At 36.0% G+C, this 60,948-nt stretch overlaps 1 pseudogene; it reads left to right on the top strand.

Annotated features, from left to right (window-relative positions):
* The first annotated feature begins 2,793 nt into the window (after nt 1–2,793).
* LOC124989182 (39S ribosomal protein L47, mitochondrial-like) lies at nt 2,794–41,708 on the top strand (annotated as a pseudogene).
* The last annotated feature ends 19,240 nt before the right edge of the window (nt 41,709–60,948 follow it).

Here is a 60,948-nt window from a genome sequence, read left to right as displayed (position 1 = left end):
TGAACAATGGCTCCCCAGGTTCTCAGGCTCCAGCCAGGGCTTACAACAAAACCTCAGGTACCCCGCATTTGGATTCAGGCTGGGATTTACGTCATGGCTCCCTTACGTCCTGGTGGTTTGGACTGGATCCACACCACCAGCTTTCCTGGGCCTTCAATTTGCAGATGGCAGACCTTGGGATGTCTTAGCTGCCATTATCTCATGACAAATCTCTCATAGCAAATCTTTCTATATCTCAAATATATTTTATTGGCCTTGTTTCTCAGGAGAACCCTAACTGACATACTACTTTTACCTTTATATTTGTAAAGAAATTGTATAACTTCCAGGCCTCACAAAGACTATGATAAATAAACATGGTCTTGAAAAACACAGGTTTAAACAAAGGGATGGTGGTGAAGAATCTGCCTGCATGAAGGTTTCCCAAAGCGGCCATGGAAAGCTGATTCTGCAGGGGACAAATGGCCTTGTTTATAGGGTCAGAGTTCACTAGGTCAAATATGTCTGAGAAACACCAAGTGGAGACAAGTTTATTCCTGTAACGTAGGATATCACTGTGGGTAAAATGGGCCACAGTGTCCTTACAATACCATCTTTTTCTAAGGAGCAACAAACAGTATTGATTTTTCATGAAAGGGGGAGTTCCCCAAATTTGAGAAATGCTGACCAAGTGAGCCAACTATTTCTCTCCTTAAATATCTCAATTTTTATCTCTGTTCTTTTTTAGTCTTTTCCCATCACATATTTTTAAATCAGACTTTTATCCTTAAGCTCAAAATACAATTTAATTACTGTATATTTAATAACTGTATATTCACAATCTCAATGCCCAGTGAACTTGAAATATAAATAACTTTACACTGTCTATAATTAGCCCAAAACAAAAATCATCCAGTTAAAATAATTATCTCCTGGGTTTGGCAGAAATATCTTCTGTGCTTAGGAGAGAAAATTGCGGTTTTAAAAAATATTTTTGAATTTCATTCTTGAATTTGAAACAAGCATTAGTGTTACTTGGCCCTCTTGTTAGGAGATTGAGTTGATTTTCTTCATCACTGAGTTCTGTTTAAGGCACATCATCATCATTGATCTGACTGTAAGGCACATTATCATCTAAGCCCTTTCCTGTTAGCTTAGTCATTAATTCATTCCTTCACTTGCTCCCTTTTCTATTCATTTCCAAATTCCATCTCTCCCCCAAAACAAACCATTCTCATGTATTTAAATACACTGAATACAGAATTTGGAGACTTCACATCTTTTGTTTTGTTTTTGTTTTTTTTTTTAAACTGGGAATGTTGTTTTATATTATATTTGTGAGAATTATTCCAACTGTGCTACGCAGGATCTTATGAGATTTTTGAATGTATAATGACTTTTAATAAATGCTAAAAACTAAAATATGACTACCAGGAAAAACTGATTAACTCTTTAGTCACATAGACCAAAATGTGCTATGCTAAATCAACGAATTCAGCAACTGTGTGTCTATATTTGGCCAAGCCACGTTGAATGCAAAACAAAACCACCACATCCAGAGAACATCCTAGTATTATTTGCTAAAAATTGAAACGTTCATTTTATCATTCTCTACATTCTTCTTGCAACAGGAAATGACTTCTGAATGCACTGCCTCATTTGTCATTGTCAAGGATTAAATATGAACCAAATTTGCAAGGTATTTTTTTTTAAGTTTGCTAGAGCAGAATAATGTCATTGTCAACACTTTTTAACATTTTATGACTTTGGAATCTTTCCTTAAAAAAGAAGCACACTGCCAAACTAATTAAAATTGGTCATGAATATTAATGTTTGAGTTGAAAACAACTGCCACTAGGTGGCAAACAATCTACACATAGACTTATACAAAAGGGAAAATTATAAATATATGCATATTAAACCAGACATTTCAAAATATCTGGTTAACATTGCATCTTCCACATATTGTTAATAATACCCACTTGGAAACATCAGTCTAATAGTGAAAAGTGTGCTTTCTGTAAAGGTGGGTTTTCTCTTTTTTCTTTTATTTCTTTCTTTTTTTTGTTAATATGTTTAGTTGTAGATGGACACTATACCTTTATTTAATTTATTTATACGTGCTGCTCAAGATGGAACCCAGTGCCTCACACATGCTAGGCAAGCACTCTATCACTGAGCGACAACCCCAGCCCACTCTTTTTTCTTAAGTGAAATCTTTTTTTCTTTTTAAAGAGAAGGAAGGGACTGGGATGTAGCTCAGTGGTGGAGTACTTGCTTACCACGTGCGAAGCTCTGGATTTGATGCCTACACAGCTCCCTCCCTCGCCAAAAAGAGAACGAAGATGGCGAACACGTAGCCTTAAATCCTAACATTTGTCATTATGTAGAACTGGAACATGGACATGTATTATTTATCTCATCTGTGCTGTCCTAAAGTGTCTCTCTGTTATTGAAGATACAATAACTCTTAGAGACCCTGAATTTGACCTGGGGCTTCTTATCTGGCTTTATGGATTCTATGAGGTCATCAATCTTCATCCCATGTTGGATGCAGAAGGAGAGAAGAAGCACTGCTGGGGGCTTTCTCCATTTGATTCAATACTCTTGGGAACAGGAAATTGGTGCTATGGTGAAGGGGGCAGACCCTGGCACTGGACTGCCAGGTTTGAATATTAGTACAATCATTTCCAGGTTGAGTAACTCAGGCCAATTGTACTACAGTGCCCCCAAATAACTTCCCACTCTTATAAGAGGATGATATTGACCTTGAGTTTGGCCATGTGGGCTCTGGCCAGTGGCATGTGAGTAAACATGGTATACATCCAGCAAGTAGCTTCAAGAGCTATCGTGAGTTTCCACCGTCTCCTTGTTCTTTCCCTCTACAGAGAAAAGGATATGTTCTCCTTCAGCTTATGACCTGGAATAAGAAGATTCAAGAAAAGAGCTAAGGAAAGTGATGTGCAGTCACCAAATTACAATACAACTAACAAATGAGTATTCATTGGTATAAGCTACTGGAATGTGGGGGTTGTTTGTTATCACAGTATCACCCAGTAAAAACGATTACAATGGGCTTCAGTTTCTTCATCTAGCAAATGAAACTAAAAATATTACTCATTTCGTAAGACATGGAGGACTGAATGAAGAAAGAAGAACAGTACATGGCCTCATAGAAGTTAGATATCATATATAAAATAAAATAAAAATAGTACAAATGAAGGTAGGCAGGGTGTATTGTGCCTATAAGTCCTAACTACTTGGGAAGTTGAGGTAGGAGAACCTCTTGAGTCCAGGAGTTCAAGACTGGTCAGGGCTACATAGCAGACCCTGTCTCCAAAAATAATTTTAAAAGTCTAAATGCATATGCAGCAATAGTAAGAGATTACATTTATTAAGTGAATAGATTATTAGAGTCTAAGGATGTTTTACTCATGATTTTAATTATACAGTATCATTTTAGAGTATTGACATTCTTTTTTTTCTTTTTTGGTACCCGGGATTAAACACAAAGGCCCTTAACCACTGAGCCATATCTCCAGCCCCATTTAAAAATTTTTTTTAAAATTTATTTTGGGTCTGGGTCTTCTAAATTGCTTAGGGCCTCACTCAGTTGCTGAGTCTGGTCTTGAACTTGTGATCCTCCTGTCTTAGGAGTCTCTGGGATTATAGGCATGCACCACCATGCCTGGCTAAAGTATTGACATTCTTGTTTTATAAAATGGGCCCAAAAGTCTCCTAATTTAGTGATTCTCAAATCATCTGTGGGTAAAGCCTGGTTCTTTTTACTTTTTACTCTTAATCAGTCATGAATTAATACATTTGGAAAATACAAATAAAAGTGAGTTATTAGAAATCAAATTAAATGATCAAATTTAAAAAGACATAAAATACAATTTTAATTTGCATTATTAGACTCAATAGACATAAAATTCTATATTAATTCATATCTTTGGTATAAATGTAACGCTGAAAATTAAAAACTGTCCTCATTTCATGAAAATATGCACGTAGACAACTTATATAGAAAATAACTCTTTTACTTAAACTTTTTGTCACTTCATAATTATAACTGAACAAAAATATGAGTAAAAGAAATATCTCAAATATTAAACAAAATACTTGAAACTCCACACAGTTTTTTCATGTCACAAATTTGCTTCTTACTTGTTAACTAATCTAATCTTTTTAATTTTGAAAACAACCCCTGTTAAAGAAACTAATCTCACAGAACTCTGTTGATAGGAACTGCAGAAAGGATTTTAAAGCAATCATAGCCATCTTGGATATTTGTTTGAACTTTATTCAAAATGAAGTAATGGTATTATATGTTAAGAATTTATATTATATCAGAAGTCAAATCCAACAGTTTACTCTGTAGAATTATACATTTAAATTTTTAATGAAAAAGTTCTAAATGTACCACTTTGGGATTACAGTTGGCAAACTAACTGAACATATGAAGTTGTAACAAGGTCTGGCTGAGCAAATTGGTAGGCCTGTTCATGTAGTAAGTTTAGGAAGGGACTCATCCTGTGATTTTGGTATTTTTCTGTTTTGTTTTTGTTTTGTTTTTCAGTCCTGGGGATTGAACCCAGGGATTTTCTACCACTGAGCTACATCCCCAGCCCTTTATATTTTATTTTGTTTTGAGACAGGTTCTCACTAAATTGCTGTGACTGACCTCAAATTTAGGACTCTTCTCCAAAATCACTGAGATCACAGACCTGCTCAACCACACCAGCTCATCATGTGATTTAAAGAACACCTAAGCTGTTCTATGCTTTATTAATTGAGGTGAGCCAACCAATTCTACATGAATGGTTAAGCAGCTTTCTGAACCCTGATGTTCAATTCAGAATTTGTAATATGACAAATAAGTTTGCTTCTTACTTGTTAACTTATCTGATCTTTTTAATTTTGATTGATAGACCAGCAATAAGGAATGTGCCATTGACACTGTTCTGTGAAACATACCTTAAAAAGCACTGTGCTAGCTATGCTACCTTGCAGGTGGCAGGAACAGATTTCAATTCCAGGTCTGACTGACTGGCCTCCTTTATTGTATATGATCCTTTCTCTATTGAAGGTTGTTTATCTGTAAGCAGATCATCCAAGTTATGGATTATTTTTGTCCTACTGCCTACACCGTCTAGTAGTAATACTATCTGGCTAATAGTAGGCTGGAACCAGACATAGAATGAAAATTCATTATGTCTAGATAGAAGATTGATAGACAGGCAGACAATATACATATAAATTACATATATTATGTGTAAACGTGCATATACATTACATATATAACATGTATTACACAATATACATGTATACACATGTATGTGTATGTACATATATACATACATATCTTAATGATAGAAATAAAATTTAAGGTGTCTTCTGGAACTCTACATACATCCATAATAGATTAGTCAGTGGCAGGCCAACCAAGTCTAGCTTGATGATGACATTCAAATATTTATTGGCAACCTGTTTTAAATAAGCTCAAGTTATAACTTAATTTCCAGCAAGGGAGAAAAATGAAGCTTCTTAATGGAAATTTTGACCCATACGTGATTCTAGAAATAAACCTGCCAATATAGGTAGAAGAATTTGGGTAGAACCAAAATGTTTAAAACTTAGTTCATTACCCATGATTAGGCATAAGACATTGTTTTTAAAATGTCAGTTCGATTTACTCTGAATCCTTTTGGAAATTTCAAGGTTTCTTCATTACAAATATAAAATCATTGAATTTAAATAAAAATTTCATTTCTCATTCAACATGTACTTCTATAAGTCAAGGAAGTTTGCTTATTAGTTTGATTTGGCCTTTTATTTCCCAGCTAATATAATTATTATAAAGCTACACATAAATGTAAATATTTTTGTTGCCTGATTGAAATTATAAAACTTCAGTCCATTTTAAATTTTGATTTTCTTTAAACATCAAGTTATATGGGGATCTTGCCTGCACTACTAAAATGCTTAAAGCATTAAATATTTTTAGCCTGTAATCATAGAATATGTTTGAAGAACTTATTGATTACCTTTTCCTTTTTTCTCGGTCATAGAAATAAACAGGTACTACAGGCAAAATTTAAGTTCCACTTCCTTGAATAAATAGTTCCCTTCACTCTCTTTGTCCTGGGAGCTAACACACAGCATAAAGATAAGCAGAAATACTTTATTCATTAAAAAAAGAGATTCGTATGTTACAAATATGAAATCTAGAATTGCCTCCTGCACACCACATCTAATTTCGGTAACTGGGAAACTCAGCTTTCTCAAGGTGAGCTGGAAAGTCTGTCAGAAGGCAGTCTTTTTTTCTCATGGACCTTAAAGGTTTTGCTCATGTAACTCCTTAACCAACTCTGAAAACTTTATAGCCTTTCAAATATTTTTGTTTTCTTATATTCGCCCTCGTAATTTTTTTTAATGCAGAGTTTATAATATCCATACACTGAGAACAGTGGCATTTTAAATAAAATTTTAGCATTTTTATCTTTGTATACAAATGTTGCAGATAAATAGTTAATAGTCACATATGTGTATACACATACATACATACTTGTGTTCTTTTCCTTAACTGTAGTATATTTAAAATTTTTCATTTTTCTCTTTCATCACACATTTTCATTTTACTCCTTCATGATAATATATATATTTATGATACATTTTATGCTACAAAGTTTTTATTAGCCTATAACACTTTCTGCACTTAATTTGAAATGATCAAAGTTTGTGAACATAAGGATCTAGGTGTTAAAACATTCCATCTGGATTGAGTTATTAACATTATTATTAGTGTATAATCTATCAAAATAATATTCGTGGAAGCTTTAATAGATATGCATTAAACCTAAAAAACTTGGAAATTCATCTTCTCATGAGAGAAAAGGGACTGAATCTATGTGTGAATATTACTTGCTACTGAAATTGTGATATATTCATTTTTATAAATATAAGCACTAAGAAGCAAAGTTCACCTAAATACGTAGATGAAACTGGATGGAATTTATTGTGGCTCTGTTAGTCAATTCTTTGAACTCCTTCTGAGTTATATAACAAAAATTCCATAGCAATCTATCATCAAAAACTAGTTTTTAATAATCTATTGGTTAAGAACTCCTTTAGATTTTCATCTGTTTTTAATGAAAAATATTAAAAAGGAAAACTCTCAAATAAGGGATTGTTAGCTAATCATTTAGGTTGTTCAGTTTCTTAATATTGTTACCAATGCTATATTTGAAATTGCCCCATTCTGCTTTTATTGACCCCTCAAAAGTTTTGTTTTTTTTTAACAAGGAGAATATGATATGGTAAAATTCAACTCAAAATATTAAGTCATTTGTTTTTCTTTTATAAAGCGTGAGAAGAGATATTGTAAAAAGAGATATGGAAAACACAGAAGACAAGCAGTTTTTGAAGTGTATACATTCAGTACATGAAAGTTGAAAACTGGAAATTGCTTTTCTTAAGTCTCAATCCCATGTGGACCTTGGACACATTCCAAGTGCTCCCAGGTATACATAAACCCATGCTGACAACTGTATGCTCTATTGTCAAGATAGTAATTCTCTTCTGGGACAGGCTGTTATGGTTTAGATGTAGTGTCCCCCAGAAGCTCACATGTGAGACAATGCAGGAAGGTTCAGAGGAGAAATGATTGGGTTGTGAGAGTTTTAAACCAATCAGCGAATTAATCCCTAATGGAAGTGATAGGGTGTGGCCAGAGGAGGTGGGAATTGGGGCGTGGCTATGGTGTATATATTTTGTATTTGGAGAGTGGAGTCTCTGTTTCCTGATGATGTGAGCTGCTTCCCTCTGCCATGCTCTTCCACCATGATGTTCAGCCTCACCTCGAGCCCCAAGGAATGGAGCCAGCGTTCTAAAGGACTAAGACCTCTGAAAACATGATCCCTGAAATAAACCTTTCCTCCTCTATAATTGTGCTGGTCAGATCATTTAGTAACAGTAGTGAAGAAAGCTGACTAAAACATTCTTAACCTAATCAGTAAATTAGTCCCAGATGATATTAACCAAATGGTACCTGGAGGCAGGTGGGGTGTGCCTGGAGGAACTGGTTCAGTGGGGGCCTGGCTGTGGAGTATACATTTGTATCTGGCCAGTGGAGTCCCTCTGCTTCCTGATCATCATGTGAGCTGGTTCCCTCTGCCATACTCTTCCACCATGATGTCCTGCCTCACCTCAAGTCCTGAGGAATGGAGCGAGCTGCCTATGAACTAAGACCTCTGAAACCATGAGCCCTCAAATACTTTTGCTTCCCTAAAATTGTTCTGGTCAGAACCTTTAGTCATAGCAGTGAGAAAAGCTGACTAAAACACTGGTAGAGGGGATTTTGCTTTACAAGTTTACCACAGTGTACTTCCCAATCAACGGACTATTCAATAATTATTGTGCGTGAAAAGAAAGCTCTTAGCTAACTTTAAAAATATAAATGATTATGTTTTTGCCAAGAGACAAAAAAAAAAAAAAAAGATTTCTAAAATTACCTTTTCTCCTACCCAGTTTAATCAAACCAAATTCTTCTCTTAACTCCAGAGATATTGAACTGTAAAGGCCTGATGGAAAGTTCCAGAGAAAACCTTTCCTGAATCCCAGGCTTCACTGAGTTCCCCTCTTTGGGCACCAATAAACGATATTAAAATTATTTTCTCATCTGTCTTCTTCAACAAACTATGAAGTTCCTGAGGGTAAAAGTATCATGGCATATTCATCTTGGACACCTCCCCAATTCTTACACAATACTTGATAAATAGAGTGCCCAATAAATATGAACCATGCTAAATGAGAGGGAAGTAATTATATTTGCATGGTGTAATATGAGACATATAAGCAAAACTCCTTTGCCATGAAATATTAGCTTTCAAAGTCATTCTTAAATCCTTTGATAAATCCCTGTGCATCTCCTAGAATCCTAATATTAAAAAATGAAATATGACTAAGATTTAGTTGGGAAAATAATAGCAGAGAGGAGAGAAGTTGTTTCTTACAATGGGAACACACTCTGCTGCAGGAACGTTGTAAAAGCATGGCACTGGCAGAGCTTCCATGGGAGGGAATGTTCCAGAAGGAGGATGAAGAGTTTGATCCAGGCATGATCATCAGGGTCAAGTGTAGGATTTGGACTTTGATTCTAAGCACAATAAGTAACCATTAGAAAGTATTAAGCAAAATGCTGACATCACTTGATTTAGTTATTAAAAGATGACTCTGGCAGAGACTTCTCCATCTACTAAATCCAGACTAGGCTAATTACACCAACTCTCCCAATAAAAACAATCAGAACTTCCAGAAAAATTATTTTTTAAAAAATCTTTAAAGCATTGAAAAGCCAAAAGTAAGCAAGGAACTTCCAGGCCAAAATCAAATAAAAGACAGGAAGCCTGTAAGATCCAAGAAACCAAATAAATACCAAGCAGATAAATCATCAGACCACACTTAGATATATTACAGTAAAGCTGCGCACAGAGCACCAAAATCAAAGAAAAGCAATTTTAATCCAATCAAAAACAAAAGATAGTGTATCGGTTTTCTAGAACTGTCATTAAAAAATGGTTACAAATTGGGTGGCCTTAATTTATTCTTGCATAATTCTGGAGGCCAAAAGTCTAAAATATTAACAACAACAACAATGAGGGAGGATCTTGTGTCTGCCTACGTCCTAGCTCCTGGTGGCTGCCCACGTTCTTGCCATTTCTTGATATGCAGGTGCACCCCTCCCATCTCCCAAGTGACGTCTCTGTGTCTCCTCTCTTCTTCTTAAGGATATGAGCCACTGGATTTAAGCCCACTCTAAATACAGCAAAATTTAATCCTGAGTTCTTTAGCTAATTACATTGTCAAAGACCCTGTTTCCTGACTGGGACTGTACTCAGTGGTGGAGCACTTGTGTAGAATGTACAAGGCCCTGTGTTTGATGCACACTACCATTAAAAAAACAAAAACAAAAACAAAAACTCTCCAAGATCTTATTTTCAAATAAAAGAAATAAGAGCACCTTCTGAAGTTCCAGATACACATGAATTTTGGAACAATAATATTCAACTTCCTGTAGCTTTCCTTCTGTCCCCCACATTCATGTTCCTACCATGTGAAAAATACATTAACCCTTCCCTAAATCCCTCAAAATCTCAATCCATTTCAGCATCACCTGTAAATTCTACATTTCATCAACATTTTAAAGTCTCAGAGATATTATCATCTAAATAAGAGATGAGTGAGATGCTAGGTATGATCTGTTCCAGAGCAAAATTTCTCTTTCCCTTGCGAATCTGAGAATTAAAAAAGTAAATTATCTGCTTTTTAAATACAATGGTAAGCCAGGCATAGGATAGACCTTGTCATTCCAAAAGGAAAAAGCTGGAAGAATAAAGGGGCCGCAGGTCCCAAGCAACCTCCCAGCAGGGCAAAAACTACTGACTCTCAAGACCTGAGAGTAATCCTTGTGGCTCATTCCACTCTCTCCACCTGTAAAGACCCTGGAGCCCACTTCTATAGCTGCTGTTACTATACCCAGTTTTGCTTCCAGGATCTTTCTTCTTTCCAGGATATTTCTTTCTTTTCTTTTCTTTTTTCTTTCTTTCTTTCTTTCTTTCTTTCTTTCTTTCTTTCTTTCTTTCTTTCTTTCTTTCTTTCTTTCTTTCTTTCTTTCTTTTTCTTTTTTTTTCCTTAAGGGGTATTACATGTCTATAGCTGAGCAATTCTATCAGCTATTTCCTGCCCATAGAATCTTGATGTCAACACCCTTCTTTAATTTTATTAAGCCTCTGTCCCTGTCAGTCTAAACTTGCAATATTTCTGTAGATATAACATTCTCAAGAACCTGTGATTTTCCCATGTATTTCAGGGAGGTTTATACCATTAAATGTGAGTATTTTCCACAGGTCCTCCCTGGGTAATCTCATTTCTATTTTTGGTTTCCACTGAGATTTTCAACTGGGTGATTCTCACACCTAATCTCTAGCAAAAGGTTTCCAGCCACACATTGTTTAGTCCAGCACATGTTTTAGCTTTTTTTTTTTTTTTTTTTTTTTTTTTTTTTTTTTTTGCAATATGAATAGGATGAGAATTCTTCAAATCATATAATATGCTGGCTCCTTGCTGCTTAACAGTTCTTTCCTCAATTGATCTCTTTCCTGTCACATTTTACAATAGACAACAAGCAAGTAGACTGTCTCTTCCACACTGTGATGGGAAATCTCCTTAGCTAAATGTCCTAATTCATCACTTGCAGGTTCTGCTTTCTTGCCAATCAAGATGCTTCAACATCTTCTCAATACTTTATAAGAAGGGTTGACTTTCCTCCAAGTCCAATAACATGTCCTTCTTTTCCCTCTAATATCTCACCAGAAGCATCTTTAACATTCCTATTTTTACCATTTCTTCAAAGCAACCTGTGACTTTTTAATCAAGCACCTTAAAATTTTACTAGTCTCTACCTGTTATGCAAACTAAAGCCACTCTGCATTTTTAGATATCTGCTTACAGTAGTTTAGAATATCTGTTTACGTATGTTACAGTAACACCTTACTTCCCAGTACCAAAATCTGTATCAGTTTCCTGAGTTGCTGTAACAATTACATACACTGTGGGGCTTAAATGACAGAAATTTGCTCTTTCACATTACTGAAAGCCAGAAGTCTGAAATAAAGTTGTCCATTCTATCTGGAGGCATCGAGGGAAAATCTTTGTCATGCCTTGCCTAGCCAGTGGTGGTCGTTGACAATACTTGGCATTCCTTGGTTTATAGCTGCATTACTCCAATCTCTGCTTCCTGCTCAACATTACATCCTCCCCTCTCTCTTTCTGTGTTCTCTCCCCTTCTGGGAGAAAAAGTCACTGGTTTAGGGTCTACTCTAAATTCAGAATGATTTTGTCTTCAGATCTTTAATAAATTATATTTGCAAAGATCCTCTTTCTAAGTAGGGTCAGATTTTGAGGTCCTGGATAGACACAAAATTTCAATGAACCCCATATAGATACATTACTTTCAAAAGAGGTACATTAGATTGGTTTTCAATAGTTATAAGAGAAGTTTAAAAATAGTGAATGAAAAAAAAATAGTGAATGATATTTTCAATATACTGAAAGAAATTGACTTCTAACCTAAGCTTAGTAATAATATATATTTTCAAAAAGGTCAAAAATTATTTTCAGGAAACACAGTTTGCTTAATTATATGAAAATAAAACGACTGAGGGCAATTTGCCCATTATTTGTAGAAGAGTCTCAGCCATGCTGAAGGTTTCTGGGTGGTTACTAACTCTGAAGGCCCCTGCTTAACAAGGGTTGCAGGTTTTCTCTTAGTTTGCTAGGAACGTACGAAATGTCACATCCTTTCACCAGCATAGATTACTTAATACCACATTGTCAAGGAAAAGACTAGAAGGATTTTTGATGACCCAAAGAATTGGGGAGAAGAAAAAGTAAAATCTGGAGCTGCATGGACTTGTCAGAAAATAAGAGACAAAAGTAACAAAGATTTACATAAACTTTGGTATGTCCTAGTTAGTGTCCTTCTAACTCTCAAGCAGGAGGCCAAGAGGCAGAGACAACGCCAAGTGCTTAGAAAAGGTGGTTGATTCCGTGGTGCATTAGATAAAGTTGTCCAGGAAAGAGAAGATGCACTGAGGCTTCTTCAGACTGGTCAGGAAAAACTAGTCCTGGTGCTTGGAGAAGCGACATCTTGGAAGACTCTTCTGGCACAAGATCAAACAGTGGCCTATACTTTGGTTCCTAAAGAAATAATACAACAAGATACAAGTCTTTGTAATGCCTTATATGGATCATTGTCTCAGATTGAGACTTGAGAAACAAGCCCACATCAAAAAAAGAAAGCAAACTTTAGAGAAAAAGAAAGAAAAATGTCTTCACGAAAAGTTTCTGGATCTTTCTGAAGCTCAGAAGTCAAGTTTCATCTCCGACCTGTTAATTAACCATTTGTTTTTCTTGCATTATAGTCTGTATACAAAATAAATATATGTTAAGTGGTTTATAAAGGGAAAAAAAGTTATTTTCAGATAATTACACAATAAGTTAGCTGCCAACAGATGTTCACTAAAGAAAATTCTAAAGAATTTTCCTTTAGCAAGAAGGAAAGTAAGCCTGGATATTAAAGAGAATGAAAAGTGTAGAAAATGTGAAAATAGATGAGTCTCTAAATGAATATTTACAGTACAATATAGTAGTAATCATAGAATTTTTTAAAAGGTAAAGTTAAAATTGATAATATCTAAAATATGTGAATTATATGTGAATTAGAGGTTTATTTAGGAAATATATCCTAAAGATATTATAAAAAGTAAACGTAGTGATTACTTTTAGACTTTGTTGATTCTTAAGGAAGTTTAAGTTTAAGAAAAGTTCAAGTTTTTCAGAGTAACTATTGAAAGAAGATTAAAAATGTATCAATTCAAACAGGAAATAAAAATAATATATGGTAACTTATACACACACAATCCAAAAGAATACAGTGAAAAAATAAAAATAGAATAGAATAGGTGGAGCAAATAGTACAAAATAAGAGACTAAATTTGCATCAGGTATATCTACAGTATTTCTATTAATTTATTTAATAGACTAAATGAGCCAGATAAAGACAGAGATTGTTAGAAAGAATAAAAAATACAATTGCATAATACTTGTTACAAATACAACTTCAATATAGAAAATAGAAAATGAAGGGATACAAAAGAAATACCATGGAAATGCTCACACATCCAATTTTTGGGCAAAATGTATGATAATAGAAAAAAGAATTATTGTATATTGACTAAGGTTTCACTTAAAAGGAAAATAAAATATTGTCATTTTATTTTCTCTTCATATAATAATACAGCTTCAAACACTATTATTCAAAATTCTAATTGAAATGAAAAAAAGAAAATAGAGAAATCAATTATAGTTAGTGACTTTAACATACTTCTCTGAGCAACTGATAAAGAAACAAGTACTATTATATAAATAAGATTATATGAGTTGAAATTTATAAGATTATAGTTCTTGAAAAATAATAAAATTGGTTTAAGAGACAAAGTAAACCATTGTAGGATATGCAGTCTTTTAAAGAACAAATGAGACATTTAAAAAAAATGACCATAAATTGAGTGAGTTTTATCACATCTCAAAAGGCTGGAGTATTATGAAGCACATTTTCTGATCACATCAAATTAAATATGGCATTAATTTTTTAAAGGTAGTTGAAATAATTCCATGCCTATAAATTAAAAAGTGCACTTCTAACTTACCCATGGGTCATTTCTAATTGACTCTTGTGGAATACAGTTAAAATAGTTCATAGAGGAAGAAATATAATTTTAATTATATATATTTTAAAAATAAGGGCCAAAATTTAGTGAACTAGGTATCCATTACAATTATCTAAATCAAAATCCACAAAATAATCTTAGAGAAGAAAGAAAAAAATAATGAATAGAAATTAATTAAATATAAAATATATAATAGAAAGCATCAACTTAGCCAAAGTTGGCGCTCAAAGAGTTTAATTAATTTGGCAAAATTCTGGTACTATTGAATGTGCTTGTTTGCACATGTGCAGGAGGGGCAGAATGGGAATTAAGAATTAGACTACTACTATCAGAAATAAGCATTTTAAGAGTTAACCAAATATAAGAATGGGATTAGTAAGAACAGGATTGATCAACTGTTAGGGGTGGAAGTCTTTCTTAGGTCTCTAATCCTTCCCAAACCTCTTAATTGTCTTCATTAGAACCATGTGAAATAATCTGGATATCTTCTGCCTTCCCTTCAAGATATACTCCCCATCTTTCTCCCTCACATTTTGCTCCTCAGGAAGCTGAAACCTATGAATTTTAGCAATGGACTCCCTTGGCCAATGGCTTCCAGTGGAATTCAGCTAAAGTGGAAAACCAACAGGAAATCAGAAGGTGAAAAAATGAAGTCTGGGTATTTATTTCCTTTCTCTCTTATGCCATGTTGTCTAAAACTGAATTATTCCCTCCCCGCAACCCCCAGTTTTCTTAGCTTCTATTAGGAAGTTCATTCTTTCACCCAGACTGTAATCTTTTCTTTTTAAATTGGTATTTATCTTATTATATCATTTTTTTCTTTTTTTAATTTGTTCTAATTAGTTATACATGACAATAAAATGCATTTTGATTCATCATACATAAATGGAGTATAACTTCTCATTCTTCAGGTTGTATATGATGTACAGTTACACAGGTCATGTAATCATATATGCACATAGGATAATAATGTCTGTTTCATTCTACTTTCATTCCTACTCCCATACTCCTCCCCTCCCTTCACTCCCACCTTTATCCCTGCCCCCTTTATTGTGTATTGGCCTCTGCATATCAGATAAAACATTTGGCCTTTGGTTCTTTGAGATTGGCTTATTTCACTCAGCATGATATTGTCCAGCTCCATCCATTTACCAGCAAATGTCATACTTTCATTCTTCTTTATGTCTGAGTAATATTCCATTGGGTATTTATATACCACATTTTTTTATCCATTCACCTATTAAAGGACACCTTGGTTCCATAGTTTAGCTATTGTGAATTGAACTGCTATAAACATTGATGTGGCTGTGTCACTGTAGCATAATGATTTTAAGTCCTTTGGGTATAAACCAAGGAGTGGGATAATGATGGTTCCTTCCAAGTTTTCTGAGGAATCTCCATACTGCTTTCCAGAGTGGTTGCACTAATTTTCAGGTCCACCTGCAACGTATGAGTGTGCTTTTCTCCCCTCATCCTCACCAACATTTATTGTTGCTTATATTCCTGATAATTGCCATTCTCACTGGAGTGAGATGGAATCTCAATGTAGTTTTGATTTGTATTTCTCTAATTGCTAGAGATGGTGAACATTTTCTCTTATATTTGTTGATTCATTGTATTTCTTCTTCTGTGAAGTATCTGTTCAGTTCCTTAGCCCACTTATTCATTGGGATTTTTTTTTTTTTTTTGGTGTTAAGTTTTTTGAGTTCTTTATATATCTTGGAGATTAGTGCTGTATCTGAGATGCATGTGGTAAAGATTTTTTCCCATTCTGTAGGCTCTCTCTTTACATTATTGATTGTTTCCTTTGCTGTGAAGAAGCTTTTTAGTTTGAATTCATCTCATTTATTGATTCTTGATTTTACTTCTTGTGCTTTAGAAATCTTGTTAAGGAAGTCAGTTCCTAAGCTGACAAAGTGGAGATTCGGGCCTACTTTTTCTTCTATTTGGTGCAGGGTCTCTGGTCTAATGCCTAGGTCCTTGATCCACTTTGAGTTGATTTTTGTGCAGGGTGAGAGATAAGGGTTTAATTTCATTTTATTACACATGGATTTCCAGTTTTCCCAGCACCATTTGTTGAAAAGGCTGTCTTTTCTCCAATGTATGTTTTTGGTGTCTATGTCTAATATGAGATAACTGCATTTATGTGGATTTGTCTCTGTGCCAGACTGTACTCTTGATCCTGTCCCTTCAGTCCTAGAGGTGTTGAAAGGTCTCTATTTTGGGGTGTTGGTCCATCCCTTGTTGTATATCCAAACCTTATGCATATCTTTGCTTATAGTCTCTCTATTAAACTCTCTTCAAATTACTCAATTTGATCATGCCATATGTTACCTGCCAGGACCCTGACTGGTAAATGAGATGAGACTCCACCATTACCGTATCAGATGATGCTTCTCCAGTTGAGCTGTCAGTGCATATTAATTAATTTTAATGCAAAGGATTGTGCTTATTTTTCCAACACATTCTCTCCCCCTAAGCAATATTGACTCCATCAAACTCAGAGAACCTGTGAAAAGAACGGGAAGATGGGCAGCTTTGCCTCACATGAGATTCTCCAGAAGCAGGTTCTGTCCTTCAGTATCCACTGATCCCTGCAGGTTGCACTATATTATATCCTCTTGCTCTGTTAGTTCTACTATACTGAAGGGAAGGGTAGCAGGGACCATTGGTCTGTGTTGGATGGCCATTTCATGTTATTAGAGTGAGAATCCTTAATCTCTTAGTTTACAACTGTTTCAAACTTATGCTTAACCTGGTCATTAACCAGAAAATGTGGCCCTCCATGTAATGGTGGAAGCATGAGAGGCATATGCATCTGCCTCCAAGCCCTGACTCTCTCACTTGCCACAGATGTGCTAACAGACACACACTAATGCTAACTATGCTAAAAGAGAAGCATGTCCACTTTTTGAAGGGAAAATCACAGTTACCTTATATTCAGAAATGACTTTTTTTGTGGGGTTTCCTTTGTGCTGTACTGTTCTGCTATGATGGAGTTCAATAGGGCCAGATTGAATTTTGGGGTGAAGAAGACAGCTTCCAAGAAAAAGATTCTTTCAAACTATCTCCTCCTTTGGGAAGAAATCACTGTTTCTGTATTGTACTGTTGATCGACAGCCTCTGCCCAAAGCAACCTAAATAATTGCTGATTAACATTCATACACATAATGCTGAGTTTAGTCATAGTTCAGGGCATGGAAGAATATATGCCACATTATCAGCTTTTTTAACGTATACTTTTTCCACATGAAACAGACAAGCAAAAAAAACAAGGTCACAAATACAGCAGGTCCTGGTGACATTCCAGAATAGAGTCCACAGAGGAAAATACACCTTAAGTAGATATATGATGAGTAAGTGGAGTTAGTGTGGCCTGTTCAATACTTTCTGAACTCTGACACTCTTTGTTTTATTCCAGATTTCAAAAAGAGAGATCCTTTCCTGCAATCACCTTTAGGCATAGGTGGTACATATGAGTTAGAATTTGTTTGCCTGCATAAAAGAAAAAAAAATATTCTTGGGCTGGGGAGATAGCTCAGTTGGCAGAGTGCTTGCCTTACATGCACAAGGCCCTGGGTTTGATCCCCAGCACTGCAAAAAAAAAAAAAAAAAAAAAAAAAACCAAAAACCTTCTACATACAGAAAATCAAAGGGTTTTTTTTTTTGTTTATTTGTTTTGTTTTTTCATCTAAGACTGGTCCAGGAAAGTGAAGTGACTTGACAAATCTGGGACCTGGAAGAGACCCAGACTCACACATGTCTATCCTGCCATGATTAGCATGTAACTTTCATAAGCACAATTGTAACAGACTACTGGGACCAGGCAACATATTCACATTCCCAAAAGGAAGAAAGGGAATGGGACCAAAGGTGGAAAAAACAGGCCAGGTATATCTCTCCTGTGGGTCTGATTACCATATTTCACCACAAAATCATTGCAGATTTTTTGTCCATTTTTTTTTTTTTTTTGCACAAAGGTGGAGTACAACCATTATATGAATATTTTTTAAATAATAAATTGTGCCAGTATTACCTAAAAATTATTTATTACTAAACTCTTTGGTGCACGATTAGGACGTATGGAATAATCCCGAATATGTTAATGTGGTGCCAATGATTATGTGGTGAAATAGGGTATATTTCATTGACCAGACTGGGTCATTTGGTCAATTGGAGCTTCAGGAGACTCTGGGAAGATATTTTTAAAGAATATTTTTATGGTGAATTATTACTATGCATAATAGTAGGCTTAATTGTGATATATTCGTACCTGCACATAGCATGATATGGTCTATTTCTTTCCCCACACCTCTTCTCCTCTTCCTCTCCCTCATCTCCATCCCCTACTCTATTGGTCTAGGAAAGTATTTTTAATAGAGCACATTGCCATTATGATAAAATTCTGGTTCTGCTACTAAAGAAGAAGAGAAGAGATTGGGATGTCAACTAGCAGTACCTAACTTAATTTTTCCATTCTTTCTCTCTAATATATAGACTCTTCCATCTTGTGATGTAGCTCACTCCCTGTCCCTAGAAGCACATCTTACATGCCTGACTTTGAAGAGTTTACTCACAATTGTAATAGTATTTGTAGAGTATTTGCGTATTGGGGGTGGTGAGGAAGTAGGGTAGATATTCAATTATAAACTGGAAAAAGATAGTTTATTATTTTTGAAAATATTTTTTTATCTTTCCTCCTGCCAGATTTAATTGTACATGTATGTCCTTATTATTATAAAAATAGTTTAAAAGCATTAGGGAATAGAGGAAAGAATGACCACAGATGGTTTTACTATACTGTTACTTGCCCTGTTAATGTGCTTGTATATTTCATCAGTTTCTTATCATAGTATTCATTGAACTTCATACCCCATTTTATGATTAGCAGTCATAAGCATTCTTCTGTTACTAAGATTTATATCAAAAAACATATCTGATAAGATTAATATTTTCTATTTTAAAAGACTCCTGACAATCAAATAAGATAAAAATAACAGCATCTACTTAATGAACACTTACTGAATGTCAGGCATGGTATTAAGTACATCATGTCATTTATACCTTAAAACACCTTGTGAAAAAGACATTATTGTTATCCATATGTAAGGTAGGGAAACTGAGGCTCAGAGATGGTTAACTGACCTTTCTAGAATCGTAGTTACTGTTTATTTCATTTTTAATAATAATAACAAGATATAATGATAAAGTATAATTCAGATTATATAACATTAAAACCAGATTTCTCTGCAACTAAGAACAGCATTCTCTTACTTCAACTTTATTATACAAATCTTACTTTGAAGCAGGACTCAATTCTACTAGAAAAGCCTGATTCTCTAGGGGTAAGATGTGCCCCTGCAATCCCATGTACAATGAAGATTTGAAAACTATGCTGTCATGTTAATAAAATATGTCTGTTTAATCCATTCTTACTTTCTATTCTAATCTAATAACAACTCTGCTGCATAAAGAAGCTTTTAAAAATTCATTTTACAATTCTCTGCATCTTAGTTTAATTATGTCATGTTTTTCTACTATATTTTGTGGTATTTTTAAAAATAGTGATTATATACTCAAAGTGTTAGTTTTACCATTTTCCTTTCAGATAAAATGTGGACATATTTGGAATAGGGAGGTCTTGATGATATATTACTCTTTTTAGCAAACGACAGAGTCAAAAAAAGTGAGAAACATCAGTCAGGCCAGTGGTGTTAGATACCTAATGCCATAAAGTGGTAAGTTACTAAAGGATTATTGAGTGAGGTTATCAGCGAGTAATTTAGTATTTCTCTTTAGTCTTTTCCTATAGGAGGAGAGCCATCTAAGAAGATACCTCAATATTCCCATTAGAAATAATTAAACCAGAAAGAATTTAAAGAGTCCTTTCCCCCAATCTGCAATTTAACAAGAACAATGAAACTAAAAGTATATCTTCTAAAATTTCATTTAGTTATTCTAATAGATAATATGTTCAAATGAATCTTTTTTAGGAACTTAAAGTTGAACAAAGTATATAGCACAGTTCAGAAGACTTATTTCCATTTTCCCACTACCTATCTCACTCCTTGCTTCCCCTATGGGTAACCACTTGTATAAATTGCTCATATTACTCCCTCCATTTTTTTGTATAAAAGGTTGTTTATCATTGGACCTAGTGGCACATACCTATAATCCCAGCTACTTGGGAGACTGAGAGAGGAGGAACAGAAGTTTTAAGGTCAGTCTGGGCAACTTTGTGAGACCGTATCTCAAAATAAAAAATAAAAACAATAGAGGATGTAACTCAGTGGTAGTGTTTTTTTAATATGTGGGAGGCTTGGGTGCAATCCCTAAAACCAGAAGAAAGTAGTAGATCATCATTTACTTTATTCAGCACCTCTAACTTTCCCCTTAACAATGTTTCCTAGCAATCTTTCCTTATCAGTATATCTCTTGCTTCCTCATTGTTTTTTACAGCTACCTAATATTCCATTGTGTGCATGTACCATAATTTAATTAACCACTCCTCTGCTGATAGGCACTTGGGTTGTTTCCAATCTTTGCTTTTTCAAATAATGCAATAGTGAATAGCCTTGGACATAAATCATTTTGATGCGTGCAGATGTGTCAGTATGATGCATTCCCAGAAGTGAGATTGCTGGGTCAAAGAGCAAACACATTTGTAACTATTAAAAACCTTGCCAAAATGTCCTTCACGGAGGTTGTATCATTGTGTCCTCCCACCAGTAATGAAAGAGAGCACCTGCTACCCCATAGCCTCAGCAGAATTATATTTAATTTTTTGATTATTGCCAACCTAATAAGTGAAAAAAACTGTGTTAGTTAATAAGTCTGACTTTAATTCACAGATAAGATACTATTATAAATAATATAAAAGAAATTTGCTTTGTTTTCTTTCTTTTTTAAATATTTTTTAGTTGTCAATGGAGCTTTATTTTATTTTTTATTTGTTCTAATTACTTATTCATGATGTAGTGTTTTGTTTTCTTAAGTGCAACTGTGTTTTTGCCACACACATTGTCCTCGATCCCATGTCACAAAATCACTGCTCTAAGTGGAACTGTGTTAATGAGGGCTCCCAGGACTTATATTGCGAATCTTTCCTATGAGTTAATAGGTAGGATGGCAAGAGCCCTTGCCCACGAGCCAGGAGAATAATATGGGAGCAAGGAGTCAAGTCCCAGATCTGCCTGTCACTGATTATGTGTTTTGACCCAGTCATGAATCACTAGGGGTTTGGTATCCCCATGTGCAAGAGAATCAGGAAGCAGAATAACGGGAAAGAAGAGAGAAAAGTTGTAATGACTACTGCTGAAGAAGGAGGAATATGAGAGACAATTTAAGGCAGTAGAAAATGTGTTGCGTTGTTACTAATGATTGAAAATATTGGCCTAGTGAATAATCTGGGAGGATTGAAGTGGTTAGAGTCTGTTTTCTTTCCAATATAGTGATATGTTCAGATGAACCCACATAATGCTAAACTCTGTTTACAATTGATTAACAATACATTGAAGTAAAAAAGGGATTGATATATGTAAATACTTTGTTTACAAACCTACAGTTGGAAACAAATGAATTTTATTTTGTTTGGAGATAAAGCCTATCTTATGTCTATAATTTGAATTAAATCTAAACACAAAGATTGTGTTCTTAAAATTATGTGTTAAATTTCTGGCCATTAGTGTTTATTACATAATCATTCCCAGGTAGCTAAATATAAATATACAGGGACACTTTTCTGAAACAGGTAGCTGAACATACTGTGGAATCCTGTTTTACTTGAAACCTTATGGGGTTTCTGGTAGATATTTCTATAGAATAATATGGGAGAAAGTGTATAGCCTTCCCAATCCATCTATCTAGTTTGTAGAATTTCAGAAAATTTGCTTTTGTCTTGCCGGTATGTATTTTTAATAATTTTCCCATAATAACATTTATTCACTTTAAAAATAATTTTGAAAAGTAAAAAAAAATAATTCTGGTCAAAAATGGACAGAGAGGAGACTTAAATTGTTGAAAATTCAGTTGAAACTGTTCTCAGTCTGGTCATTCCTGTTGAACCAACCAGAGGCATTTTAAATGGAGGAGGGTAACGTTAGCTATGTATTATGGATCCATCTGAGCACTTTCTGTAATATTCTGTTCTTATTTTACATCTCTTATTTGAATATAAAATAGAGAAAATCATAGATCTTGGAGGTGAAAGGCCTTTTGGTCTGCCTATTTGGTATGTAAACACAATTTTTCAACCACTTTGTTTTATGCTTCTCATGATTCCCAACAGATATAATAGGTCTTAGTTCCATTTTATATTGTATTCTAATGGTTATTTTCACAGAATGCTGTTCATGGTGTCTTTTTAACTGGTCTCTGGGCAATCTGTCTGACATACAACCAGATTAATATGGTCCTAAAACACCACTTTCATCATGTAACTTTTCTGCTCAAAAATCTTCAATAGTCTCTCTTATTCACCATCATGATTGTCAAGCCTTTCAACAGCAGAATTTTGCCCCCAAAGGAAACCTTATGTGGAATTCCTGTATATAAAAGAGGTGCAGGTAATATTTTATTAAAACTAATGGTAAAGCCTAACAATAAAAACCATGGGGATATTTTGAGGCCCACAAAAAGAAAGAGAATTGAGTGTCACGGTTGAAGCTGAAATTTTTAGCTTCCAATATATGTCTGTATTTTATTTTGCTTGTAGATGTTCAATTTACAAAAATAAGTAGAGACTGTTAATAAAAGCGTTTTTAATAGCTGAGCTTACCATCACAAGTCACAAAGTACCTCCAAAGTTGACTCCAAGGTTTGCAATGAGAGTTGATGTGTTGGTGGAAGTCACTGTGTTGAGATGGATACATCATAGTTTTAAGCGTAGGGGCTGGTTTGCTGCTCTGTTGGCTTCCTTGTTTTTTAACTACAAGACTTACAATTCAGAATATACATTTAAATATCAGGCTTGTTCGAAAAAGCTTCCTAACTCAGGGACAGATTTTCACCAAATGAGAGTCAGGTGGTTCTCTGCAGATCTAAAGTGGACACTCTTTTTTCCTCTTTGATCCTATCCAGTCTGTCAAACATATTTAAAAATATGATTAAAAACAAAAAAAGAAAAGAAGAAGAAGAAGAAGAAGAAGACCACTTCTGTCCACCCTAAAAGTTTCTGAGGTGGCAGATGTTCCCCTTTGTAGATCCCTGTGGTCTTCATACTCCCCTCACTTTGATATCGAGTGGATTTCAGCGGGGACTTGACGCAGGACAACTCATCTTTCAGCAGAAGTTTCAAAACCTTCCTGTCATTGTAGTTGGCCTTCAACTCCCTAAACCCTGGTAATCTTCTCCTGGATAAACACAGGCCAAGAGCTAGAGGGCTAGGCTGTCACTCCTTCAGCTCCCTGCTTGGTTTGCATTGCCCTGTCTTCACATTCGATGGTGTTTTGGGGCACGACTCACACCTAGCTCCTCACAACCTGTCCTTCTAACTCTTTACCCCACATCCACAAATAAGGCGATTTTCATATCACTGTCACCCTTTTAAAGTTATTTTTACTTTTTCTCATAACCGTGTGCTGCCTTTGGCTACTTAACATTTTTTAACACTTTTAGTGATGTTTTACACTTCTTGGTCTTCTATAGGGTGACCATTGTTTGAAACATTTTTAAACTAAGCACACATCAGCAGACACAGGAGCCTCACTGGTTCAGTGAAGGGCACAGCTGCTGACACCATCTGTTGGTGGCACAAAGAACCGACTCACTACTGTCCCCAGAACAGTGCTGTTGTGCGCCTAAGGCAGTGTATGAGTTGCAAGTTTGTAAACTGCAGTTTCTAAGAAGTTTCTGTGGTTAAAAAACATATCTTTAGAAAGCAATTTAAATCAAGCATTAGCATAGTATAACCACATTTTAGAGCAAGGATTTGCAAACTTATTCTATAAAAGATCAGATGCAGTAGCAAATATTTTAGATTGTGCAAATTACACAATCTCTGTTGCAACGACTCAACTCCATGGTTGAAGCACAAAAATAGGCATAGACAAATGTAAGCAAATGGGTATGACTGTGTTCCAATAAAACTGTATTTACAAAATCAGGTAGTGAGCTACATTTGGTACATAGGCTGTTGTTTGCTGACCCCATGTTAGAATCTGAGAAATTTTTATTTATGTTGCTCCTTCAACATTGATAAGTAAATTATAATAGATTAAAGATGGCTACAAATTCTTTGCTACTTCTTCCACTGAGCAGTGGGGCCTATGTTTCCTCCCTTTGAAGAGAAGTTGTCCTTTCTGACTTTCTTAACCACAGAATGCTGTGTATCTTTCTGAGAATCCGACACTAAGTAAGCAAGAAGCCTTGTAGCTTGTGCCTGGGCCTCTTGGAATTCCTATTTGAGAGAAACCCCAGCATGTGCCAAGACTGACTACTCTGAGATTGCCATGTGGTAAGAAGTCCAGGGCACATGGCAAGGCCCTGGAGGATGGGAGAGAGGAACATCAAGGTGCCAAACATGTCAACAGAAGCTGTCTTGGAAGGCAACCTCAGGTCGAGCCTCCTCAGCTGGAGCCCAAGTAGAGCAGAGACAAGCTGTTCCCACAGCACTTTGTCTAAATTGCAAATGATCCAAATAAATGTTTTTATTGTTTTAAGGCGTTAAGTTTGGAAGTGTTGTAGTGATTCAGAGATTCACAGTTTGACGAGGAGAAAACAAGACCAGAGGAGGCGGTGGCACACTATAAGTTTTATGTGGGAAGAACTTGGGCAGGTTGCATGGGAAGGATGTCCCTGGCAGCAGAACTTCCAGAGACAGCAATGAGGGGCCAACTCCAGGAGGGAGAAGGGACATAAAAACTTGGAGGGGGCAGGGAAATGGGACAGTAGTGGCATGTGCAGATGATGTTGTTCAACAGCACAGTGAGTCAATGACCTCAGCATAATGACGTGGAATCATGTCTAGCCCCAGGGTTTGTCCTGTGCTTGCCTAGCATATACTGGGTATAGTTCATGGGTTATGCAGAGAAGGTGGTCTCCAAATGGCTAAAAATATGCTTATTTGGGCTATATACTTTAAAATTGGATATGTAAAATTTTGAGTTTAGTGTCTTTGAGCTGACAGTCACCTACTGTGAAGAAGTTAACAATATATGGGCCAATATTCAGGGGCCATGTTTGGTTCATTTATATGACAGCCAGTTTATTCTGTGGTAATAGATAACCACAACAATCATGCAGCTATGCTGTTTCGCAATATTTTCAGGTATCTTTGTTTTGTTTACCCACACAGATTCCACATTTCTTCAGCACACAGCAGATGTCTTAAATGTTTTGTATGCTGTGCAGGAGTTGACCCTTGCTTTGTAAACAGTTGCCAGGTAATGAAAATTTCTTAAATATTGCAGATATCTCAATGACCAAAGAAGTCACTATCCTGATTAATAAGTAAAGGGGTGAGTTGGCACGCAGGGTGCAAATGCGAATATTCTTCATTCAGTCAAAGCAGGCATTTTTCTGCATAATTTGAGAAGGGATGTGGAATTTGTCTTTTGCTTTGTTTGTCAGATCATATTCTTTGGAATCTATTTTTATTTTCTGATAGTTATAATAGTTTGGAAAACATGATTAAAATGCACTGACAAGCAAGAAACAATTTTCTCGGTAACATTTGGAATCTTGGCCATACTTTGAAAGTTCTGTGCTTTATCTAATGTCAGCTGGTACACTCATTCTATTAGTCAAGAGACTTTAAACCCCAGAGATGCCAGATCCGCTTTGTTAACTAGTGATATATTACTCAGATTTATGTCTATTTGATCAATGGGGTTAAAAAATTAAATCACAAATTATCTATTGAACTACTCTAATGGACAGCAAACTATGGGTATTTTGGGGACCATTACTAGGAGTAAGACACAAGACCTGCCTTCAAAGGCATTATAATCTAAACAAAGAGCTGGAAAAGTATAAGCATAAGCATAAAGTAAAGAAGAATACAATAAATATCATAAGAGAAGAAGAAACAAGGGGTTTAGTAGAAAAATCAGAGATGACTTCATGAATCAGAAAAATCTCAAAAAATAATTTTAATATGGGTTTAATAAATAGTATTTCAAAAGACAGATACAATCAATATTCAAGTTTTCAAGTAGATTTGAACAGGTTTTTGTTCTGTTCCTAACTGGGTATTAAAGATTTTGGCTACTTCTCTTTAAGTGTAATGACTTAGACAAAAATCTGTTTGCCAGTTGAAATAAATAAAACGTATCACTGTGCTCTTGAAACAATGAATAAGCCGAGTGTGGTGGGGCAGGCCTGTAATCCCAGTGGCATGAGAGACTGAGGCAGGAGGATCACAAGTTCAAATCCAGCCTCTGGAATATAGTGAGATCTTGTCTCAAAATAATAAATAAAAAGGGTGGGGATGTGGCTTAGTGGTTAAGCAACCCTGGGTTCAATCCCCAGCACCAAAAAAAAAAAAAAAAAAAAAAAAAAAAGAAAGAGAGAAAGAAAAAGAATAATATAAAAGCCTTCTGTGGGTTATGGAAAACAATGAGCATATTTATCACAGGTGGGCCAGATCCACAGTAGTGTATTTTGAGAATTGTGCACACATGCATGTGCACACATGCACACTAAAAGTGAGGGAAAGAGAGAAAGAGAACACAGTTCTCTGTATTTTTAAAAGTGGCAGAAGACAAGATTGCAAAGACAGGTGGGTCTCAAATGACAGAACTTTGTGTATTATTTGCTAGATTATAGGGAGTTATGGGGTTTTTGAACAAGGGAGTGATGTGGCTGGAATGGGCTTTTGAAGATTTACTTGGTAGTAGAAAACTTGCAAGTGGATGGTGGTGGGTCATAGTCTGCTGGAGAATGATCCAACAGACTACATGTTGAGGTGATCACAGTGGTTTTGGTGAGGAGTTGAAAGACCACAGTGGCTTTCCCTAGAGTGAGATTACAGAAGGGAATGTTGTGGGTAGATGTAGAAGACATTCTGTGGGGGGCAGACACGGGGGACTGAACTTAGGGGCACTCGACCACTGAGCCACATCCCCAGCCCTATTTTGTATTTTATTTAGAAACAGGGTTCACTGAGTTGCTTAGTGTCTCACTTTTGCTGAGTCTGGCTTTGAACTCGAGATCCTCCTGCCTCAGCCTCCAGAGCCTCTGGGATTACAGGTGTGTACCACCACACTGGCAAGAAGACATTATTTTACTTAGGACCTTGAATTGCAAAGAGGATAGATCTATTTAAGACAGTCAAAACAAAAGAAATGGGAATAAATTAAGGTATCCAAACCTTTCATGAGAAACCTGGCAGTGAATTATAATTCAGATCAGTTTCCTAGCTATTGAAATGGGAAACTAAAACTGTGTCGCGGCCCCACATGCCTCTGCATCTCTCTACAGGTCTGTTCCCATCTCCATGCCCTCTTAACCATTTTCCTAAACTTGCCCAGAATTATTCAGCCTCAGTTTCGACTTTCCTGACCTGCTGGCAATAGCCCCTCAACTTTCTGCTTTGAAAATCCCTGGAAGCAACAACTGATTGGCTCAGATGGTCTTTTTTCCCCAGATTGCTGGCCATGCTGTGGATGGACTATTTTTGATTGGTGGTCCATACATTTCTAAACAGGTAAGGCCAGTGAGAGGTGGGATCAGAGGCCAGTATGAGGTACATGATAGATGGTAGGGCTGGATCTGCCCCGTTCTTCAGAGGCTGTGATGGGTTGGGGTGAAAGGCACTGTCACCTTTAAATACATCTTATCAATTGTGATCCGTGGTCAAATTGACAACTGATTATACAGGAGTTCAGAATTTGAGTCTAGAAATCTGGAAGAAAAATGGTAACATTCACCAAAATAAGAAAAATACATGAGGGAGTCAGTTTCGTGGGGTATGGTGAGTTACGTTATTGATTGTTAGAGAATAATTTAGATATTCTCTGTCAGGGTTATCTCGAAAGTAAATCTAGAGAGAACATTCCTGAGGCAAAGCTAAATTATAAATGTGGACCTCTTGGACATTCTTCTTCTTTGAATGTAGTGATACGTTTGTGGAGAAGGTTATCTATTAAATAAACTTCAAATATGAATAAACAAAATCTCTTTCACTGCAGGCGCTTCAAGTAAATGGTGCCATCTCTATGCCAGTGAACCTCAGAAATCTTGGTGCTGACACAGAAATGGCAATAGTGAAAATCACATCCTTGAACTTACAACATGTCAATAATAACATTAGCCAGGCATCTTTGGGGTCAAAGAAGTAAATTAAGTTTACAAGAGATAAATATATGCTTCATTACTAAACTGTTATAATTCTGGACACCTTGACATGAAAGATGAGGTAATGGAATAAGAAACTTTAGGCGGGGAGTGGAGTAGAGTTAATTATTTTATTAATAAACTTTCCTGATTTTTTTTTTTTACTAGTTAGATATTATGCTTCCTCTCTCACTGCCCCAAAGGAAGAGACTTCAAATGGATGGCAACTCGATGAACTTAATCCTTTTTTTTGTAGCAGGGATTGAACCCAGGGGCGCTTAACCACTGAGCCACATCCGCAGCTCATTTTTTATTTATTTATTTATTTTATTTATTTATTTTGTTGCGGTGCTGGGGATTTGAACCCAAGGCCTTGGGCTTGCGAGGCAAGTACCCTACCGACTGAGCTATATCCCCAGCCCTCATTTTTTATTTTAAGACTAGGTCTTGCTAAGTTGCTGAGGCTGGCTTTGAACCCCCGATCCTCTGTCTCAGCCTCTCGAGTTGCTGGGATAACAGGCATGTGCCACTGTGCCCGGGGGATGGACTTTATTCTTAAAGTCACATTCAAAGACAAAATCATACTATGGGCTGACGACACTTTGTGCATGGCTATTTCTTCCTGTAAGCTGATCTGATTGAGCCATCTAGAGAAGGAACATTCAAATTCTAATAAAAGTACCTACTGAATTTTCAGATTGTTCTCATCACTGGGAACACTTTCTTTAAAGTAAGTTAGAATCTGCTTCCTGTAACTGCACTCATCCATGCTCCTTCTTCCCTCTGACACTGTGTAGAAAAGTTGGCTGCTTCCATCATTTCTCATGCAACCTGATTTTTAGATTCCTCACCATTTTCTTACCCTTCAGAATGCACTGATAACTCATTTTAATGGGGTCTGAGGAAGGTTTAGGTAGTGCTTACAAATGGCCTGGAATAGGTAACTTAAGAGTTAAGAAAAACTGGAGCCTGCTTTTTTTAAAAATAGTTTTATTAGTTGTTGATGAACCTTTATTTGTACACGATGCTGAGAATCGAACCCAGTGCCTCACACATGCAAGGCAAGCGCTCTACCACTGAGCCACAACCCCAGTCCCCAGAGCCTGCTTTTTAAAGGTTATATAATAAAAACCCATCAGATAATTTGTCAAAGAAGAGTGATGGTAACAATGACCACTAATACAAGTGTGGAGCTCCAGGGTCCAAGCCCTTTCCGCACTGGCGTTTCTCCCCCATGCCTATTTGTATGGGAAGTACCAGTCTCTCTCCTGATACTAATTCCTTAGGATTTAAGGAAGAGCGGACAATTGCCCTTGTGGATATAAGGGAAACAGAACAAAAAAACAATACTAACCAAGATCTGCCCTTTGTATATCTTCTAAAAATCTTATGTTGATTATCAAAAAGGCAGAGAATAATCAACGCTGGCCAGGATGTGGGGAAAAGGTACATACATTGTTGGTGGGACTGCAAATTAATGCAACCATTCTGGAAAACAGTGTGGAAATAGCTCAAAAACCTAGGAATGGGATCACCATAGGACACGACTATCCTACTCCTTGATATATATCCAAAAGATTTTAAATCAGCCTACCACCATGACACCGCCATATCAATGTTTATAGCAGCACAATTCACAATAGCCAAGCTATGGAAACAACCTAGGTGCCCTTCAACAGATGAATGGATAAAGAAAATGTGGTCTATATGCACAATGGAGTATTACTCAGTCATAAAGAAGAATGAAACTGTGGCATTTGCAGGGTAAAGGAATGGAACTAAAAACTAAAATGCTAAGTGAAATAAGCCAGTCCCCGAAAGCCGAAAGATGAATGTTTTCTCTGAATTACACAAGTTAATCCAAAATAAGTGGGGGGTGGGTGGATTAAAAAAAAGGAAAGACAGAGTCAAAAAGGGAAAAAAAGGAGAAGGAGTTTCATTAAAATAGAGGAAAGATCAGTAGAGTAGGCAAAGGGGATTGAGGAGGAGGAAAGAAGGGCAGGAAAAAGGAAGAACAGTAGAATGAATCTGACTGAACTTTTGTTTGTACATACGTGAATATAGCACAGTGAATCCCAACATCAAGTATATCCACAAGACACTAATTTAAAAATAAAATTATAAATTATAGATATATCTTTGGAGTAAAGGGAGGGGAACAGGGGGAGGGAGAAGGGGAGTGGGGGAGGTGCAGGGGACTAATTAGAGCAAATTATATTGCATGCTTTTGTGATTATGTCGGAACGCATTGTATGTTCTATGTACCTAAAAAAGTTTTTTTAAAAACATTGAACTAAAAAAAAAATCTGTTGGACATAGTTAATTAATTAAATTTTGAGTATGTAATTCATACATTTAGTGCAAATTCCAAAAATACCAAATAATATACCATAGACAGTAATTCTCCCTGTAATCCCAACCCTCAGTTTCCCAGAGGTCCCCTAAAGACGTCAGGTGTTGGCCAGTTTCTTCTGCAGAGTTCCAGAGATATTCCACAAATATCTCTCATATAATCACATATGCAACTTTCTTTGCAGAAACATATAAAACTTTTTTTCCTACACAAATGGTACACTATATGTTGGAGACAACTTCGTGACGGAACACAGAATTGACTCATTCTGTTCAGATATCCATTATGCTCTGGTGTCACAATTTATTTAACAGTCCATCTTTGTTAGACATTTGGTTGTTCCCAATCTTTTGCTAGTGAAAACAATGCTGCAATGGTTATCTTTGTACATATTTTTTTGCCCATATGGGCAAGTCTACTTGTAAAATTAATTACTGGAAATGAAAATGATATGCCAAAGAGCATGCACATTTTTAAAAATTTTAATGGATGCCAATTAACCTCCAGGGAGTGTGCGCTGAGTGTTTGAGGTTGCCAGTTTCTCCATACCCTTGCCAAAACAGCATGTTATCAAATCTGTTTATCTGTGATAGAATAAAGATGGAACATGGTGGAATGCATCTTCACTTTCATTTTAAAAGGAAATATTCTTATAGTAATATTGAATATCGTTTCAAATGTTTAATAGTTGTATTTTCTTTTTTATTTCTGGACTATTTGTAACTTTTTTCTATTGCATTTGAATCTTTTAAAAATTTTGTTCACAGTTACTTTTTATATGTGAAGCTACTAACATCAGTCTACAGCGTGACATAAATATTTCCCCCTGATTTGCATATCTTTGGACTTTAGTGAAAAAACTTTCAATATGCAGGTTTTTAAAATATATTTAAATTCAGAAACCTTTTCTCTTCAAGTTATATAAAAACCCTTTCACTTTCTTCTAATAATGTTATAGCTTTATTTTAATTTTTGAATGATCCATCTGGAATTTATTCTGATGTAGTATGAGTGAAAATTCAACTTCATATTTTCAGAAACTCAATTATTCCAGAATTATTTATTGAAAATTCTGTTTTTCCCCAATGATGCAAATACTTACCTATATCATTTACTACATTTGGGGGTTCTGTTGATAAGCCCGCTTTTCTATTTCCGTGGTCTGTGTTTATGTGTGCCAGTACAACACAATTTTAGGTAACATAATTGGTAAGGTTAATCTTCTCTCAGCTGAATCTATTTCTACACAGAATTTTCCTAACTATTCTCATGTGTTCATTTTTACATGTGATGGTTATGAGCTTATTAAAAAGATCTACTGGTTTCTGAGACTGAAAAATACAGGTTAATTTAGGCACAATTGAAGTATTTATAATGCTCCTTTCTCTGTAAGACTAAAGTGTACCTTGCATTTATTTATGTAATTTTTGTCCCTCCATAGCATTTTAAAAGTTGTCCATATAGAATTTTGTGCATTTCTTCTGAAGTTTGTTTTCAGGTATTTTATCTTTTAGTTACTAGTACATTTAATTCTCTTACATTTTCAAACTGGTTACTAATTGTGTTTAGAAAGGATAAACCCAAGTGACATACTAAATTCACAAGTAAAAAAAGTTATATATCTAATTTTATTTGATTAAGAAGTTTTATCACAAATAAATGTTTTGTGTTTGATGAAATACCTTTTCAGCATCTATGAATATGAGAATTATATTTTTCTTCTTTTATTTACTAATGTATTCAAACATAGTATTAGATTTCCTAATATTGAAACATTCTCATGTCTCTGAGGTGGTCCCTATCTAAATTAAAAAATTTTTAAATATGATTAATATTATTTTTTTAGATTAAAAAATTGAAGTCTTATAAGTAAAATAGATTTTATTATTTCTGTTTTTCTAATAATATTCTAGCTCCTTAAAAAGAACTTTGAAAATTTCCCTAATTATTTATGTTCTGGAACAGTTTAATTAGCATCGGTGTTCTCTATTCACTGATGTTTCAGAAAATACACTTGTGAAATATTTAGTCCTTGTACATATTTAGGAAGGAAAGAAGGATGAAATGGCTCACTCATGATTTTTTGCTATTTTTATTTACATTTTCTACTTCTGTGATTACTTTATGCTATTTGTACTTTCCTATAAACTAATTTAGCTCACAGAGGTTTTCAAATGGTTTTTTATGCAGTTGACTGAAATAATCTCTTACTATCATTTACATTTACTCTGTATTTAAGTTACATTCCCATTTTCATTCCTAATTGGCATATTTCTTTCTTTGCATTTTGTCATATCAGCTAGTGGCATCCCTATTTAATGTTTTCTTGTTTTCACATGACCAATTTTTACATTTATTTGGCATTTCCATTTTCTTTTCTGTTTCCTAATGCATTTATTTCAAAATTCTCTCCTTTTTATCTTAAAGTTGTAATTGTTATTAATGTGTAAACATTCTTGGGAAATCATATTCACTTAAATCTTGGGATAAATTAATTCCAGATTCTTTTCTGAGACTAGATTTTAGTAAAGAAAAAAGAGAGTCATTAATCAAGCAATTACTTGAGTCCTGAGAAAGGGCTGAGACCTGGGTTACAAATATAATTATAGTGCTGGGAGTCCGGAGAGGTGTATACCTCCCAGGTCACAGACTCACACCCACACACATATGTTAGAATGTGTCCCTGGAACATCCCCACATAATGGTTTGATGTTCTGGGGAAGCAAAGTAAATTAGTATTTGTTGGAAAAGTGCTTAAATAAAAACATGAGATTCAGCTACTCAAATTATGAAACCTAAGTCATGGTACATTTTGTTTCCCAATAGTATAAATAAAGCAAAATCAGGAAAATACCTTCATAGGGAGGCTTATAACTGGACAACAAAATTCCCTTCATAACTCACCAGGAATGTATAACAATTTTATAGTTACATGCATTTGTTTTTTATAAGACAAAAATTAACAGGTATAAGTAGAAATAAAAAATAATAGATAATTGCCTCATTTTCTTACTCATTTTTAATCTTTTAACCATACTATATTCTGTACCTATTGGTTAGTTGGTTTTCAGCCTTCTTAGAACAATCAGTAATGTGACTTAACCAACTGATTTTAAAACTCTAGTAACTGGGACCTCATTCAAATTACTAAAGTTTACAGGGGTTGGGGGACATGGACAGATTCCCTCCTGAAAACAAACTAAAGTGTGGTCTTGGTAAGGAGATCCCTCCCTTGTGTCTAGGGCCTTGGCCAATCACCACTTCTTAATGAGACACTTCTCCTTTGGTCACTAGATTACCCCTAAAATTAGTTGAAAACTTAGGTCTTAGACATAAAGCAGGTGATGCAAATTTGTTACAGTATTAAAATTGAAGCACCAATGCTATTCTTGAAATGAAATGTTTAGCATCGTCTTTATTCCGATTTTCATTTTTAATCTTTGTGTGCTTTCCCTTCTTTGCTTCTGCATCTTTTGAAGTTCATTTAATGGTAGTACATGTATGAGATAAAAGATTAAAAACACACAAAGAGTAGAACTGGTAAAATCCATATCTCCTGCCTCTGTTCCCCAATCCTCAGGTCCATATTGTAGAGACAACCCAAGTTACCAAATGGTAAATTACCAAATCAATGTTCTTCATTTTACTTTTGTTCCTTTTTACTATTTATTCTAGATGCTATTCCACTCTTTTTAATCTTTTGCATAATAACCATTGTATGAATGAATCACATTTTATTAACCAGCTTCTTCTAAAGGTTGTTTCTGCTCATTTGTTATCACAGACAATTTGCAAGAATAGCCATATATATATATGGTGTGTATATATATATATATATATATATATATATATATATATATATTCCATTGCACAATTGCTAGAGGATATTTAAACAGTAAATACTTTAAAGTGACTGGCTTAGCTCAAAGGGTGTATATGTCCATTTCATTTTGATAAACAATGTTCAAATCATTCCATCCATAGGTAGAATTTCACAAATGTACTACCCCAACAACAGTTATTGAAAGTGTTTCCGCTCCTGCATGCTGGCCAGAACAGCTTATTATTAAAATGTTTATTTTTATTTTTATGATAGTCGAAGTACTTCTTTTATGAGAGGATTGAATAAGGACTGAAGATCTTTTAAAAAATATATTACTACTTTTTTGGGCAGGGGTACAGAGGTAATTTAACCACTGAGCTACATCCCCAGACCTTTTAGTTTACTTTTTATTTTGAAATAGGGTCTCACTAAGTTGCTGAGACGGTATTGAACTTGCAATCCTCCTGCCTCAGCCTCCAGAGCCACTGGGATTACAGGTGTGCACCATGACCCCTGGCTTAAAAAAATGCAATAAAATACTGTACATAAATTAATATAACCAAATAGTAATATGATAATTATAAACATAGGAATCATGTTATCCATACAGTAACAAATTACATAAATGTATATCATTTGATTAAAAAATATTACCAGTCAGATGAAAACTTTCCTATATCCTTCCCTTGTTTAATTTCTTTATTTCTTCTTTTCAGAAATATTTGCTACCCTGAATTTAATATTTATCATTTCCATTTATATGTAAAAAATCTATATGTATTCCCAAATTATATATGGGTATGTGCATATACTTGGTTTTCATGTTTTTAAACTTCACATAAACAGTGTCATATTGTATGTATTCCTCTGCAGTGCGTCTTTATCCTCAACATTATTTTGTGAGAATTCATTCACAGTATTTACGTAGCTCAAATGCACTCATTTGCCCACTTGCCCATTGAATGACTCTATCACCATTATCCATTCTGCCACCGGAGTCCACTGAGGTTGTTCACAAGTCCGGCTCTTTCAGACTTGGCCACCACGAGCATTCCTGGGACTGTCTGCTCATCACCGAGTGGGCGCACACCTGGGAGCAAACCTCTGGTCCTGGGGATTGGGTTCCTGACTTCACTACAATTGCCAAAATGCATTCAAACTTCGTTGTCCCCATTTATACTCTCATCAGCAGTATAGAAGAATGTACTTCATTGCCAAAACTTGGCAGTAGGAAAAAATAATTTTTGCCAATACAATTAATTTGAAAGACTTTTACTGTGGTTTTAATTTGCATTTCCCTGATAGTAGATAAGAATAAAAAAACTTTACAGATGTGCAAAAGCAATTTGTATTTTTCTTTTTATGTAAATTGCCTGTTTGTGGTTTAAGCTAATTTTTTCTAGTAGTTAGCGAATTGCTCCTTTAGGTCTTGTTTTTATCAAAGTTTCTATAGATTTTCATGTTTCTTTTGTCTTTATTTACAGTACCTTTTGATCCAAGTATTTAAGTTTATATATTTATACATATATTCACATGAACATGATTTTATATTAATGTGATCATATATAGGAATTCTTGTATACAACTATTTTTCTGCTTCTCTTGGCTTTTTCCTTATTCTCTCCTACTTTTCCCCTCAATGTGAGTCCCTGCTCTTCCCCTGCAAAGATAACTCATGTTAAATTTGTTAAATTTTTTTTTTTTTTTTTTTTTTTGCGGTGCTGGGGATTGAACCCAGGGCCTTGTGCATGTGAGGCAAGCATTCTATCAACTGAGCTATATCCCCAACTCCCACGTTAAAAATTGTATGAACCATTCCATGTTTTTCGCTGCATTCAAATAATTATATAAAGACCTGAGCACGTACATACGTACCATAAGATATTTTAATTTTTTATTATTTGGTTTATAAAGATGGGCTAAAGCAAATATGATCTCATTTCCTTTTTATATTTTCACTTAACATTTTGTCAAAATACCTTTAGGTCAACTTGTATAATTCTGATTCATTCTTCCAATGACTTCTAAATTTTGTTACATCAGCAAAATTTTGCTAAGCAAAAACCACACCACAAAAACTTTAAGGGGCATAGAGAAGGATAACTGTACTTAGTCACACGATTTTAATAAGTGTATTTTAGATATTTATTTACATACAAAAATTTGAAAGTGACATTTTAAGATACATTATCCCCCCCATAAAAATTAGGTGTTGTAGAAATGTATATACCTCTCTCTCTTTCTCTCTCTCTCTCTCTCATACACACACACACACATATACACACACACACACACACATACACACATCTATATATATTATATATACTGAGAAAGAGACACCCCAAACTCCATGCCCTGCCAAGGGAAAAGAGAAAAGGCAGATAATTAAGTGACAGGAAGGACATTATATTCCTGGTTCAGTAGCAGACTCCTGTGTGGACTTCAGATATCTCATCTGTGAAATGGAAGATAGAATCAGAACATAGACCACATTATTGATGAGATCAAATAGTTTGTAAGTCAATTCAAGACTAATCCAAAGTTTGCCAAAGCTTTATGCTCACCAGCTGACACGGCGCCACCATGTGGTAATAGTGTAAACAGTTTAAAATGCATTTGACCCATCAGCTTTTAAATTATGGTTCTTTTAATTTAACAAATTAGCTTTATTTCAAATTTTGTTCATAAATTGAGATTTTAGTAATATGTTTATTTTTCACTATTTCAAACTTTTATAAAATGCGACTACACTCAATTGTCAGGAAAGTTTTAAAATCTAATATTATTTCTGTACCACATGGAAGTAAACAACCACATGAGAAAATAAGCAAAAATTTAATAATCAGGATTATTCACATCAAGAAAGTATATCCAAAACAAAAATACACAAAAAATTTAGAAGCCACATGGTTAGATAATTTTTCAAAATGCCTAAAGCCCCTGAAAATGTTAGCCAGGTGATGGTGGGGACAGTATTAGGTGAAAAAGTACCAGGCATTCTGACATCCAGAGTAATAATGGAGTACATGGAGGTGCTTACCTGTAGTTCCAGTGACTGGGGACACTGAGGCAGGAGGATTCCAAGGTCCCAGCCAGCCTCAGTAAATTAGCAAGACCTTGTCTCTGGAATAATACTATCATGAATAATACTATCATAAATATTAAATGAAAATTATTTATTATTATTTAATTGAATTATTATAGTACCATTTTTTAGATTCAAACTATATGGAACATATATTAAACTAAAGCATATTACACAATCCAGTAATGAAACAGGAAGCAGGATCAAAATAGAATGTCAGTTTTTATATTTATTCTAGCATTTGCACATTTGTTTATTGAAAATAACTATGTAAATTCTTACTGTTTTAAGATATTTGACTTTTTTGTTTATTTTTAAGGAAATTGTTAATTTTAGCATAGTTTTAGATTCATGGAAAATTTGCAAAGAGAATTCCCAAATACCTAGTACTCTTCCTACTTTAACATCAAGTAGACCATTTGTCATAACTAAAAACAAACATCAGTAATTTATCATTAACTAAAGTACATACTTCATCCAAATTTCCTGTTTCTGCTAACCTCCTTTTTCTTTTTCATGATCCCATCCATGCTAACACATTATATTTAACCATCACATCTCTTGGATTTGACCACTTCTCAGACTTTACTTTTGAAGATTTTGGTGTTTTCTTTCTTTCCTTTTCATACTTGGGATTAAACCCAGAGGTGCTCTACCACTGAGCTACATGCCCCGTCCTTTCGAAAAAAAATTTTTTTTCTGTTTTGAGACAGGGCCTCCCTAAGTTGCTAAGGCTGATCTCAAACTTGAGATCCTCCTGCCTCAACCTCCCAAGAAGCTGGGATTACAAGCAGGCACCAATGCACCCAGCTGACTGGCAATTTTGAAAGGTAGTTCAGGGTTTGGTTGGCTGATTGTCAGTTTCCTTTCGTCTGATGCTGTCTTGTGAATAGACCAAGGTTCTGATTTGTGGGGAGGAAGATCTCAGAGGTAAAGTGCCATTCTCTTCATATAGCAGCAAGCGTTTTCACGATTTCTTTGACTTACCCCAGTTGATGACCTTGATCATCTGACAAGGTAGTGTTTTCTAAGTTTTTCAACTCGAAAGTTAGTCTTTCTTCCCCGTTCCACATTGTATGCTTTGGAAGAAAGTCACCATGCAAAGCCTACAGTAGGAGTGGGAAGCCATATACTCACCGTCTTAAGTAGGGACTACACACATCATTTATTTGGGATTCTTCTGTATGAGATATTTGTCTCTGTACCCCATTTATTTATGTATTCAATCAGTTATTTATATCACAGGGACTCATGGATATTTATTTTACATTTTGGGTTGTAATACTTTATTACATTTTTTAAAAAAACTTGATGCTCAGATTGTTCTAGTTTTGGCCATTGGAAGTTTCTCCAGATTGCCTTCTGCATTCCTTTGCCACGTCCCCATCCTTTAGTTTCTGGAACACTTCTTTTCTTCCAGACACTACAAAATATCCAAGCTCCATCTTGTATATTTCTTGCCCCAGTTTCAGAATCAGCCATTTCTCCAAGGAGTCCTGGTTCCTTTTATTTCAGAATGAATTAGAAATGCAGATCTGGCTATTAGGTGTGACTCTTACTTACTCTGGATTCTTCCTCAGCATGTATTGACATAAATAGTTTTCCTTCCACATCTTAGTCATCTTAAAATGGAGAATTTTTAAAAAACAGAACTTAGAGACTATTAGGGATAGTTTTTTTCACTCTTGTTAATTATTGTTATTGTTAACACTGTCCCACGTTATGTGAAGTTTGTCAGTCCCAAATATGAATTCAGGATAATGACTTTCTAAAGAAAAAATTATAAATTACTTATGCACGTTTCCTCACTACATTCCTTTTCACTAAACCTGCATCCAACACATTTTCTGCAAGTAAATAAATAGAACTGCATGTGTACATGCATACAGGTGTTTCCCTTTAGGCTTCTTATTGGAGCACCAATGTGCCAAAATTACCAGACTGATTCATTTGAAAGAAGCATTGGTATGTTCTCCACATCTTTGCATTTCCGGGACTTAGTTTGATGCATATGACCCAGGGTTTCCTAAGCTGCCGAGCTCCCTGGAACATGGTAAAGCTTACCATCAATAATTGAAATACATCTAAGTTTTTATTCTCATATTTTCATTGCTCTTTATTTGCACATTTTTTGTTTGGGAAGGCTTCAGTGCCAATGATTAAAAGAGCAGTGGTCACTATCACAGTGTTTTGTGGAAACTGGTTCCATCTCACCGATGCTGTTTTATCATGAGCCATGGTAAATTAATCAGTTTTAGGCTTCTTTTCCACTAGTGAAATAAGACCCAAATGTTTCTCTTAGAGAAAATGCCCCAAAGAAGCCTGTAATGGAAAAACATTTCTATGTATCATGTTGAATAAGCTATTCATCCACTGGGTGGTACTGAATTTAATTAGAAGAAAACATCTTCATAAAAATAAGGCCTTCATGATATACCGTTTCATTTAAGACCCTAAGTCATCATATCCTCTAAACGGTGGGATAAGGATGCTGAAACAGAACAGTATGAAAGGAAAATCTTCTTCATTTGCTCTCTAGTCTTTCTGTGCATTTTTATATTTTAGTATCTTTATATGCTCACTTCCAATTCCCCATTTAAAAGAAGATTCTCTTGTAAGATCTATTTTAATTTGATCCGAGATTCAGTACAATTTTTTCAAATGATATTTGTCTAAATATAATCCAGGAACCGAGTGGTTGTGAACAAAGGGACTTGGAGACAGTACTCGTGGCTCCAGGATAAACAGTGTTACCACCCGTCCACTCAGTCTCTAAACCCACTTATCCAAAGTGCTAGGGATCCACGTCCTCCTGGGTTGGGAACCCATGGGTGGGAAGGGAGACGAATGCCTTCAGCAGGTACAGAGAGGAGGGAAGAATTGAATGATACAGCAGGATGGTCCCAGGAGAGCAAAGGAGAGCATGTGACCTGGATGCGGCTGCAGTTTGCTGATGTGAAGGTCTGTAGATGGCAGCCTGTAGGGTAGGTGAGACCACCTGTACACTGTCCCTAGGTGCTAGCTCCTTTTCCTCCCCGCCCACCCTCGTTTTAGACAGCTTTTCTGCTGCTGTGACTAAATGATCTGACCAGCACAACTGTAGAGGAGGAAAGGTTTATGTGGGGCTCATGGTTTCATAGCTTAGTCCACAGAAGGTCGGCTGCATTCCTTGGGACTCAAGGCGAGGCTGAACATCATGGCAGGAGAGGGTGCCAGAGGGAAGGAGCTCACATCATGGTGATCAGGAAGCAGAGAGAGAACTCCATTTGCCAGACACAAATGTATATACCCCAAAGCCACGGCCCAATTCCCACCTCCTGCAGCCACACCCTACCTGCCTCCAGTTACCACTCAGTTAATCCCATCAGGGATTAATTCACTGATTAGGTTAAGACTCTCAAAACACAACCACGTCTCCTCTGAACCTTCTTACATAGTTTCACACATGAGCTTTTGGGGGACCCCTCACATTCAAACCATAACACCCCTTTTAAAATAACAATTGACATCAAATGTTTGCCCAAGTCTGAACACAGTTCTGGGGATTTTGTGTGTCCTTAACTCATAGTTCCTTCTTTACAACAACTCGTCACGACAACAGGTGCACTGAGGCAGATGCTGACTTTCTGGAGCAGGCCTTATAAGTCTCATTTCTATTTTGCATCTGAGGAAACAAAAGCACAGAGAGCTTACCTAACTTAATTAGGATCATGCAGCTGCAAGTGTAGGATACAGAATCAGGTAGTATATTCCAGAACCCCTTTCACTCTCAGGATGGTCTGCCCTATGGTTGGACCTCAAGGAGAGAAGAGCAGCAGGCAGAAGTGTCTCCACCAGACCAGTCGAAATAGTGAGAAGCAAGCAGTGACAGTCTGGGAGGGCCAACCTCATCTGGCTCCTTGAGACCAGTGGGGTTAGAAGCCATGAAGTTTGTCATCTCGGCATGGATACTGTGTTCATTTGAGACATCTTTAGGTAACTGCAGAAGCCAAAAACAATGACAAAAGGGGAGAGGTGTTGGGAGGAATCCGAGAGTGAGTGGAATGGATGGAGGAAAGTGTAAGCTACACACTTTATGGGGACCGCTCACGAGACGGGGCATGTCACTAGAGCTCAGGTTATTTTCATGCAGGGTATATTTAGATGCTCCCGTTAAAAGTGCAGAATCCTCTTCTGTTTGTTGTACATTTGTCTTCCCAAGCAGTGCGTGTGATACCCAGGACCTCTCTCTGCTTCCCAGGCACACCAAGATAGCAAGTGGTTTGTTTCCACTTCACTGGGTATGTTTTCTATGTTTATGGGTTTGTATTACTTTATAAACTGAAAAAAAAAAAAAAAAAACTCTTGTAATTTGATAGAATTGGGATGAAAATAATAACCCTGTCCCACAAACCCATCATTAACAATAAAGTTTTACAATAGTAATTATACTTTGTTAATACTACTGAGGCGAGAGAGAAATGTCAGACATTTAATTGAGCTAACAATATTGTGTAATCTAAAACAAAGAACAGGAGATCACATATGTGAACTGAGTAGTCTCCTCTCCAGGGTCTTTAAATTTAAGGAAGAGATGAGAGAATTTTATGTGGCTTATTCAAGATGCAAGTGAATTCTCAGATATGAGCTGGTGTATTGCATGGAATGATTGATGGCCTTTTCTGAAATGAGTGAGTATGATAAACAGAAGATTTTGTGACTGTGTTTCGACTGGAGACTTCGGCCTGGTTCTCTTCCCATCTCTGATCCCCTTCTTCTCAGATTACTCTCCTATCAGCAGAGTACAAAATGAAATAAGTTTTCCCAAGTATGGAGCAAAGTGATTCATTTTCCATTACCTAGTAATACAAATTGTAAAAAAGAAAAAGGAAAACAAAGTCCCTACCTTGGAAAATGCTGTGGCCAAGTGACTATGTCAAAGACTTCAAAGAGAAAACAGCTATGTCCTGGTGGCCACCTCAAAAGGGTGGTATCAAAATAGTCTGTGAAAATGTCACATCCCTGGGAGCCCCAGGAGATGCTCTTCTGGGTGTAACGAACCAGGATTTCAGAATGTACCCCCAGTCTCTGGAGACCTCAAAATAGCTTTCCCCTGACACCACCTGTGTGGCAAACAGGATCTTTTGGAGGAGGGAGTCTTCAGAAGAAGGAAGGATTGGAGAGGCAGGGTACCTAGGAGAGGCGGGCAGGGAGGAGAAGGTGTTACCGGCAGAAAGGGCAAGGTGGACACAGACACGGAAATGAGAAACTGAGTGGGATGACTCTACAACCTGTAGGCCTCTTAGGTGCTCACCAGTCAACCTTTATTGAGCACCTACTACATGCTTCACCATAGTGCCACACCCTGTTGTAGAAGTGACTGTTGATCTAGTATGATTCAGTCTTTTTTTTTTTTTTTTCTTTTTTGCTCTCCACAATAACAACAACAGTAAAATACTGGGTCCTAAGTAAATTTCAAAACTCAAGTTTGATTTTAGCACTGTGCTTTTCCTTCAAGTGTTCTTCTAATTGATTTTAAACCACTGCGGTCTGAAATAGATAATTCAAAAAAAATTCTTGTTTCTACCTATTTTCAAAATTACCTGAATCTAAATTAAATTCAGATAAACTACTTGGTTTATTTTGAAACACGCAGTTGCATTAGGAAGACAAATACACCCCCAAATTGCTGACCAATTAAGTTTAAGCATTTGGTTGGTATATGGTAACTTTCTGAAAAGAAAATATCAGTTATTACTCAATTTTAATAATAATACTTTGTGCTCTGCAGAATTGAAGAGTGTGCTGAGACATTGGAAACACTTTCTGTCAATATTCTTAAAAAACAAACCTTACATGCAGATTAAATACAAATTATTTTTCTGTAACATTACCATTAACCTGAATGTTTCCATGGTAACAAGACATCTAACAGAATATAAAGCAGATAACTTTCAATATTTAAATCATAACTCATAAATAAAACCATATTTTGTAGTTGTATGAAAGTTACACATTAATTCTATCAAGGATGCAGAAATTTATTTAGGAATAATATTTTTCAAATTTATATGTTAATTTTTATAAGTAATTTCTAATTATAAAAGTAATTCATTCTTTCTGCAAAAATAAATTGGAAAATATATCAAAAGAAGAATTAAATAAACCTTGTAATGAGTACCACTAATATTTGTTTTAATCATTTTTGTATATTGATTTATTTATAATTCTTTTTAAAAATTTCAATCAGAATATAAATTCAACTTTTTGTTTTTTATTTTTCACTTTTTCCCATGTCATTAATTACCTTTTATATTTGTTTTGTGGTGACAGATTTGTGATAGTCTCAACAACGTAACCATATACTTTCTGCTTAAATAATACTTTGTCCATCTTTTCCATAATACATTTAATCCTTGTAGCTGTGAAGTCATACTCTACCCCCTCAAAAATAATGAATAAAATGGAGTTAAATTTCTTTATGTCATTTTATAACAATATTATCATGTCACCTCTATAAGCTTCCAAAATTAAGGATGTTTCAGATTAATTATTCCTCACTAACCCTGCTTTTGGCCTCTAAAACAGTATTCGAGAGTTTTTTCAGAAACACAAAACATAAAACTTCTGGAAGAGAATGGGGTATGTAGATAGTAATTTCCCAGGAAGACTATTGCAGGAAATTCTAAATATTATTAACTCAGCACACAAGGAAAAAATAACCAGAAAATGTCCCACACATGGACATTGTTTTGTTATTAAATCTATTTCTATTTCCATTATTTAACTTTGAAATAGTGTCACATATCAGACACATGCAGATTATATCTATCCTATCACAATCCATTTAATCGCACACGAGTCATAAAAACAGACAAACCCAATTTACTGGAACATACCCTCCTGGTCAGACAGGAAAATGCTGCCATTGCCTTTTGGTTGCAAGTAGTAACAAGGAAGAGAAATTGACAGAAGGTTAGAGAAGACCTCACCTGCAAGGGAGAAATACAGTTGAGGACCAGAAACCGTGGGAAGCAGGACTGGAGAGAATTGGGGAAGCAAGAAGTTCTTTTCTTTCCCAGAAACCTCATCTCCTCAGCTCTGTGCCACTAGATTTCTGTCCAGAGAACCTGTCTGCTCCTCAGCGCATGGGGGGAGGGAAGAAGGCACCCCACCTCCCGCAGACACAGGAAGGTACCTGGCCAGCCACATACTAAAATGGATTTTCTGGCAGTCCCATTCACTAATTAATTGTCTTGGATTGACTTAGGTGCTCAGTCCTGTGCCCATTGGCCCGTGTGCTGAGTCACCTTGCAAAAGCCTGAGTGTGATTCTCCAGTCATCAGAGGGCAGGAGAGAGGCCCAAGCTCCTGGGATTTTGTCTACTGCGATCAAGTGACTGTGCATTTGTTTCCGAATTCAAATAAAGTATGGCTTTTATTTTACTATTTTTTGTTTTGAGAATTCTATTAATAGTATATGAATACATTTCCTTGTATCCATTGTGTAAATTTCCAGAACTTTTTCCTTGGGGGAATCTTACTGTAGGTATGTTCAACAATTTGTTTTTGTTTTGTCACCTAACAATATGTCTTACATATTAGAGTTATTTATTTTTAATGAATTCATTTTTAAGGTATACTAGCAATACTTGAATGTGTGTTTTTTTTTTTTTTTTTAGGGTGATGGATTATTTTTTTAAATTTTTCTTTATTTTTACAGACTTCATTTTGATTCATCGTACACAAATGGGGTACCTCTTTTCGTTTCTATGGTACTAAAAGAAAAATTTAGTAATACTGATAATATGAATGAAAAAGTCAAGTTTGTTTCATATAACCTGTGAATTATCATTTTTTTACCTTTCTAGGATCCCAGTTTATATATTTGAATCAATGCATAAATATGTACTCATCATTAAACATACACTGCTTTAAAAACTTTCTTTAAAATTCATATACAGAATAAAAATAAATTGCCCTTTTTATAAATAAAATCCAACTTGCTTTCCTAAAATCATCATTAACAATTTGTTATGTATCCTGGATTTTTTTCTATGTATGTACATATACATATACATATAAAATATATATAATATGAAATTTAAAAATTTAACAAAATTGGTATCAAAGTGGAAGGATTAAACAGAATTTTGTTGTTGTTTTCAAAAATTTACAAATATTCTGGCCTCGGTGGCACACTCTTTATAATCTCAGTTATTCAGGACGTTGAGGCAGGAGGATTGCAAATTTGAGAACAGCCTGAACAACTTAGCAAGACTGTGTCTCAAAATTTAAAAAACAGTGGGGAGACTGGAAATAGAGCTGAATGGTAGAACACTTACCTAGCATGCTCAAAGTCCTGGGTGAAATCCTCAATGCTGGAAAAAAAATGTAGATATGTATTGGAGATGGTTCCATGCAGGTACATAGAGACTTGGTAAGTTTTGCTTAGCATTCTATATTAAGATGAATTATAATTTAACCATTCCTCTGTTGCTGAATAGTTCTTGTTTTCAATATTAAAAATACTGCCATAGGACTGGGGATGTAGCTCAGTGGTAGAGCACTTGCCCAGAATTCATGAAGCCTTGGCTTCAATCTCCAGTACCTCAAAGAAAAGTAAATTTTGATGAATGTGTTTGTACATAATTCTTAATGCTCCTATAAGGATATTTCTTCTGTCAAAGGAACACAATTATTACAAAAGGGTCCTGCAGAAAATGCTGTAAGAATTCTGTTACCCTAAGGGCATCTGAGAATGTCTGTTTCTATACAACTTTGCCAATCATAGATAACAGCAATCCTTTTTAATTTTTGCCCATCTGAAGGGTTATAACTTGTATTTACTGATCATTAATGAAAATAGGTATCTTTTTATATGTTCATTGGTCATTTAGATTTCTTTTTCTTTGGATTGTCTCTTCATAAACCTTTTTTCTTCTTGGAGTCTTTTACCCTGTTTTTCAAAGTCAGCTCACAGGAGCCAGGTATGGTGATATACACCTGAAATTCCAGCAACTTGGAAGACTGAGGTAGGAGGATAGCAAGTTGGAGGCGAGTCTCAGCAACTTAGACCCTTAGCAATTTAGCAAGACCTTCTTTCAAAATAAAAGATGTAGCTCAGTGGTAAAATATTCTTGGTTTTTAACTTTGTGATATTTTTATTATATGCATTTCAATTTGTAAACAGCCAACATTGTTAGTCTTTCTCTTTATGGTATCTAGATATAGTATAATGTTTAGGAAATTTTTTTTTATGTTACAGAGAAAAAAGGTTTATTTGGCCCAATGGTCAGGGGCCACAACTTGCCTGCAGAGTCCCACAGTGACACAGGGCATCCTATGGCAAGAAATAGGGAGCACAGGTGTGATGGACGTTTCTTACCACATCAAGATTATAGACTATTTTCTAATTTGAAAACACATCAATGATTTTTAAAAGTTTAACTATTAAAATTATTTGTGTATATCTCTATTGTTAGTTGGAAGCTATTTTTCTTTTTCAATGCATGGCAAATTATCTGACTTAGGGAATTTACTGATATTTACTCACTGATTTAAAAATCTACTTTTTTTCACCATTATGTACAACTATGATGCACCAACAAAAAGTATGGGAGAAAAATCAACATTTTTTATAAATTAAATTCTCATTTATAATTGGTACTGTTACCAGATCTTGTTTCTTACTTGTCTTTTTGTACTCTATAACAATGCTTGCCTGCTTCAGTTACCATAAGTTAATATTATTTCTCGATATACAGTTATTCTTTTTTTAAACTTCTCCTGACAATATTAACCATTTCCTTTCTTCTAGATGAACATAGGTATCTTCCAATCAAGTTCCATAAGGTATTGTTTTGGGATATCTTTCCAATTTCCTTCCAATGCTCTGTATAGTTTTCCCTACAGAAGGATTGGAAGACTCACTTGTAAAACCATCTGGGACCAGTGCCTTTCCAAGGCTGATCTTTGACTACCTCCCTGTCTCGTCTATGGTTATTGTCCTATGCAGATTTTATGCTTCCTCATAAATCAAAGTACAAATCATTTGTATCTTCTAGAAATCCTTTCATCTAGATTTTTATTTATTCATATAAAATAGTCTTCCTTCCTTATTTCTTATGGTAATTTTCTCAACTTTGATCTTAAACACTTATGACAAAGACTTATTGACTAATAATTAGGTAACTGGATGAGGTCTCCTCTGAATTGTGTTACTGTTCTTCTGCAAGCAGGCCTGTCTCCCAGATGAGACCTAGCTGAGGTCGGTAGGGCATCTCACTGCCATGTTTTATTCTGGGCAGGAAGAAATCAGGAAGTACAAAATTGAGAGGGCTTTAATTTGGGGTGGATCCCTTGCTGGCTAGTAAATAGGAGTCCCCTTGAATTTCTCTGCATCTGTGCTGAACTTCCAGAGGAGTCTCCCACAGCTCTGCCCAGCTTTTCCAGAGCAGGGCGATTCTCTGAGGAGGCCTTGGCCTCCTGTGGCAGATTATTCTCCTTTCAGAGAGGGTTTTACTGATTTTTATCCAGGGACTCACACACTGTTAATCCCTGCCACTCGGAATAAGTGGAAGGGGAGAGAGGAGTAAGATGCCCAACTGGCCTAGCTATTTCAAGAATGTGTTGACTCTGAGTTTGGATAATCACTGAAATTCCTTCAACACTGTACAATTTTCTCTTACCCATGTTTTAGCCTGAGGTTTTTCTCTAACCTTGTTTCTTCATCAGCCTGATTCCATTTTGTTTCTATTTATCTTCCTAGAAACTTTTATTTTCTGGGCATTCTTTCTCATTTTCTATCACTGATATAGATTTATTCTTGAGGAGCAAATAAAACCATTTCTGTCACTTCCTTCAGGGTCTGGAAGTGAGCAGGGAGGTAGATGTGCACTCTGTCACCGTTTTTAGTCCATCTCTTTTCATTGTTGCTTTTGCTTACACTAAAGAGAATGATCCCAATAACTAAATAAGTTGACAAAACAAGGACGGAGTTAGGCACCCCTGCGATGCTCTCATTTTCTATGTATTTCCTCTTCTGCTTCAGTGGTGAAACCTGGTAAGGGTCGTGAAAGTCACAGTGAGGACAAGATGCTGCCCCTGGTGTGTGTCATGGTTCCCGTGGTGGACAGCATTGCCTCGAACCAGAGAGCATTCCACAAACACCGGTGAAGTGGGTAAGGGAATACATTGTTTCATGCACAAACCAAAAATGCAGGAAATCGCTAAAAGTTCCTCTGAAGGGCGTGCTGCACGTCATCCAGTGACTAGACCTGGGACCTGGTGTGACTCCCCTTGAGCCTTCCTTCCACTGACTTTCTCAGGCCTTTTGCTTTGTTAATGCCTTTGTCCCAGTCATCCCTTAGACAAAGACCAATGGAAGGAAGTCCACTTTCATCGGCGATGACCAAAATTGTCACCCTGCCTAAAACTAACATATCGTCACCTCCTACATTAGCACTTCAGGATATCAGCTGGAATAGTTCCATCCCCTCTTCCTTTGCAGTCCTGTCCCTTATTAGAGTAATAAACTGAAGCTCATATCACTGCTCTGATTATGCTGTAAATTTTATGAGTATTTATGATCTTTCATGCCTTTGCAAAGGAAAAATGGCCATTAGATTGTGTGTGGGCGCGTGGATGGGTGGATGGTCGGGTATGGATGTGAGAATGTGAGTGTATAGGGCTTGTTTGTTGTTGTAAAATGTAACATTTGAATTAGGGAGAATAGTGAATTGGCAAGCCACTGTTTTCCTAGAATAAGATTTGTTTCTTCCCAATTTGGCTCTTTTCTGTTTTTGTTCAAGCAACATAATAACCTTGAGTTTTTGGACCAAATAACTAAATTATGGTGATTACAGAAGACCTTTCTTAAAATATGCTTTGATATTAAGCCATACGTTCACCATATCTTACCAAGGGGAAAAAAGATACTTTTCTTGCAAGTGATTATTCTGCTTATACGTCTAATATGGATGACAGCCTTGGTTCAGCAAAAATATTTTTGTTCTTTCTACTTTTTATAAACTAAAGACAAAAACTATAAGTTAGAAGCTTGTGGTTACATCTGTTTTACAGATTAATATGAGGAAGAGTATTTCTACAGAATTTTTTACTAAAACATTACTCATGATATAGATAAGGCCCTTCTGAGATTGTTCATAAAAGACTTATTATCTTAGGGATAAAATTTTAATTGATATATATATATAGCAATTTCCTCTTGTGAGTCTAAGGAGTCTGGAATGTTTCCAGATTATAGATTCTGAAAAACTTGAATCTATCCACCTTAGATTAGAGAAATAGTTGTCAATGAGATTGAAAAAAATATCTTTAGAATTGGCTTTCATCAGCTTTTGTTTAGTATGGTTATACCTAGAAAAAACTGAGCAACTATTTTTTAAGTAGAGTTTGCTATTTGAATTTACCCAGAAAATAACACTATAGAACACAGGACAACCTACACAATGTCTCAGGTCAGGTTGTAAGAGCACAGTATGATAAAATCATGAACTATTTAGAAATCACCATGAAGATCTTTTATTTCCACTTTATATGCGTAACTGTTTGAATTTGCCCCATCACCTTTAAGAATAAGAAAATTTTTTTTTTTCTGGGTGCAGTGGGTATATACCTTTAATTCCTGCATTCAGGAGGCTGAGGCAGAAACATCGCAAGTGTGAGGCCAGCTTCAGCAACTTAGCAAGATCTTGTCTCAAATAAATAAATAGTAGAGGCCCTACTATATCCTGAGACTGTATGGGCAGAGTGTTCATCTCTGCCATATTGGGGTCTCATGACTCTTCTACCATCTCAGTCTATGGAAACAGCTCAGTGGTACAGTGCCCCTGAGTTCAATCCCTAATATTTCATTAAAAAATTAATACACACACACACACACACATTTCTCAACATATTTCTCAATGCTTCCAAGTCAAATCAAATCATGCGAGACCCCTATCTGTTAGGATTATTGAAACTCTATTCATCATCATTTGGAGTGGTGAACTTTCCTTGAGTAAAAGTTCAGGGTCACACATATGGTCCCATACACTGGGGGTTGTCTTCTGGCTTTACATCAAAATCCCTGTGATGGTTAAATTGTCAACTTGGCTAAGCTATGGTGCCCCATTGTTTGACCTACCCCTAGTCTTGACATTGCTGTGGAGGTCTATCTTAGATGTGATTAACATTTAAATCACTAGACTTTGAATGAAGCAGATCATCAAAACTTCCCCAATGTGAGTAGGTCTCACCCAATCAATTGAAGATATTAAGAACAAAGAGTGAGGTTTCCCAAAGCAGGGTCAATTCTGTGTCAAGATTACAACAAAGAAATCCTGCCAAGGTTTCAGCAGATTTTTGGATTCAAGGCTGCCAGACTGTTTGCTTGCCCTACAAATTTAAAATTTACCAGCCCTCCCCCACAATCATATAAACCAATTGCTTAAAATAAATCTCTATTAGTTCTGTTTCAATGGGGAACCCTCATGAATACATTTTCCCTTGAAATGTCCACTGACCATGTGCCACAGTCACAGTTGAACATCCTGCTGCTCTTGACATCCTCTGCGTCCCCCTACCCACTATGATGCTTGGTTCAAGTTAGCAACCCTTAGGTCAGCCCCAGGACTGCACATGCTGCCCAGTCAGAGGTCCTACTACGTTCTGAGGTTGTGTCAGAGTGCTAGCCTGTGCCACATTGGGGTCTCACGACTCTACCTTCTTAGCCTCAGGAAACTCAGCTGTGCCCCAGGGTTGAGTTAAACTTCCAAATGCCCCACCTTCATCCTCAGGCATTAGAATGATCCTTTCCCACCCCCCTCAACTCCCACCCTTAGGCAAAACCAGCTACCTCCTATCAAAGATCTGAGTAGAGATACATTGAAGAACCCTTCTGAAACTCAATAAAGGCTATTCATGTCTCTGAGCAACAAGCTCACAACACAAAAACGCATTAAGTACTCAGAAATTACCCTTTTAGTTCTTTGATTATCCTACATCAGTGAGAATTGATAGCAAATAATGGTGTATTAAACTCTCCTGCTTTGTATTTATGTAAAAATCCAAGACCCAGAGAAGTTAAGTAGCTTCCTCAAGTTTCTCAGAACACTCATAAAAGGAATAAGATGCTAGGTGAGCTGTGATGCCTGCTCCTTCCTCTCCCCACCCTTCACCTATCATCTGGCTGTCACCTGCTGCAGAGTTATGTACAAATTCCTGGAGACTTTAGCACTGAAACTGCTTTGCTACTTCAATATGAAACGGCAGGTTGGAGTCTGATTCTTGAATGGATCACAGTCTCTGTGGCTATTAGCAACTGCAGCTTATTCCAAATAATTTAGCCATAGGCTTTGGAGGGAAGAGGGTCCCTTCTCAAATATGTAACTTAGTCCAAGCTTGAAAGTTCATGGGCACCACCTGGCATCAGTGTTTAGAAAGTTCTACGACGTCTAACTGTTCTATCTCCCCTCGTGATGATGAATAATATTCTTTTTCTTTCTTTCTTCTTTTTAAGTTTAGCAGCTCAGAGATGGGATGATACCATTTGGGACTCTGGCTGTGGCAATATTATTCGGGCTTTTCCTATTGATCTCATGGCTCATTGTGTAAGTTTATTTCTTCTGCTGATACAGAAGCAAAAAAAAAAATTTTTTTTTTAAAAAGGCTGACTTGTGACTTTTTTTCTGTTACATTCAGTTGTCTAAACACACTCATATATTCAACAGTACATGAGTAGCCAGCCATTTGGTCTTTCAGCCAAGAAGGCTGTGGCTAGGGATTGCTTGAGAAAATATCTGCTTTTGATCAAAATAAAATCTAAACTGTAAACCAATATAGTTTATTGCCTATAATAAGCCTTGTCCCTCAAGGTCATAATAAAACTGTCAGCTTCGTGTGTCACCAGCTTCCTCTCTCTTCTCTCTTTTCCCCTCATTCTCACTCTTGTGCTTGCTATTTATCTAATTTTACAGCTAATGGCTTCTATATTTTGAATGTTTTCTTTAGAGATTTGTTTTCTATAGAAGTTATCATGTGTCCTTGTGTTTTATTTTCGCACTTAACAGAGAAGCATGCATGTACAGAGAGTCAGGCAAAAGAACATAACAGTTGTTTGAAACCAGAATATGTCCCTCTGGCCTGGTAGCACTAAATACATCTGCCAGGCACAGAGAGCTCAAGATTTCTCCGAAATCTATTTCTGCCAGATTAGCACCTGTGACCAGTGCCTTGGGGGCACTCATTGCAATTACTATAAGAAGCAGTTTAGCAGACTCTAAAACTAGGCCACTGAAGTTCAAATCCTGGCTCTACTGATTGCGATCTGTTAGTCAACGATGTATAAGATTTTTTTCTCTATGCCTCAGTTTTCTTAACTGTAAATTGGAGATTTAAAAGAAAAAAGCTACATCACAGAGTTGCTGAGAAGTTTTGATGAATGAGTGCATATTCCTGCAGAATAGTACTTGGTACCTCGTAAGTACTGAATTAGTTATTATTATTGTTAATCAGGTTTTTGAGAGACTTCTGTTTTACTGAAGTCTAAAATAGAGTTTATAAGAAAAAAAGTCTAGTCCTCCCTCAGTGTCCAGAGGGGATTGGTTCCAGCCATGCCCTGCCCCTCTGCATGTTCGAGTCCCTTAGATAAAAAGCACATGATTGTTACACATAACCTATGCACACCCTGTCAAAAACTTTAAATCAGCTCTAGACTATTATTTCTAACTCAATGTAAATGCTGTGTGAATTATCACTGTATTACATTGCTTAGGGAATAATGACATGAAAAAACGTATATATGTGTTTGATTACAGATGCGATTTTTCTCCAAATAATTTTTGTCCAAGGTTAGTTGATGCAGAACCTGGAGGTTTGGAAGGCCAACTATACGGGTTTCATATTTGGCTGTGTTACAAGTAGTGATGTAGAACATAGTAATATTCCTCCAGAACATTGTTCTGAAGATAGTCTTTTCTTGGGGGCTGGAGTACATGAGGCTCACCCTAAGCTAGGGGTTTTTGAGATCAGTGTAGCTTCAAAACCTCATAAGATCATCTACGTCACCAAACATTTCTTAATGTTTTTTTGGGGAAAAGGAAGGCAGGTAAGAGTAACTTGGTTTGAATCTATCCCAGTTATTGATTCTTGCTTTTATTTCTTGTGCTATGGGAGTCCTGTTGAGGAAGTCTGGTCCTAAGCTGACATATTGAAGATATGGACCTACTTTTTCTTCTATAATCTGCAGGGTCTCTGGTCTGATTCCGAGGTCCTTAATCTATTTTGAGTTTAGTTTCGTGCATGGTGAGAGATATGGGTTTAGTTTCATTCTGTTTCATATGGATTTCCAATTTTCCCAGCACCATTTGTTGAAGAGGCTATCTTTTCTCCATTGCATATTTTTGGCCCCTTTCTCTCAGCAAAGGAAACTATCAGCAATGCGAAGAAAGAGCCTACAGAGTGGGAGAAAATCTTTGCCAATCATACTTCAGATAGAGCACTAATCTCCAGAATCTATAAAGAACTCAAAAGACTCTACACCAAGAATGCAAATAATCCAATCAACAAAAGGGCTAAGGAAATGAATAGACACTTCACAGAAGAAGATCTACAAGCAATCAACAAACATATGGAAAAAATGTTCAACATCTGTAGTAATAAGAGAAATGCAAATCAAAACCACCCTAAGATTCCATCTCACCCCAATTAGAATGGCGATTATCAAGAATACAAGCAACAACAGGTACTGGCGAGGATGTGGGGAGAAAGGAACACTCATACATTGCTGGTGGGGCTGCAAATTAGTGCAGCCACTCTGGAAAGCATTGTGGAGATTCCTTAGAAAATTTGGAATGGAACCACCATTTGACCCAGCTATCCTACTACTTGGCCTATACCCAAAGGACTTAAAATCAGCATACTACAGAGATACAGCCACATCAATGTTCATAGCTGCTCAATTCACAATAGCCAGATTGTGGAACCAACCTAGATGTCCTTCAATTGATGAATGGATAAAGAAACTGTGGTATATATATATATATATATATATATATATATATATATACACAATGGAATATTACTCAGCCATAAAGAATGATAAAATTATGACATTTGCAGGCAAATGGATGAAATTGGAGAATATCATGCTAAGTGAGATAAGCCAATCTCAAAAAACCAAAGGACGAATGATATCACTAATAAGTGGATGATGACACATAATGGGGGGTGGGGGGTTAGTGTTAGGGTTAGAGTTAGGGTTGGGGAGTGGGGCAAGAATGGAGGAAGGAAGGACTGTTTAGAGGGAAAAGAGGGGTGGGAGGGGTGGGGGGAAGGGAAAAAATAACAGAGTGAATCAAACAACATTACCCTATGTAAATTTATGAATACACAAATGGTATGCCTTTACACCATGTGCAAACAGAGAAACAACATGTATCCCATTTGTGTACAATAAAAAAAAAGAGTAACTTGGCTTAAGAAGTAAGAGGATTAAGGTCTAGACTTTATTTTGCTGTATAAAAAACGAAGAAGAAGAAGAAGAAAACACTGAGATTTGTTTTCCTTATCTAAAGATTGAGGATGTCCTTGGAAAGAAGCTATTTTGGAAATCATTCTTTTGGAACAGTAATTCATAACCTATATAATATTAAGTTCTAGATCTATGGAGAGTTAAATGTAGAATCAAAACTAAGAATCAGCATAAAGCATAGATATTGGGTTGAGAAAGTTCTTCATAAAAAGCATTTTTAAAAGGGAGAAATTGAGTTGATTATCCAAAAAAATTGTAACATCTACAAATAAAAAGCTCCAGCAAATATAAAGCAAATAACACAATGCTATTTTAACAATGTAACAGGAAAACAGGCCAGGGGCAGTGTCGCATGCCTGTAATCCCAGTGGTTCAGGAGGCTGAGATGGGAGGACCACGAGTTCAAACCCAGCCTCAGCAAAGGGAAGACACTAAGCAACTCAGTGAGACTCTGTCTCTAAATTAAAAATACAAAACAGGGCTGGGGATGTGGCTCAGTGGTCAGGTGTACCTGAGTTCAATCCCTGGTACCCCACCCCCAAAATGTAATGGAACTATTTAGAAGGACTAAGTAAGTCTTAAAAATCGATTAGAATGATGAAAATGCATTATAAAAATTAATAAAAGAATCACAATGTGTGGATCTTATTAAGATCTTGATTCCAGAATAACAAACTGTAAAATACTTGGAGGAAGACAACTGGAAATTTTAATACTTGATATTTGATGATCAAAAGAATCAGCAATTCTTCAAGTATGCTAATGGTATTGTGGGTGTTTTCGGAATAGCCCTTATTTTTTTAAAGACACATTTTGAGATATTTACAGATGAAATGATATGTTATCTGGGGTTTGCTTCAAAATTATACAAGGGTGGGATATATAGACTGGGACTATAACTGAAGCAAGACTGACCATGAATGGAGAATTGTTAAAGATGCAGCACGGATTCCTTATTCTACTGACTTTTCTTAATGTTCGAGATTTCCATAACAAGAAGAACATAAGCTGTAATACTGTGTAATGTAACAAATACATTATTCAAAACAGTATTTTTTCACAGATTCATGAATGTATGAATTCTGTGCGTGTGTGTGTGTGTGTGTGCGTGTGTGTGTGTGTGTGTGAAGCTTATCTCTGGTGGGGCAAAGGAGAAGAATGTGATTAGGAAGGAGTCCATGGGGACATCAACTCTATTGCTAATTTTTTTTTTAAATTTCCTAAGCTAAGTAAGCACAAAGTGGTGATTTATGTTATTATTTAATGTTGTGACTCTTTGGTATTCCTTTACCTCTTTAAAAAGTATTCTCTCAACAATTTTTAAGTACAAAAACATGTTTTCTAACAAGAGAGAAAATGAAGCTGATCATTAACTAGCAAAATAAGTTCAAGCTTGCTTTTATTAAAAGAAATACGAATTTAGATAAGATACCATGTTGATTTTTTTCCCTAGCAAAATGGAAAAGATTAAAACATCATAGCAGTCCACTTTTGGCCAACATAGTGAATTAGACACTTTCACACACTGAAGGAAATAAAAATTATTTCAAACTTTCTAAAAAGCAACTTGATTCAAATCAACACAGAATAGTTCCACTCCTAGGTTTTTATTCTGTAGAAATAACCAGAGAGAAACATAAGATTTTTATTATCAAAGGATATTCATTGCAATTATGTTTTACAGGAAAATTGGAAACTTCCATGTCTAACAATAGGAATCTAATTAAATATTTGATGGCATGTTCATGACACTGAATTCTATGTGGGACTAAATAGTCATGTTTCTAATGACATACAAGACAAGCTTGATATAATATTAAATGACCAAAGCAAGATAAAGACTGTATATAGCATGATCCTATTTCTATGAACAATAAACAATCTAAATGGGAGGAGGCAGCAGGGCAGTCTTGGTTTGAGACTGTGTGTCGCCTTCTGAGATGTAAGCATGTCTGGGCAGGCCCTAGGAGCTGGTGGGTGGCCTTCTGGGCTTCTTTCAGTTTGCTTGGGGGAACCAAAGAACCGCCCAGAAAATAACTCGTTCTAAGCAAAAAGGGAGTTGTGGAAAACAAATGTGAGACAAAGCCTTGGGGTGAGAGGCTGTAGAATTCTGAGTCCAGGGATGTCTGAAGTATGCCCTAGTTCAGCCTCTTGGGTCTCGCTCGGAAGCTGGTCTTAGGAGACAGACGACTGTACACAAAGGTGGAGTAGCTATTAACCTTGCCTAGCACCACATGGAGCACCACTGTTGCAATGCGCCACGACAATGTAACACAGATGTGAAGGGACGCTTTTTCTTTTTCTTTTCTTTCTTTGGCTGCTTTTCTGTTGCCCTCTGCTCAGTTTGGAGCCTTAAAAGGCTTCAGTCAGGGCTGTTCTTGATAGTAAAAAAGCAGCCAGGCACTGCAGAAGTCGCACTGGGGGGCCTAGAGGGGTCTGGCGACGGGCCTGGGGCCTCCTCTGCCAAATGGGAGTTGTGAGACACCTGTATGATACCTTCTAAGAACCCAGAAACACTTTGGGAGCAGAGCAAGATTTTGGTTTGGACTTAGGTCCTTCGTTTTTATAGGACAGCAAATCAGAGGTGACACTGTTGAAGTTACCGTTAACTAGGAGTTTTAAGAAACTCAAATTACACATCTACATAGTCCAGAAAAATAACCAAAAATAAATAAACCGAAATCCTATCAGTTTTTATTATTATAGGTGATTTCATTGTCCCTCCAAATATTTCTGTCACTGGGATTTAGTTATGACTGAGCATGCCTGGAGAACACTATGGCAGCCCAGTCCTGGTGGAGCACACGTAATCACAGTGACCTGGAAGGCTGAGGCAGGAGGATCCTACCAAGTCTGGATTCAGCCTGGGCGACTTTGTAAGGCCTCCATAACTTAGCAAGATCATGTCTCAAAATAAAGAATAAAGGACTGGGGATGTAGCTCAGTGGTAACACGGTACAAAACAACAACAACAAAATTCGGTGAATGATGTTCTGTGGTGACTAGGGTGAACCCTCCTGGTTTCTGTTTCTGTAAAAACCTTAAATTACACTCTAAGACTGGGAGCGTAGCTTAGTGGAAGGCACCTTCTTAGAATGCATGAGGCCCTGGGTGGAAGAAGAGGGAGGGAGAGGGAGAGGGGGAGGGGGAAAGATTGATTCTAGTCTAAAGAAAAAGGATATTTGACTTTCTTTTATCAGGCCAATATTGATTATGATATCTCCATTCCCTTTTAAGTCAAATATTCCATGTGAATTTATAATTCTGTGAAATGTTTATAGGTCCATGATTAAATATATTCGACATGTAGGAATAAGAGTGCACAATAAACAATTTCTGTTGTACAATTTTGTGTCTTGCTCAGAAATTTTCACTTATTTCCTGGTGGAATCCACAAAAATAGTCATGGAGGCCAGTGGTCTAAAAATGTTCACATAAGAGATCCAACAGCTAAAAATGTCTATAGAAATGAAAATCAGTAAGAGAATGTACTCAAATTGAGTTTCTATTTGCACTAATCTTTTCAATCCCTTGAATATATTGAATAGGGTCTTTATTTTTGCTATTAATATTTTACACTCTTTTGTATTTCTCGAATTGAGTTGAAGGACAAAAATTAGGATTTCGTATCTATCAGGGAACCAAGTCCAATTCTACAAGCAGTTTCATGTGATAGCTAACATATGATAAATGCATAGACAGTCTCAAAGCAAGAGCCTGGTGCAGTGGCACATGCCTGTAATTCCAGTGGCTTGGGAGGCTGGGGCAGGAAATTTCAGCCTCAGCAACAGGGAAGCAACTGAGCAACTGAGTGAGACCCTGTCTCTAAATAAAATATGAAAAAGGGCTGGGGATGTGGCTCAGTGGTTGAGTGCCCAAGTTCAACCCCTAAAAAAAGTCTCTGAGGAAGAGGAGAATGAACCATTTAAGTCAGGAAAATTGACAAAAGCAATTTTCTTTTTGTTTTGCTTTTTAATCTTTCTTATTTTTAATTTTTCTGGATTTTTATTGGCACATTATAATTATACATAATAGTGAAATTTATTGTTTCAGATTCATACAAGCACATAATTTGGTCAATTTCATTTCCCCATACTTCCCCTTTCCCTCTCCTCCTCCCTCTCCCTGGTCCTCTTTTTCTACTCTACTGAGCTCCTATTTCTATGAGATCTCCAGCCCCAACCTTTTTCATCCTCTTTTCCTTTTAGCGCCAACGTCCAGTCTGAGAGAAAGTAAATGACCATTGACTGACTGAGTCTGGCTTATTTCATTTAACACAATCCTCTCAAGTTTCATTCATTTTCCAGCAAATGACGTAATTCCATACTTCTTTATGGCTGTTGTGTAGCTACACCACATTTTCCTTATCCACTCACCTGTTGATGGACACCTAGGCTGTTTCATAACTTGGCTATTGTGAGTTGTGCTATAAACATGGGCATTCATGTATCACTATAGTGCTGACTTTAATTCTTTTGGATAAATACTGAGGAGTGGTGTATCTGGGTCATATGGTGGTTCTATTCTTGGTCTTTTGAAGAACCTCTGTACTGATTTGCACAGTGGTTATGCTAATTTACAATCCCAGTAACAGTGTGTAATATCATTGTTTGGATTTTTTTTTTTTTTTTTTTTTTTTTTTTTTTTTTTTTTTTTAGTACAGGGGATTAAATTCAGAGGCACTTTACCAATGAGCTCCTAAGACCTTTTTATTTTTTAATTATGAAACAGAGTCTCACTATGCTTAGGGGCTTGCTAAATTGCTGAGGCTTATCTTGATCTTGCAACCCTCCTGCCTCCGCCTACTGAGTCACTGAGATTATAGATGTATACAACTGCACTAAAGATGTTGAACATTTTTTCATATATTTGTTGGGCATTCATATTTCTTCTTTTACTAAATGTCTGTTTAGTTCATTTGCCTGTTTATTGATTGGGTTATTTTGTTTTTGGTAGTAAATTCTTCAGGTCCTTTATATATTCTGAATATTAATCCTCACTAAAGGTAATCTGAATGGGATACTAATAACATATATCTGAAAGCTGTCAAAGCAATACATGTAGGATAAATAAAAATATTCATGGGAGATTTTTCCTGGAGATTACCATATTAACAACATATTTACTAGTTGAGATTTTTAATTTGAAGATAACTAGCTTATGGAAAAACTAGCCTTTAGAATGAGATTATTCCTATATTGTTCCCATTTTTTACTTGGCATATAACATTTCATTATTAATCACATTTGTTTTGCCCTGATCATTCTTCAGTAATTTTCTTTTATTTCTACTTTACATTTAACAGTAGAAGATTCTTTATTAAAACACTTTTAGCACCTATGACATATTTTCTCCTTTAACTCATTGATGTAATGATTATGTTGAAAGATTTCCTGGTTTTCGAATTATTCACACATTTTTGGAAAAAAATAGTTGGTTGCATAGCATTCCTTTGATGTACTGCTATTCTATTTGTTAGTCATTTATTTAGAAAACTTGCACCTATATCTGTCAGTGCATTTGGCCTACATTACATTTATTCCCGTTGCTCTACTATCTGTTGGGTGCTGGTATTAAGTTTTGATTGATTTTGTAAAATGAACTGAGGTTTCCTTTTTTGTCCCCATTG

Source organism: Sciurus carolinensis, chromosome 7, assembly GCF_902686445.1.
Source record: "Sciurus carolinensis chromosome 7, mSciCar1.2, whole genome shotgun sequence".
Taxonomy (NCBI): domain Eukaryota; kingdom Metazoa; phylum Chordata; class Mammalia; order Rodentia; family Sciuridae; genus Sciurus; species Sciurus carolinensis.
Note: the sequence above shows the minus strand (reverse complement) of the source record. Positions and strands in the feature narration are given on the sequence as shown.